We start from the raw sequence: 68,156 nt of genomic DNA on the forward strand, positions 1-68,156 counted from the left end.
AGACCTGGGGTACAAATTATAGGGAAGTGGTTTCCATAATTTCTAAATAACAAATTAACATGCGATATGTTTGGAAACCGATGGAAAGAAAAAGAAAACGTCTTTTAAGCGGATATATACCAGTGTTGGCCCGTTTTTTGACGGCACCGGAAAATTACGGAAAAGTCTCCCGTTCCGTTACCCGTTACCGTAGAAAAACGGGAACGGGTCAGACGTCTTACGGAACGGAACCGGCCGGGAACTGAACGGCTGTTCTTACGGGAAAAATCCCGTTCCCGTTTCCGTTGATAAAAAAATTTACAGATAAAAACTACGAAATCACAGTCATGTTATGAATTTACGTTTGCCTAATGGCTGATGTAGTTAGGGTGAGTCTCAGATTGGAAGCGAATCTAGTGATGATACAGCAGTTCCCACCTCGCGAGGTGCCTTCGCGTATCGTATCTGTAGGCGCGGTCACTGCAAACAGTCACCTCGTGCGGTTAAGCCACCGTACCATAGCGAGATTCGCGTCGAATCTGAGGCCGAATTAACTGAATCTGCTCATTAAAAACTTCTCGGTTTCCGCAGCTTTTTAATTTTGCTGTACATTTTCTACTGGATACTGTCAATTTCTGTCACCACAGTTAGCGGGGGGTCTACTAATCATTATATTATCAGGGCCGTCGCGACGGCGTCCCCCCCTTACCGGAGGGGAAAACGAGAAAAGAGAAAACGGTGCGCCGGGAGCTGGCGTAACTGGCGCTGGCGTGGAAAAATCGAACTGGCGCTTTCTTGCTGGCGCACCGAAAATAACAATAGAAAAGCGTAGAAAAGTGGCTGAATTTTTTTTTTGAACCATTTTTGAACTAGCGCGCGACCGCGCGCCCCCTTCTACATCGGCTCTCGCAACGACCCTGAATATTGTTATCCGTACTAGTTGACTGTTGATTGCCTTTTACAAGCAGGTTTTGAAATTACAGTAATACTGTAATAGTATACGTAAACTGAAACCACGGAAAACAGTTTTTGTGATTTTTTATTTTAAATTTTTTTGAAAAATTTTAAAAACGGGCGCCGGGCCGGGAAACGGCGGCGTTTTGGTAAACGGGACGGCTAACGGGACGGGAAGGCCGGCTAACGGGACGGTAACGGGCCGGGAGCCGAAATTTTGAAACGGGCCAACACTGATATATACTTACTAATTGTAAGATTGTAAGTGCATCGGTGCATGTGACAGAAGAATGTTGTGTTGAGGTTGAATTTGTTTTTCTGACTCTTCTGCTGGTGTGCTGGTGAATTTCCAGAAGTTCCTGTTCAGGACTGCATTGGAAATTTGGAATACTGGGACGGAATTGGGTAATGTTTCTATCCAGTCAGTAAGTCAGACATTGTGTTGTAACTGCTGTTTACCGCAAAAATAGAATTTTTTGCTGGCAGAACCTTCCCTTTTGTTATGCCCGCTACATTTGCCACGTTCTGCTGCAGTGCGTAAACTGCAAATAAACGTAGTCAGCCCGGCGTAGTATGACGTAGCGCAAAGCTTGCGTAAAGCAAGCCGACAAGCACTCACGGCTCACGATATTATTATTGCTGATTATTGCAGCATGCGCGGCAGCTACAGTGGCCATACGCAGTTATAATTTATCGATATGATGCAGAAAACATTTCGTGAGATACATTTTCACTTCGACCTGTTTCAACAAGGATCGAAAACGTTGGTTTCGAATTTTGAATGCCGTACAGTGTGTGCTCTATGGAGGTGTTTTACTGGGTTACTGAGAAGGCAGATTTGAGATGACAGTCTCCACAACAAGTTAGCATTTCCCACAAATCTGTGATTTGGACTTCGGAGTGTTGTGGTGTTACGGTTTCTGCTTGATCAAGCGATCAAAACAACGTCATGGCTTTCCAGGCTCCGGACAAAAACAACAGACTTGCGGATTATTTTGTTATTTGTGGACTTGATCCATCAGGTGGATTGGAACTCGAAACATTATCTTGTAAGTCCATATTCAAAACGGATTTTGCTATTTTTCGAACGCTGACAATAAGGTTTGCGAGAAATAAATTTCAATTATCTCATTATCTGTATCAGCAATCCGAATTACGTAAGTCATGGGTGACTAACAATCGGTAAGTTAGAATCATAAAATAATAAGTAATATAAATTCTTTTGCCTGTCGCTTCTAAAAGATGGTGAAAAATCATGTTTTTAAGTTACACGGGGTTGCGAATAATCAATTTGTATTCGCACTGAACTTATTGCAGAGCATTGCTGTGAAGAGAAAGTTTGTTTTTGGGAAATTGTTTTTGTTTTTGGGAAAGTTTGTTTTTGGGAAAAGCTGCTTCCTTACAGAACTTGTTTCGGCACAGGAAGTTCACAAGCACTTTTGTTCCTCGTTGTGTAACCAGAATATTTTTGACAGTTTTTATTCGTCAAAATAACTAAATTTTAATTTCGTATTTTGCTAGTACTAGAATAGTAACGTGGTCTTTACAAAAATCACGGTGAATTCAAAATTCCAGCCCGAATTATTGGTGCATGATACTTAACGATTATAGCGTTTATTTAAACCGTGTTTTACATTTCTGTAACCAGTAACTCACTAAACCATTAACTTTTTTGATTTAAGTACGCATTTCTTCTTACGAAATTACGATGTTAATGATTAATTGTAAAGGAATGTTACTTGATTGAAGTTAAATATACTGTAACTTTATCTGGATAGTGCAGGCAAGCTTCGTATAAAAAATTATCCAAAAAATTGAATATTACTTGTAAGTATAAAATACTTACATATATTGATGTTAGGTATTCAATTATTTTCCATTGAAACGTTTTATCGTGACTTAAAATGTTCTTGCGGCCCTCGGTTAAAGGGTGCTGCGATTACTTAATTGGGCATTTTTCTGGTATGGTATTGACGTGTGAGTTTGATCCATTTTGAATATGACGATTATCTTAAAATTTTTAGCCGATGAAGCGTATGAAAATCTGGCACCATTGGAACGACCATACAGGAGCCGTTTGCTGGCCCATTATCCGGAGGATGTGGTGTGGAATCCGTTTGACGAGAAGGCGATTCGCATGGTTGGTGTGGTTGCTCGATAAAGAACCATTTTGGCTACTGTTTAAGTGGGCTTCTCATCTGTTAGGCGAACAGATGATCTCTTCCGCCTGTCTGTGTGTGTGGTTGACAATATGCCGCATAGTGGCTGATCTGTAACGGCGATAACTCAGTTATGACATGCTTGTGTTGCAGTTATGCATGCCTGCCGGTCTGACTTTCCGGACGGAAAAGCACATAACCGGTCCCAAGTACCACACTTTCATCGTGACGCGCGAAGACGGTAGCCGGTGTTTTGGTTATGCCTTGATTATGTTTGAGGAGGTCAAGGACAGTAATATCTGCTGCGCGATTAGGACACTGCAGGTGCCGCGTTTGATAGTTGCTAGTGCGTGTTTGTCCGTTGGTAACCGGAAGTGTCGGTTTATTGCAACAGGAAATGCATCTGGCTGAAGTGACATTAAAACGGCACCAGTATGTGGGAAAGGCATCCTACACCAGCTCACTTCCCCGTTCAATGAAGCTGGGCAGCCGCAAGTTGTCACTGGCGGAGGATACCAGCGACGGTTCGCTCTACGATATGGCCAAAGATAAATTATTCGTCAGCAAATGCATTGCATATGTCTCGCAGCATCAGTTTATGACCGCATTCCGTTACTTGTTGCTATCGCTGCACGAACGTTACCGAGCACCGGCACCGCATGAACTGCCAGTGGAAAGTTACGTCTTCAACGTGCTGTATGAAATCTCCGCGCCGAACCTAGGGCAGAGCTCACGGTTTTATTTTTACCCGGATTCACATTTTTTGCTGCAAAGACCAAGTAGGTTACAATATTGTAACTCGTTGTAAGTGGAAGTTTGACAGAAGTCCTGTGGACTTTCGGCTAAAAAAACAAAAATTAGCAAATTGGACGTGGAATCTCATGTTTTTATGACCGACCGCGTTGTACTTACTTGAAAGTAAATTCATGGACGAATATTTCTTGATCGACCTGAATGCTTTATTCTCAAATTGATTCTGAAAGCAGTTATTGATGGTCATGTTTGCCATAATTAGCAGACAATATTGACTGCGTAATAAGCGTAATTCTACCTTTGCTCACGATAAGTGGGTCGACTCAGCAGCATTTTATAACTTAATGAGGTAGAATTTGTCAGATGCGTCAGCACTCGTTCAGGGGACGATTACATATTATATGATTTTCATAGGTGACCAAGAGATTCCTTTATTTGAATATTCACTGCGTGCATTTTTCGGATTATTTGGAGTGGATACTGCAGTGGATCTTATTACGTGCGCCTTGCTGGAGCATCAGATTCTCCTCTGCTCAAAAGGTATTAAGTGTCTGCATGTTTGGCTTGTTCTAAGGCATCCACTAACAACTTGTTGTCTGCGATTTGGGGAAACAGATCACTTTTTGCTCGTGCTGGTCGCGGAATCTGTGACGAATCTCCTTTTCCCATTCTCATGGCAGCATGTTTACGTGCCGATTCTTCCTGACTCAATGCAGATGTTTTTGGACGCACCGGTACCATTTATTATGGGACTTCACCGGCGCGATGTCATTGGAGATATGCCACGCACTGAGGTTTGTTAATAAGCCATGCTTAAAAAATAAAATTTTGTTTGTGTATTAGTTGACGGAAATTCCATTTCATGCTTCGTTTCTGTCAGATTAAGATCTAGAACATCGCAGACAACATACACGTAAACCGAGTGGAATATTTATCGCAGACTATATAAATATTTCTCCCATATATATGGAATCCGTATATTTCGCATTAGTAAAACTTGACCACGATGTACTTGACCACGTTTACATGTACGTACATTTCTGTTAAGCAAAAGTTTTTTGGGGTGCCTTTACGGCCCGTTATTGTACGGTGTATTTACAGGGCAATGTTTGTTTTGTGGATATCGATGCGCAGAAAGTGCGAATGCCTGAAGATATTCCGTGCTTTCCGGATCGAACAGAGTTCATCCGTGAATTGAAAGACGTGATTAAGTGTTATGGCGCGACACTCAATATCGATTATCTTCGCCAGCGAGTGCAACATAAGGATCGTGGGTTTCAACGGAAATATTCTTTGACAGACCTTACCGAAGCTGGTTGCTTTAAAGATTCCGGTCAAACCAAGAATGTTCCTCCTGTAACTCCGTATCCTTCGAGAATGAAAATGGCACTGCAGCCAAAGAGCAATAACTCAAAAGTGGGCTACCAGGGAGCTGTGGGTTCTTATGGAGATGAAAATGGCGAGCGGTTGGCGGTAAAAAAGACAAGCAAACTGAATGCCATCGAACCTAGCACGCTTTATGCTATGTCGTATGTGGATGATATGAAATTTAATAATGCAGTGCGCGAAGTTTTCGTCAACCGATTTGTTCAGATATTTTATTCGTATGAACATTTTGTTCTTCATGCGGGAAAAGATTTGGAATCCTGGAAGAGCAACCGAGACAGCGTGCATACTTTTGACAAGGTAGAGTTTTTCGGTAATTTTTTTCATGGAGTGGGGTACGCGTTAATGTGCTTCAATTTGTTTCTGCTATTATCCGTTAATCATCCTTAATAAATATTTTATCTAGATTTTGTGTTTTTTTGTGATTATTAATGGTAGTATGGACTTACCTTTGGCATAACTTGCAGACGACTTTCCTTTCCGATCAGCCAGATACCCACGTGCCGTTTCTTTCACCGTTTCTTGAAACACAGATGTTTGCTACATTCGTGGACTGTAAAATTTTGAGCTCATTTGGCGAGATCTCGTTGGCAGTCCGTGTGTTTGATAGTCGGATTGAGAAGCTGAAAGATCAAGTTGGCGATACTCTTGTCCGTGCTGTGAAGTATCAGCCTTGTTCAACTGTTGAAAAATCTGGTTTGTGCATGCATTCATCGGCATGAATCCTATTGTTGTGTCGGTTGATTAAATAAATATTGTTTTTTTCGTGTTATAGAATCCGCTCTCATCCAACGGGTGAAACGTCTCGATACTGCCAGTCCGAAGCCGGGCAAGTTGACCAATTTCCGAACGTTGGTGCCAGATTGCGATTATCTGACCTTTCCGTTCCTCGATGAGAAACTAATGAATCCGGAGTCTGAACCGTTAGTTGTTGTATTAGTGACAACTTAAACTAAAATCGGAAAAAAAAGAAATCATGCACTATGATTTGTATTTTGTAGAACGAAGCGACTGGCCATAAACACTAAAAAGAAAGAGAATGCGTCACCTAAACATGTTCCATCAGATCCTAATGTAAGTCGGTTGCACAGTTGTACTTGACAATAGTAGAATTGTTATTCTGGTTTGACTTAACAATAAACTTGACTTGGCTAAGTTCGCCTGGCAGTATGAAATTTTGAGTAGTATCGAACAGAGTTATTATTCTTTCTGGCAGTCAAAGTCAGCCGATACTGTGGTACTATGAACAACTGATTGTTCGAAATATGAATGGTTTCTTTTTCTAAACATGCATTGCGATTGGCTTTCCAGAATTCATTCTTAATAAATGAATGAATGTCTTGAGACCGTCCATTGACTCTTTTGTTTGCTGGGTCTAACTGAGGGTTTTTATTGACGTAGTTTAATTGTTCTTCCGGTACTTTCATCTTTACTGAATGCATGGAAAAAGCTTCTAGCGTTGCTGTACTTTCTTTAGGCTTCCAGTGTAACTTGATTATTCTATGTTCCAAAGCTAAGCAAAGAAACACAGCATTTGATTATGCTAATTGAATGCCTTCAGTAGCAAACTTATCTGTTGAAATTAGTAAGTACGTTTTCTTAATTAATTCATTGCTTAAAAGCTGAGCATTTTAAATTTTATACTGACAGAATTCGGCAGTTATGGTTGACTGAATATTAATTTATGAAATTTAGATGGCGCAAAGACTGAATCGACCCAGATTAAACACTTACTCAAGTGTCATGGAAATGACCCCTTCGATGATCGCAACTGAAAATTGGGATTTTGTGGATAAATTGCTGAAGGAATGCAAAATTAGGGTGATAATTGGGCATTTCATATAACTGATATATGCGTTTGAACTATTTTGCTGTATGGTTTTGGTTCATTGGTTTTTAGACGAAAAAGATGTTGGTGGAAAAGCTGAGCAAGGAAGCTGTAGAGTTGGGCCATAATGAGGGTTATGTAACCGGCGTAGAGGAAAACACTCAGATTGCCAGTTTATGTGATTTGTTGGAACGTGTGTGGAGCCATGGGCTATACCTCAAACAAGTGCGTTTAGTGTGTGTTTTTGCTTTTACTGAGCGGGTTTTAATGGATTGTTTCATTTTTTCTGCAGGGAAAGTCTTCCTTATGGTCACATTTGCTCTACTATCAACAGCGGCACGAGCGCTCAGACATTGGCAAAAGGCTAAGCGATGTTGCAGAAACATCTCCAGGTATCACGGGATGACCGTGGAATTGTATTGGCTGAAAACTTTTTTTCCTGGAATCTGGACTGATCCCTTGTGTGATGACTGTGATCTAACCTGTTTCTGCTCTTTTTGGCAGCTTTCGCTTGGCAGGTTCTGCGTAAAAGGCTGGAATGTATGTTCCAGAATATTTAATAATAGACGATGTGATATTTTCTACCATTACTTTAGTTTGGAGGTTCATTTCCTATTGTTGTCACAATTATTGTGTCTTTGAAATTTGGTGGGGCCTAATTCTAATTCTAAAATTATTTCAAATAATTTTAAATTGGTTAATTATGTAGTTCAAATTATTCAGTTCGACTTTTCGACTTTCTTCGGAAAGTTTGATGGTTTACGCTTGCTTTAAGCTCGCATGCCTGCTAAACAGCCTGCTTGTTCTGGGTCAATTATTATTGTGCTCCCTTATTTAGGATTGCTGTGTTTGTGTGGCTTACATTTAGTTTAGTGATTTTCAACAGGAATAAATAGCACCAAGCCGCCTCAGTTTCCTCGTGCATCCTCAGTGGATGTTTCGGGATTGAGTAGCGGCACACTTTCCAGGCTACAACGTTTTGTTGGTTCCGTTAAGTCACCAAATGCCGGTGTGTATGAGTGCTTTGATTTGTTTTGTTTTATCCTAACTTATTTCGATTTTATCCGTTGCAGCAAGCTGTTAAAGCAAAAATTTTTTTTTGGTTATTTTCTGTCGATTTCCTGAGTTATGTATTCCGACATTACCGTTGCTTATAAATAATTTTAAGTAGTCGTGTCGAGTATGCGTGCGGTGCGGATTTTAAATCACGGATTATGGTAGTTTCACGATGTCAGTTTCTTCTTATCATAATCTGTAATTATTATTATTCTAGATCTCACGGCAGTTAATGTAGAGCTGCAATCACATTCGAATTTGGACAGTAGTCGAGGACGATCAATGGCCGACCGTGATTTAGTTGCCGGCAATGATTGCACACCGTCGTTGATATTCGATATGAAGTACGTTTGACTAAAACAGCTAGTAATACACATTTTAAATTGAATGTTTTTGTGAACTAAGCGTGGAGATTTTCTTTATTTTAGAAATGTGTTGGCCATGCCGGAATTAAAAAGCGCTCTGGGTTATGCTCGTGCTTGGGTACGGCTCTCACTGGAAAAGAAGTTGTTGGCTAAACATCTCAAAGAACTTTTATCGGATGGACAATTACTGGAGTAAGTGGAAAATTTGTCTTTGATTTGGTATAACTTAAAAATGTTAATGTTCGTTTCAGAACACTCTACAAGCGTTATGCATTTCTGCGTAACGAAGATGAAAGGGAGCAGTTTTTATACCATTTACTGTCGTTGAATGCGGTGGATTTTTACTGTTTTACGAACACCTTTACGACAACTCGTGAGTACACGAACTTATCTGTGTGTCGGTGTTATAACTACACGTATTAATGTGGTTTGTGGTGCGATATTATTTTTTAATTCGGAATCGAAAATCTAATTTTGAATTAACAACATACTTGTACGTTGCACTCTTCTTGGGAAGCTTGGTTTTAATTCGTAATCTTTGACTGATAATTTGTTTCAGTGGTCCCGTACCGCGTTATCATTAGTCCCAGCCGCAAATACTCTTCCTCCGTTCCATCGAGTTTTTGGATATGCACTGGAGGCACTCTTGGTGACTCGGGAAACGTTTCGGCTACGAAAAGCAACCTCCAGATGGTCTTCCAGGTGGGTCTCAACATTTGGCGACTCGTTTCATTTATTCAAGTTTATTATCCTTGTTTAGAGGAAAAACATTGGTTTACTGACAACAGTTCGTATCGGTTTGGACAAGACTGCATTAAATGTCAAATGGCTAATTGATCACATTATCGTGCGCAATGAAGTCACCGGACATATGGCCAAGTAAAACCTCAAATACTTAGCAGCTTGGAGATGACACGTTATCGAAATAGATCCTATTTTTAGGTTTCCCTGTGGTCGATGGTTGGGTCGGGGTGTGGATGATGGGAGCGTGGAACGCTTGTTAGTAGCCGAGTATGCACCGACTATTGGAGAATCACATAGCTCGGCTAACATTAGCGAATATTCCACACTTCCACGCACACCGCAGCGCTGTCGCTCCCCGAGTGCCAATCGGAAGTCGAATGAACTGCGTAAGTCAGAAACAGTGTTCGAAATTTTACGATTTTGCTAATCAAATTCGTACATGAACCTGTATCCAAAATTTATGCGAAATGTTGCCATTTTTAATTGGCTTCGTTTTTTCTTGTTTTTTATGTGTATTTGCAGGAAACAGCAAAAAGTGTGCGAATTAGCAATGTTGCTGACGGTCTTTTGTCGTTTTTTTGCTTAGGATTCACTACGTCAGAAATTCAGCAGATGCTGGGAGATTCAGCTAACAGTATTGTTAAATATTTCTTCAAGCCTGACAAAGAGGTTGGGTGGTTATTCTTTTGTGTGGAATGTGAATATCGTAATGAATTTGCATTTATTTCGATACAGAGAGGCAGCATGACCATGCTGCTCTGCGGTGAAATGGGATTGATTTTTTGTATCGAACAAGCCTTAATGCATGGCTATTCCCCATTGAGGTTACTGCGTCAACCGTATCTATGGAGTGTTTTTGGTGAGTGGAACGCGTTTTTATGTGAAACGTGGCTGGAGTAAAAAGTACAAGTTAATTTATTCGGAGGGTGATTGCAGAAAAAACAGATCAATTTTTCCGAACGGAACTGCTTGGAAAAACACCGATGACAGGCGAGCGCCATGAAAACGTGCGCATGTTCTGCCGCAGTATTGGCAAAATCAATCGATCGTTGCACTCGCTTGGCAAAGATGGGAAATTCCAAGTGTTTGCTGCTATTTCGCTGCGGTAAGCTTATGAGCGCGTTGTTGAGTGCATTTGATAACGACTACCGATATATCATTTTAAAATAACTGGTATATTTTAATTAAATAACTGGTATATTTTAAATAAGGTTTTTCATTTTTTATACTGTCATATCGTTTGATGTTGTGATGAGAAAACGAGAAAGTAATGCGCGATTTTAAAACTGGTAGTTTAGGTTATATTACTTGCGCCTTGGCTTTATTTACAAATATATCTACGTTGGTGCGAAAGTATTTCATGAACTGTATATACTGTCAACTCTTTACCTGTTTACACTAATTGTAATAAATTTCTCTGGTTTTTTCAACAGAGATCGCATGCTGCACAAGTGGCTGGAATTGATCAGCACGTGCCCGATCGTGGACACGATGTATGAGCGAGACAGTTTTATTCGGGATCCGATTTTATTTCGTTTCATGATTGCCATTATTCGATCCTTGGACGATTACAAGATCGTCCTGGAGCCATCCTTAACCAAGGGCATTGAATTGTGATAACTTGGGACACCTTAAGTTGATAAGAGCATGTGTGATTGATTGCGGTTTGACCGAATGAGGGGATGCATGTTTGGATGTCAAACATATAGACATCTGCCAAAGATCTCTGCCAGTATTGACTGTTTAAATTTTTTAACACTTTTTGTGTGAGTTAACATTTATTTCAGCATGTTACGTACATGTTTACCGAAAATGAGAAAAGTATAAATTAAACTTGACCTGTGCAATGGAGAAGTTCAGTTAAGGAAATAAGGCTGTTCATCTCCGTTAATACTTGAAAGCTTATTTTCGGTTATTGCGTAAAACTCCCCGGAAATCTACTTGGCCAACGGGTACATGGCTTTTGGACAACGTCTGACCGGGATTCCAGTTGGATTTCTTCAGGAATTTGCGGAAATCGGTTGGATTTCCGTTATGGGTTTCAGTTTCTATGACTTCCTCGATGGTGGCAATAGATGCTGCGGTATTTTTATTGTTTTCGTTGTTTGGTCTGGAATTCGCCTGGACTTGTGAGGTTTTCGGTGGACGAGATTCCCCCTTTCTGCATGTGACATAAAATTCAGTAACTAATAATAAGTTCAACAGATGTCGTAACTTACTTTGCGCTATGTCGGCTTTTTCGATCCGCAACCTGTGCTTCCGCTGGGGATACTGGTTGAGGATGTTGATTGGTTAAATTTCTGAGAGGATTACGCTGCGGATGCAGACGTTCGATGCTGTGATCCGGCTTCATGTCTCTCTTCCAGGATTGAGATCGGGAGCGGTTTCCCTCGGATCCAGAATCCGAAAGGACGGTGCTTCGCTCAAATACCGCAATAACGTCGCGGACGCGCGGCCTGACAGGATAAAATATTTGCAGACGTTTTAAACACGCCGAATATGCATTGCATTAAATAATTACCGTTTGCTGGCGTCGGCTTCTTTGCGGGTATTTGGTTTACTGCGGGCGTTTTCCGTGTCTTCCGCTGCCGGTGATGGTGTCTGCTGGAATGAGGTCAACCTACCGGCGCTGCTGTCTTCGCTTAGTGATCGTCCGCAGCCGGCGAAATTTGGTTCGACATACTGGACCATATTGGATTTTGGCCACGCGTTCTCCACTGATTCCCGTGGACGTTTGGGACCTCGAGGCAGAACGCCTTTCTTTTGCTGTTTTTGGTTTTTAATAAATTCAACAGACGAATCCGCCTCGGCCACGTAATTGGTCGGGGGCGAAATACATGGTCGCTTGCGACTCATATGCCGACGAGCCTGATTGCGACGCATTAGCTTTTCTTCCAACAGGACGCGATAGTGCTTGCGAATGCGCCATCCTCGAAAAGCTGCACAAAAGCAAACCATCAAAATTAATAACAATAAAGCGGAGCTTTTCTTTTGTTTTTTCCACATACAAATTTAACGAACAAGATTTCACTATCTATTAGGGAGTTTGTATAGAGACGATTTACATATTTAAATATGAAAACACAAACGATGGGGATAAACAAATTAACAAAGCACATATCGAACCTTTTTGTATAACGGAGGCGCAATGGTGCCGTAATAACAAATAGTCCAGGTACCGTTTTCGAGCGATCCAGCGCCGTACGCTGGACTGTATCACGATGGCGGCGTCCAGCACGCGCTTGATTAATTTAGCCAAGTGGTCAATGTGGTAATATTTCAAAAAGACCTGAATTAAGATCGATTATATTAAAAACATAACCACGAATATTCACAGAAATGGTGGATCAAGCAGGAATGACCTTTGTTTTTCCGATGGCCCATCCTTCCAGATGTAGTCGCTGTAGTATTTTGCGGCATGTTGCTGCACTTAGACTGTAGTCTTCGTCATGTTTGGATACCAACATGTGATACCTGTAAAATGATACTTCGAGCAATGAACAAAAATATGATGTTAAAACGATAACGCCCCACAGTTTCGCTAGCTAAATTGCTTTTCGGATTTCATCGAATCCACTTGCAAAGCAAACTTTTCAATTGAAATTCAGCATTTAAAATACCTTTTGACAAATTCCGAGAACGCTATTCGAAACGCAAAGCCTTCTCGGCGAATTCTGGCTGTTTCCAGGACGCCGGTGTACAGCAACTGCAGGCGCACTTTTTCCGTGCAAAAGAAATTCGGCAGCTTCTGATCATTTGGCTTGATGCAGCTGCAACAGTAATGGTGTGGATTGTTTGGTCATTGATTGATCTTGTTTTTATTGATTGTAAAAAATCGATCATACCGGATAAAATGCGGTGTACTTGACACAATTTTGGTGAGAAGATCCATTAAAGAATACCGGAAGTAGGTCGACAGGCTTTGCTGTGCACGCGTTTGGCTGGCCAGTGTGCGTAGGCGCTACGAAGAAAGGTTGTTGACGCGTGGACAACAGCAGCACCATCGTAATATACAACCGTTTGGCTTCACATACAACACTCACTTTGTTGTAGTTGTTCATGTTTTTTGGTTCGTTAAATTTTGGATGCATTAACCCAACCGAACCAACAACATTTATCGATGAAGAGTTGTTCACGTTGATGGCCGACCGATCCGAAAAGGCAACGGCTTCGTACAAATTGCCGGTTTTGGTCAAAGGATTCTGGAAAAGTGTGCGCAGCAATGGAACTTCGGACGTTCGCATTAGCTGAATAATATCCGTCGCCAGATAATCGCGGTTTTTCTCTAGGAAGCCGTGCACATCGTATTCGATCTGCAAAAAAATAGGTACAAATGGCATTTTAATTGTTTTTCTCACTGACAACGCACTAAAAATTCCGCCGCCTTTCACAGTCAGTGTCATCGACATACTCAAATTTTAAATATTCTGTCATATCGCTAATAATTTAATTCTATATTTATAAAACAATATATTCGTCACGAAAATCGTAATTATTTATTTGTTATGATATTTTTCAAATTCCTACTTAATTGTACAACTTATATTTGTGTGGAAAATTTAAAAGATATATGCCGACACATATCAAAAGTGATCCGGTAAAGGTATGACCTTTCCAGCGTAGTGCTCCACGCTGAATCGCATGGCGTCCATTTTATTGCGGTGATAATATGGCGACTTAACGTTGTGATGAAATTTTTCCGCTAACGAGTGATCGGATGCTTTGGGAAACCGCGACTCCTCATCGAGAAGTGCTAGCAATCCCACAGGTTTGGACAAAAAGAGATCCAGAATCGGTCGATTATCACAGAACATTATGGGTATCCAGTCTAGGCCTTCCTCTGCGTATTCCTTCTGTTCCCACGTAAATACGCTGTGGTTGAAGTAATATTGCAGCTGCTCATTGGTAATGTTGATGCAGAGCTGCTCGAAGGAATTCTGTGCAAAATTTTCAAATCCAAAAATATCCAGGATGCCGATGGTTAAAGCATCGTGTCTGAAAGATGAGAATCAATGTAAATATTTTGTTGGTACGGTAGTACTGCGAAGATGTCCAAGATGCTGCAACTGGATCAAACGGTCACGTCACTTTGACGGCTATTTGTTATTTAACACGCACTCAGCCGTATTATTTGGATTCAACAGTTGGTTGATTTTGTTCACAATCCAGTCGAATAACCGTCCATATAAGGCTTTGGCAAGACTGTCTCGCACGTTGCGCGATTCGCTGACAGTATGGGATTTCAAAATGGTCTCGCCTCGCGTCACGACCATTTCCGATGTCAAGGCATCCCGTAGCTCCGATATCTCCACTCCCAGAAGTTTACCCACTGGATTTGTGTTGAAAGAAAATACAGGATAGAATTTTTGGCATTTTTCGCCGTTAGCGCAGCATATGGGCACACCTGTTTCCAGTGTCGGCAAGTTGGACACAACACTTTTATCCGGCATGTGCTTGACTTCTTTGGTAATGAACTGGACATCTCCCAGATGCAATACAGCTGCTAGTATTCGGTACATCGAAGTTAAATCCTGTAAACCACAGTTTCTTCTACTCTTTAATACTGATGAACAAGTCATAAATATTGAAGGACAAACTTTTATTATGTAAGAATTATTGTTAAGAAATAATCGAAGAAAATAAATAGCGAACCTGCATTTTGAATCCCAGCGTGTTCAGACTTTTATGCAGGACCATGAAATGCTCACGGTGAGCAGACACAAGGGAGATGTTGTCGCCAGCGTAACCGCCCAGATACCGATGCCGGTGTGTTGGGCGTAAATGGTACGAATCATCTGGTTGATTTTCGTTTCGACCCAGTCCGTCGTAGATGTAATACAAAACATGAAAGTTTCTTTCCGATCTAAAAAACCGACATTTTACAAATAAATTATGACTACGTTGTTTGCTGTCGTTCGCTCATTTTAGTGGCTTGTCTAACGGTAAAAGTTTAACTTCCATCAGGCAGTTAATTGTAGAAATGTGACACAAAGTTATCCTGAGCCAAACGTATCAACGATAACCATAACAAACAATTATTGTACTTACGCGGCTTGAGAAACTACCCGCCCTTTCTCCAGCAAATACTCAGACAATTTGGCTCCAATCACTTTCCCGTTGGTAGCAAAGAGCATTTCGAGATATTTTCCAAAACGGCTGGAATTGTCGTTAATACCTTAGTGAAGCACAACTATTTGTTAGTTAGGTGTAAATTAAACTGGTCTCCCGGAATGCTGCAAAGGAAATCACATGCATATCAAAATGATAAATCAAAATTACGTACCGGTTTTAGCATTTCCAAACGCTTCCATTATTGGATTAATGGTTAGAATTTTCTGTTCGAGATTCTTATTAACGGACTGCAACATAAAATTTTGCAACACTTTATCCACATGCATATTTACGGAGCAATCGAATTTGATGGTCAACTCTTTAATTTTTACATTAGAAGTTTGGCAAAGATGAATTATTAGACGAACTTACGCGGCCAAGGTTGGCAAGGTGTTGTATTAAATGCTTAGCATTTTCTGTCTTTCCACTTCCTGATTCACCGCTAATCACAACGCACTACAGTAGAATTAAAGCAACTGATATATGCATATGTCCGAGGCGCACGGGTCCAAAAATATTTCACTTGTAACTTTTATTACGTACCTGATTTTGCCCCAGTTGCAATAAAGAGTGATAAACAGAATCCGATATGCCAAAAACGTGAGGTGGATTGTCAGCTTTGGCACACCCAAAATAGTCTTTTCTAACCTGTATAAACATAAACAGAGACAACTAGAAGTCAAATTTTTTCTAATTATGTCGAGTATTTTATTTTTACATAAAAAGCAACATTAACGATTCATGTGCAACTAAGAAAATGTTAGAACCTATTTATGCAGCTAGTAGATAGATGCAGAACCTTTACCGCTTCGCATCTGTAAAGGTCAACAGGAGCTACCCGCTTCCGGTTTAACGTAGGAGACTATAAGAGCATTATTACGTATACGCGTATTTTAATAATAATCAGCTTACGTTGTCGGTGTAGATTTCCTGTGCGCAAAAAGGATTAACGGCAATCAGTATGTCTCCAACATAGGTGTAAATTTGGCCTTTGATGTAGCGATTATACAGATGATCCACAATTATACTCTGTCAAAGCATTTCCGGTTAACACCCTCAGAATCAACACGAGAGAAAACCTCCATGTTTAGGCATAATTAATTAGAATAACCGCTACATACTTCATCCAGAATCTCCAGGGCAGCCAAATCGTCTCCGTATGTGTGTTCGGGTTTAAGTTTTCGATTGGTTTTCAGTTTTCCCCTTTTTGTTGTTGCAATGGGTATTCGTGAGGGCATTCGTGGTTGCATGCGACCATGAAGTGTGACCAGCAAATTGCGAAGTTTGTACTGCACCTGCGCAAAAAACTCATACGCGTGCATTTTAACTTAATAGCATAATTAATCTACGCTCTCGTTCCAGTGCGTCGAGCCAACGGAGCGGACGCTTTCTATTACAGCTTAAATTTGGCGTTCTAATCATGAAACCTTATTGAAACGTACCGGTCCGCAGTCGGATGGTGCTTGAGCAATAAATGGATGTTTTAACAGTTCTCTTGGTGTTGGCCGCTTGTCATAGTCTTTTATCAAACACCTATTGACGAAAACAGACAAATTTTGTAAATTAATTTGTTTGGCTGGTGTTCGTAACCCTAAATGTACAGTACAAATTAAAACACCTCACGGAACGATATCACGGTTCTGTGTCCACAAACGTTCTGATTAACACAATCATTTCGAAAAAATATTACCACGATCTTATGGTGTGGTTTCTTCAACTGCGGGCTTATTGACAATGCATACTTGTACAGCATGCGTTGAATAATGTGATTATATCATTGTAACAAAGTTGTTAGAACATTTTATTACTATTTTGCTGAGCTCATAAATAATTTGTCTGCTGTGTAATGCTTACTGCTTGATGAAGTCAATAAAAACTGGTGTCCAGTCTTTCGGATTTTTGACGGTTGGTGGCGGGCTGCGTGGAATTTTGAAAAGTGCGCGCATCGGATGTAGATTCGCATTGGGAGGCTCTCCGTCAGCCAGTTCAATGGCCACTATTCCCACCGACCACACATCGGAACGACAATCGTACGAACTATCAAGTTGCTGTTCGCAGGCAATGACCTCTGTAATTATAGAAAAACTCAACAAAACCAAACTTTAGTTATGCAAACAGCGGCGTTCGAACAATATTTAAATTTTAATTGCTGCTGCGGTTATACGAGCGACCCTACTCTTTCGCTACGTGCTGGTAAGTTCATTAAATTACCGTAGATATGCCATAACTATGCTGTAACTGCCTCATTTAACTACTGGCTTTATAAAATGACGAAATGTTGCTAACAACTGTTAATAGCGGCTATTACAATATCTGAACAATTACAACAGTCACACACTCGTAGGCCTGCAGTGTGCAACAGACAACAGTAATGCAAACTTCCGGCTAATGTACCGTATTTTGTAATACCGTACCTGGCGCCATAAAATACGGTGTACCGACACTGGTATTCCTTCTGCCGTCAGCCGTCCTTAAATGTGCCGCCACTCCTGAAAAAGATTCCCGCATAGTATTCGTACATGCTATATGATTTCCGGTGATGTAATTATATAATCACAAATGAGTGTTAATCAATTTTACCGTCTTTAAAAAATAAGTTCATCACGCTTACTGAAATGGCTTCTCACCCGATCGAAGAAATAAATGTTACAAGGTCAACATAAATAAATGACACCTATATACACGGTGAAAATCATCCGGCCATTTCAAAAAATTAACAATAACTGGTAATAACAAAATTTTGTTTCAAGCAGTCACAATTCAGATTACATCGTTTTCATTATACATGATGTAATTTTCTTCGCAATCATGCACATAATATATTTAGATTATTGCGTTCGCCTATTTTGTCTGACGACATTTTTTGGTTCTTCTAAAGTACTGTATACGAGTTTGCGTATGCATGTAGCAAAACGCTCCGCAAAAAGCTAGGCTGTTCACGCTTTTACACCGATTTTGAGCGGACTTGTCACTTACCGAAATCTACCAGTTTTACTTGAGCATCATCCGTTAATAAAATGTTTTGTCCTTTTATATCGCGATGTATTACATAATGGGAATGGAGGAATTCCAGACCTTGTAATGTTTTCTGCAACAAAAAAATGCGTTCTGGGCAAAAAAATGCGTTTGGTTGCGTATACCTCCCATGAAAATCAATTGGGTTTTCTTGCAAAAGTTTAGCATGCTAAACTTTTATAACGACTGTGTTTGAACCTTGGGATATGCGCATATCCCAAGGTTCAAACACAGTCGTTATAAAAAATATACAAGCAATTGTTTTTATGATTTGTTTTAGGCATGATATTACTTGCGGTTACTTGCCTTTAGAATATACGCTATTATTTCCTCCTCCAGTTTGCGATGCTTTTCTAGTAGTTTTTTGACGAGATCAGTTACAGATCCTCCGGAGCAGAGCTGAAACAATCTTTTGTTGTACTAATTACTCTAACACATTTTTCATATTAAAATGCCACTACTTCTTATCGTATTGATATCTACAACAACTAATCGTATTGATATCTACTTATGGAGCAGCTGAATGTCGTATTCAGCGGTTTTATGTATAACATAGTACGTAGGCATACTGTATTACAGGCATACAATTATCATATAAATCACTCTATCATTACTTACTTCGATAGCGAACCACAGCTGGTCGGTTTGTATATCCGGCTTGACATAAGCGCCAAAAAATTTTGGAAGATTGAGATGCCTGCCGCCAAACTCGCTTAGGATCATATATTCCTCTTCAATTTCTTCCATGATATCATTGGAAATATCCAGTATTTTAATTGCGACTTTTGAGCCGGTTGCTTTGGATTCCGCAACATAAACCTCTCCATACGTGCCTGTGAATGTGATGCAAATGGTTGCATTGCACGACGCAAAATAATTCTCTCCACATGTTATGCGAGGAGAAAACTGTGCAATACAAATTTCTACGAACTTTGCAGCATTTATTTTAATGTTATTTTATTCCATATTTCTGTTACGAATTTGCTGTTACCTTCACCAATAGTCTCCAGCAGTTCATAGTACGGTGTGGGGTCAGGAAGTTGACAGAATGGAATGCGAGAGTTGAAAGCTCCATAATTAGCCATAGGCTCATGCAATTTCTCAGATTTAACAAAATTTTCCACGTGCACCTGTTGATCATCGATTGTATTAAATTATATTCAGTTGTCAGGATATCTTTCGGTCAATAACACATCTTATTTTCCGAAAGCACTCGTACGATATGACAATCCACCACCTGAATGCGAAACATTCGAACAGCAGTTGCATGCAAAATTCGCACAATTCATGGGCTGGTATCACTTTGTTACGTAGAAAAAGCAAAAAAACAAACGGTAATATTAACCGCAGTCACGCAGATATTTCCGATGAAGTATTTCCACACAGATTCTCCATTTTTGTATCGAATTTTTATTTAAAAGAAATCAGCTCGCAAAAGTAAGTATAGCACAGTAGCCCATATAATCACCGCCTAGTGGTCAGCGATCGATTGAACTTAACGCGAATCGCGGACAAAAATATGTTGGTTTGAAAACTAAACTGTTGGTGTTGGGCAGTGTGTACTCGCAGAAACCATGCTCTTTTGGCTGACGGACAATCAAGTATAACGTTTCAGTTTGCCATGTCATTCAAATAGCAGACAGTTCATGTCCATAACGCATACTAGCCCATAAATAAACGAATGTCCAGTTTGATGCACGCGCTTTTAAACGTGTCTGTAAAAGAATCAACTTACGTGAACTTGAATCAACATTGCCAGACGGGAAAGCTCACTTTTCGTCACACTACATGGATTTAATTGCACGCACACTTTTTGGTAGCTGCTGTCCTTTTATTAGCGCAAAAAATGGTGCTCGGTGACTTAGTCCAGTGCAAAGACATTTAAACGGTGCCATGCAAACGTATATTATTCCAGAGATACTTTAGCAAACTGCATCCCATCGCAAAACAACGCACAGTTTTTTTATTTGAAAAAAATTCAATAAAAATAAAGGCAGTTTAAAGTGAAGCCGTATGGCTGAATTATTCACGATTCCGCGGCATGACATGCTTCACGAAAAAAGTACTTTAACTTAAGGATTTAACATAAGGTTAGAAACAAATTATAAGCTAACCAGTGCTCTAGAAAATAGAAGAAAACCATACGTGATCGCTTTTCTTTTACGCAACAATGGAGAGCAGCCGTGTTCACAGAATCAAAGTTGATAATTAATTTAGTGTGCATCACCGGTACAGTAAATCATTTGCACTTCAACGTCCAGTGAAGCGTAGTGTCACTTTTAATGTGACATGGTATAGAAGTATGCCTTTAAAAACTCTGAAGAAGCAAACGGGATCGGCACATATGCTGTATATTTATGTGTGTGGTCACTGTGGTGCAAGGCTTAATGTTCAGTGAATTTCCTAAAAATTGCTTGTATTAACAATGTAAGCGCAAAAAAAACATTTATCGGCTAGTAAATGGTGGAGTTCGCTCAAAACTTATTTGATATCACATTCAAGCGGCAGTTTTATTTTGCAGTCACAAAATCGCCATGTATTGAACGATCGCCGATCACTCGTTTATCTTGCTTAGCTTGTCTTCGTCATTTGCAAGCAACAAACCTACTTTGTTGCAAATGCGGGGAATTCCAGAAAAAGAGTTGAAAACATGGAATGTAAACAATTGCGACAACTATTTCAAATCGTATTTATTTGTTAATACGGGCGCAAGAAAACCAAGAGTATAGGCTTTCTGGCATCATCCGTAACACTACATGGCTGAATCACAATACAGACCGTAGTTTAAAGAAATACCCAAACGCAAAGCATTTGCTCTTACTCGCAGATAATACAGTTAAGTTTACAAAACTCACTGCCAATGTGATGTTAATTATTATTATCTCCAGTGCATACATACCCGGCTTCCAGAGTTTTAGTTCTTCGCAAGATCAAAGATGAATATCATTGATATCTCAAATCATAACAGCCATCCGATATTCCGACTAACCAAAGCGTCCATAACACCACGTGCAAACGGAAATCCTACCGCTAATCTTGTTACTGGACTGTGGTAGCCCATATATGTAATTACTTATCTATGGATGCGAGATATTTTTTGGGACGCTCCATTCACAAATTAGCGGATTTCAGTTTTAAAATACAATAACGCTGTCCCTTACAACAAGAATTCTCAGCTAATAGGACCATTTTTGAGAGAGCAATATATTTTTGTGTAATCTGTCACTGATATGCGTGCGTATGCGGTCGGTAACTGCTGTGCAGCCGCATCATGAGATAAAACCAGTAGCCAAGGCGGTAACCAAAAAAGTGGATCAACAACATTTGCATGACATGCCGCGCTCTTTTTGAAGGATTTCGAAGATGAATGGACAGCTTATTTACAATCTAGGTATACGCTAAATTCATACACTGGTTGTACCGTACATGGCAGGCTCTACCTATTATAAATGACGTTTCACTCGTACAGTTCTTTGTGGTCTACAATGCCGACTATGTTTCTGCTCGTCCACAACGCACATGAACCGTGTAAATGTCTTATAAAGGGCACTAATTCTAATTACCCCCGCCGGCAGCGCAATAAGAGATTATTAAAAATTAAAACTCTAATTACATCAGTCTTACGAAAGCTACCTTCCCACCACATTTGTAATTTTAAAGCAGTCGATGTATAGCTTTGCGTGGCAGTTTGTTATATTGGTGACTATAACGGCAATCTAATCATGCATTTGTGTACAGTCAGTACAGACAAAATGTATATTTAAAGCAACGTTTAAAAGTTTTTCTTTTATGAAGGAGCCTTTCATTAATCTGGTAAAGACAAATTAGAACAATTTTATTTGAAAGACAACCACAAAAAAATTCAAACTTCTTTTCCGTCTTTCGATGCGAACAGTTTTAAATTAATCTTAAGTTTCATTTGCAACATTTTATGCTCTTTGCGTTTTCCAGTCGGCAGCATTAAAGCACAAGTAATAAGATGGATTCTCTAGTTGACTGGTCATGCTTTAACATTTGAATTTTAAAGCATGGCAGTATTACCGATATCATACGGAACTAAATTTAGTTCTGTTTGATATCAAAATAATATCCAGTAATAACAGTTTATTAGTAATAAACAAACTTCGAAACGTTGTATGTCACCGAATTGAAGGATAGGTGTCATATATGGCAGCACTTTAAATTTAAACAGCGATGCATTAATTCCAATGCTACTCAATCCGGCTTTAAATGCATGCTTACTTGTGTAGCATGTTACAGAAAATCTTTTTGTGAATTATTTCTCCTTGAGGCACACCAACTGGTCAACTGACAAAACCTGCAGAGGCAGACCAAAATACAATAATAACGGACTGGTTTGTTGCCATTCTGTCGCAATGAATGTTACCGTGCAACCTTGATGGTGGTTTACTGTACTTAATCAAATTAATAAGCACAAATGTAGATCGGGTAGTAGGCACTGCAACCATATCCAAATAAATTATAGGAATGTGTTCTGACTACTAAACGCAAATCTGATAGTCAACTGCCGGTGACTGTCGCTCCATAATACATGTAATATGTTGATCGACATCAAAAGCATTAAATGTGCATATTATATTGCATATTTTACTGTCGCAATTATTATTATTATTATTATCATTATTATCACTCAACAGTCGCCAACTTCTTTCAATGGAGATACCTTACCAGACTATTGGAAATTTTTTTTGGTTAGTTTAGAAAATTTTATACTTTTTTTTGGTTTGATTTTCTGAGATAAAAGTACCCAATCTAGAAATCGAACCCAGGACATACAATCTTAAAGCCAGACGTATTACCACCAGGCTATGGGCAGATAACACATTAAATTTAGTAGTATTATTATCACTCAACAGTAGCCAACTCCTTTCAATGGAGATAAATAAGAAATCCCTATTCCTCCTTGAAAAAGAGAAGATGACCGTAGTTCTCAACAGTTATAAAAGCTTTACTGGCATTTGGGCATAAACATTAGGCTTACCTTCTAATTTTACTATCATAAGCGCAAACTTAAGTTTAATTTAAATATGTATGTATGTACGGTAGTTACAGTCTCTCTTCCATTTTCTAACTGAACTTCACAACTAAATTATATAGTATGATAAAATCTTACCATAGGACTTGTTTTCTTATGTTTTTTACCTAGGACTTGTTTGTTATTTTACTGCTCATGACCTGAGTTTTGTTCCTTTGCGTTTTGTTCTTAATTAAGGAACTAAAAATGTAGCAAAGTGTTGCACGCGTTGTTAAAGTGGACAATGGATAGTTTGCACCCATAACTAAACCAAATGCAGCATTGCAGCTGTAATACTCTTACTTCGATGTACCGGTATAGTCGTTGTTGTTAGTGAAACGCGGATAGTGTTGTTGCGCGCGAGCGACGAATGTTTAATACGTTTGTTGGTGCAATCCAAGGGCTCTGCAGAGCAATAAGCTCAGCAAACGTCGCTTGCGATACTTCGAAAAGTAAATTTGTTTTTTCTATTCAACTTGACTGACTCCGCTTATGACAAACAAAAGCAGAACCGAACACCTTTGACTTGCAGACGGGGATCTAGCAGACCAACGACCATAGTTTTCAACAAATGTACTGCTCTATGAACGAAATCCTTGTGTTAATTACTGTGGCAGTAAACCATGGGGAAAGAGTCCAAATCATGGCTGATCAACATTGTTTTCGGTTTCCGTGGCGCACAGTCCAGCTGCGCTTATGATTTAGAAATTTCTTTTTGGTAGTTTTTGTATCTTATATATTCTGCGCACTGTGAAATAACACGATAATGGATAATTCCACCCTGCTAGAGATTTCCGGGTCTGCAGATGACGAACCGGAAGTGGATCTGGACACGCATTCGCTGCAGTATGGCGGCCATCCCAGACCTCGGACGGTCCTATTCGTCTTCGTGACAATTTGCATAGGCAGTAGGTCGAAACCGTTGCAGTGTTTCTGTGTGCAAATCATTACTTTGCTCGAAGATAGTTAAAAATCAAAAAAGTTTATCTTACACCGAGATAGACCATAAATGATCGATGTGTTAATATCAGATGTTCAATTGTTCATGTTTTATGCTCTTTTAAGAATCAGTATATTTCATCGTTTGCGCGTATTAAAAACAGTTCAAGAGAAATTTTGATCGTAAGTGTTTTTTTTGTAATTTAAAGCCGTTCAGAACTTTATGACTTGCAGTTACGATGCAAGTGCTGCAGCCAAGAATTCCCATACCTTATACAGTTGTTATTTTACTAATTGGAATCTTTTACGGAGTGCTTTCAACATTTGTTCATAAGGTAAGTGACTCGGTATGAATACATTTTAGCGCTTATTTTCTGGAAATTATGCTGTAGTAAAAGTGAGGAAATGTTTAGCCTTTAGCGGAGTACACAGAAATCGTTTATTTGGATCCTCACTGGATACTGCAAATTTTTCTTCCGGTTTTATTGTTCGAGTCCGCTTTTACATTGGACTTTCGAATCTTCAGAAAATTAATGGGACAAATTCTCATTTTAGCTACTGGAGGTCTAGGTACGTTTGACGGCGTATTAACATTGCAAGGTGTCGGTAACTGCGCCGATTATTATTCATGAACCAATTGACCTTTGGTACATCTGCTAATTTTAACAATATTATTGTCTGTACAGTGATGTAATGTTTAATATTATTCTGCAGCTGTTGCTACCTGTTTGACAGCTGTAGTCGCTAAATTTACACTTGGAACCGACTGGACATGGCTATCGTGTTGTATGTTCGGAGCGCTGATTTCCGCTACTGATCCTGTGGCAGTGGTGGCCTTGTTAAAAAATGTTGGTAAGCGGGAAATGGGCTTGACCAGCAAAAAACAACAATGCTGTTTTTTAGTAACTCTTTTGTAACTTATTAATCTTTCGTAACTTTTGTAACTTCGTTCTTATGTTCCTAAGCGTCGAGAAACTAACAATTAATGTATGACTTGCCTCATACTAACAAAGCAAGTAATGACGCAGCTGGCTGGAATTGGGCAACTCAAACGCAAATTGGATATTCAGTTGTTAATAATGATCTCACCTTTTGGTTGAAAATGTGGTGATTTTCAACACTTTTTTCTTCGAATTTTACAGGAACAACACCAGAACTGAGTGTTGTCCTGGAAGGCGAATCACTTCTGAATGATGGAACTGCAATAATTTTATTTAACGTATTCCTAGCGCTCAGCATTCCTCAAGACGATTTCAGCGGTATGAAAATTTGTAATCTGCTTATACACATAGGAAGTACTTTACCGTAACTTACATGCCGTTGGTTGCCTTTTTAATATTTAAATTTTAAGTGTGAAGTAGTGTGCACGAGCTTGCACTCTGTTGTAATTTGATGGCTATATATTGCCTATTAAAACCAATTTGACGTTTGCTTTTGTTTTGACAAAAACGGCATAATGTTATAAATGTTTTGGTTTCTGGTGTGCACAGGCGAGTGGTTAGCAATAAATTCCGTGTTGATGGTGGCGGGCGGTCCTTTGTTTGGTTTTATATGCGGAAAAATCGCGACATTTTGTATATCCAGCATCTCCAATGATGCCATTCTGGAGACATCCATTACGTTGGCTGCCGCATACCTGACATACTACATCAGCGAGGTTCTTAACATTTCTGGGGTGCTGGCGGTGGTCGTGCTGGGACTACTAATGAACTACGAAGGAACTGTTATCAGTCCGGAAGTTGAACCTTTAGTGCATGAGTAAGTCATCAGACATATCCGCATTAATACCTATTACGAACAATATTATATTCAAAGAATACGGTTTTGTTAGATTCTGGAATACGGTGACTTATCTAGCAAACACATTGATATTCGCTATAGTCGGAATCACGATCTCCGAACGCGGATTGTCGTATTTCACCGGCATGGACTGCTTGAATTTATCCATATTGTACATTTCCGTCGTTGTCATCCGGTAAATACATATCTAACATTTTAAGTTTGACAGCGTCGGTCAACGAAATTGTTGCTGTATCCGTAGTGTAATCAGTATCGGTGTATTTGTGCCATTAATTCGCTATATCCAGCCGTCAAAACGATACGAATGGAAATCAGTGTTGGTGATGTCATGGGGAGGATTACGCGGCGCAGTCAGTCTTGCGCTGGCTATTTCCGTTAATCTGGATCAACGCATCGATCAACATGTAATAGGTTCCAAGGTATGCAGTACTCACATCATCTGCACAAATCCGGCCGGTTGAAACATTTACTTAAAATCAACAAAAATTTATAAACTGATGTTCAGTCCTTCAGAGTCCTTCAGCAACTAGCAAGCGTATTGTAATTTTACCTGCTCATCTTTTCTCACTTTCTCTGTACGTAACTAGCAATCAGTTAAAGTTGATGACGCTTTTAGTGTTTTTCTCGACAGGTCCTAATCCACACAATTGGAATCGTTCTGCTGACCTTGTGCATTAATGGAACCACCACCGCGAAACTGTTGCAGTTATTGGGTAACACGAGATAAACTGGATGGTTGCAATCGGCGCACAACTACTGTATATGCTTAAGCCGCGTAACGTTTTGTGCGCTGCAACAAATTTGTATAGTTCAAATAAACAAGCGCCTTCACAACCGAAAACTATTCCGTGCCGATGACAGGTTAAAGATCTGTTTATCAACAAATCAGCAACAAAACCAAATATATAATACACAAGTTATTTAAAAGATGCTGTTTACGTATATGTATAATATTATGTTATACAGAGTGTATCCCCAGAGGATTATAAGCGGCATGACATATAGCACATAATTATCTGGTTCCAGGGATGGATCGCGTCTCGGAAAGTAGATTATACTCGGTGGATAATGCTATTAATCACATCCTGGGTGTTCGAGCTAACGAAATTGCAGTTCTTAAACATGATCATTTTCTTGCGGATACGAACTGGGAAGACGTGATCAGCAGCACTAACTTACCGAATCCATATCGGAAGGTAGGAGCTATGTGATCATTCAGAGAAAATTGTTCTGTAGCTAACAATAAGCAACATGCCATATGTGATTGAACAATAGAATAAAAGGAAAAAGCGGCACCGCAAAGGACCCCAGTCTCCAACACCAACCGTACCAACATGTACAGAAGTCCCTTCGTCTACCCATACATGTAGTTCGGTGATTAGCACCATAATCCCATCGGAACAGGATTTTCAGTTCACTCGTACCGTATGGCTGACATTGCTGAAAAGAAGCTTTTGGGAGCAATTTGAAAGCGGTCTAATATCTCGCCATGCCTTTCGCTTCCTGGCAGGATGCGTGGACAGTGTACTGGTCGATCCGAGCAGCAGTACAATCAGCGCTGATTTGATTACCGCACGGTGGCGAATCGGCCATAAACTAAACTACTGCGTAAGGCAACTGCATTAGCCAGCACTAACGATAAGCGTATATACGGTATATACAGTATACCTATTTATATACTTTCGTAATGTACTGCTTTTGTGTACAGTATTATTACCTACAGAAGTATGCCAGTAATAAATAAATAGTATTATAAATCTTACATATTGTGAGCTGCAGTATTAAGGCAGCTACACTGTTGTAGGTACAAGCACCCGTGCGGGGATGCGTAGCTGATTTTTTTTTGTCTATGCGCTAAAATATTGTCTCATCGAATTGTTTTTAATTGTAGCAAAAAATCCTTCACAAATTGACTGGACATGTACCCACAGCATCGGAGCCGGAACAGTCTGCGGATGCTAAATGTCCCCGGAAAGCGTACCGACATCTCGCCAGATCGGTCGTCCATACGTACTGGTTTACCTCGCTTTTATACGTTACCATAACCATTCATGTGACAGCGGCCATTGTTAATTTGGCTCTTAACTGGCACGGACATCATCTGAATGAAGACTTCTTTCATGAAAATATTTATTTTGTTGTGGCCAATGGATTTTTTTGTCTTATTTATATTATGGAAATTGCTTTAAACGTAAGTATACTTTGGTTCGAAAAGCCGATAGTGGTGAACAACACGCTACTGCTACTAAAACTTGACCTTTTGCTTTCGTATTCGATTGTTTGAATGTTTGCTTTGCTTCTTCAATTCTTATTGTGCTCGCAACTAAAAAAAATTCTGATCATAAGACGGGTATTTGCAGATTTGCGCATTCGGATTCCTCATCTTCTGTAGCAGATTGTGGAATAAATTAGAGATTCTCATAGTGTCCATTTTACTAGTGGATTTGTGTTTGGATATTTACGTACTGGCCTACGGGGATGGCGGTACTCCAATACACAAAGCGATGTTGCGGTTTTTTGATGTTTTAAGCCTTTTGAGGGTGCTTCGCGGAATTCGGCTACTTAAGGTACGAGTTGTTCTAACTTAATTTGCTACAAGCAGGCGAGATGGTTAGCGTATCATTTGCTGAGTTATTATCAGCTATCTCTGCACAAAATATATCGGCTGGACAGCCTAGTTTACGGTAGCGGTGAATATTTCAGGTTATTTTCCCTATGATTGGAAAGATAATGGATGGCTTGGTTACGCACCGCTTGATGCATGGCTTCGATATTGGCAAAGCCTTCATCATTGGCCAAGGAGAAGCCACGCGAATGGCAAGGAATATCATTCGCAACGACGATGCATTGTCGCACTTACAGGAATCAGCAGAAGAAGCCGAAAAGGAAGTTTGGAGAGACCTTGGTAAAATTGTGTTAAAGTATAAATATAACAGTACTAGCGACAGTACTAGCGTCGAACTGCAGCGTGAGATTACGGAATTGCGCTGCACGGATTACATACATGCAGTGCAGTCTATCTATATCTTACCGTCGTAAAAGAGGTGCGTGAAGTGCGATGGCAAATACAAAAATTTGCTAACTGCTTTAGGGATTCTTTTGGCGGAAAGACCGGACATTGCAAAGGCAGCGAAAAAGCGTTATGTTCTGCGTAAAGTTCTGCATAGTATGCGAGCAGATGTAAAAGATCTGCGGTCCAAAGGCCTTCTTGACGACAAAACAGCGCTGATTTTCCGAAATGTGAGTCAAAATGTAGCTTTGGCTGCTCGCACATTTATTTACGAAAATGTCTGCAGTGCGCCAGCTTCTTGTAATAGCGCTCTTTTTCATTTATATACAGATCTTTAATTTTTAGACCCTTGAAGTTAAGATGGACAAAGCCTCGCATGTACCGTATCGAGCCACAAACGCGGATGACCTTTTGAAACAGGTTGACTGGATTCAGAGCGAGCCTTTAATTCGGGCATTTTTGTTGGTAATGAGCTCTGTAATTTCAATGAGTCTAATATTAGGTAGTAAGCATAGATAGTTTTGTATGCTTGAACTAAAAAATGACAATGGCTAAGATCTCTAAAGTTAATGGTACCGGATTTTAGTACTCATCAAAACACCCGTCGACGGTGTGATAGTAGGACATGGTACCGCATGACGAAAGTAATTTGTGTTAATAGGTGCGATCGACTATTTCAAAATTTTCCAAGCGGCAAAAAATTCTGTTAGCCGGCCAGGAACCTTTTGGCGTTATTGTGATAGTTTCTGGAATAATAAAGGTAAGCACCTCACACTTAAATTTATGGTCCACTTTCCTGGCCATAAATTTAAACCATTGTGGATGCGACTTAAGGGATTTGGCCCGGTACATAGCACCAAATTCGTGTACACCGACGGGAACTTTCGCTGTCGCGCACTCCCAAACACTTTTTTGCATTGCTTTATGGTAGTTTGTAGCCAAAAGATTTGTATACAATTATACATAGGCGTGAAATCCGTTTGTGCGCGCAACATCCGGTTCGGGAGTTATGGCTGTTAGAATATTCCAAAAAGTTTAAATGCATTCAGGTGTACCAAAAGTCTCATTATGGACCGATCCCTTTCAAATTTTGCACATAAATGCGCATTACCATGAAGATTGTTTTGGTACGGATCCAGAATTTCATGATTTTTTTCGAATTTTAAAATGAATTTCAAAAATTTTAAAATTCATTTTAAAATTCGAAAAAAAACGGATTTCACGCCTATGTATACAAATCTTTTGGCTACAAACTACCATAAAGCAATGCAAAAAAGTGTTTGGGAGTGCGCGACAGCGAAAGTTCCCGTCGGTGTACACGAATTTGGTGCTATGTACCGGGCCAAATCCCTTAAAGAAACACCAAGGGAACACGGTTTCTTTATGCTGATTACTTGCTTCGTGCGCGCTGCGCTTGAATTTAGCAAAATAAAATATTTGCCATTCAATTATTTGGCATTCAAATATTAACTTATTATAATAGCTCTAATTTTATAATTTTTTATTTATTTTAGTAAAGCAGAATCATATCTTTTGCATGGGATCGACGGATACAACCAAGTATTATTTGAAATCTTAATTTCACTTTGTGCATTCTATCGATACTCGTACATGTGGAGTGTGCCCATAGTAGCCAACAAAGTAGCTAACGAAGGAAAAAATACCCTGAGTATGTGTTTTTCAGTCCATTTTGGTTCGTACCCTCAGTCCATCTCAAAAAATGATCGAAGAGGAGGAATCGCTAACGTCTGGATGCGTCATAGGCGATTATCAAATTCTATCCGGTAAAAGGTCATCCACAACATTCCTCTGCCAAACTAACGTTCAGGTCAGTACATGCATAGTAAAGATCGGATAAATCGTTGAGATGAAACGCAGATCGTACGCATGTGAACGAGGTTTGAATGTTTGAACATACGGTTAGCATCGGCGAATAAAGTACGAGTAGCTCATACTTGGCATTTTGTAGGCTATTACAATTCCGAAAGGCGTCATGGAGCTCGCTATTGTAGAATTTCCTTGCCTTCGCCAGAGTATGTGGAACGTTTGGGGATTTCGCCTGGTTTTGCATTTATTATTAGATCAACCAACATTCCAGGTAGGAAGCTTTCAAGAAAACTGCTAAAAATGCTCGTAACATTCTGGTAACGTCACTGAATGTGTTCAGCATTATTCAATTGACCAACTGAGACGAAAAGTTGCCAAAGGTCACGCAGTGCTAGTCGACAAGGAGGTTTGTCGACTCCAACCCAGTTGGGAATTAATTGTTTTAGTGCATGGTAAATGTACTGGATTTCCTCAACAAATTACACTGGAAGGTCCAAAAATAGTGTCAAACCGGTTCGAATCGCTTCACTTCGCCAACTCACAATTCAAAGTAAGTTGTCTTTAATTGTTTGCTATATATAGCATGTATTTAATTTTGAATAACTTTATATACACCACCAGCAATGTCTATGTGTTTTCAACTGGATTACAAGCTACTTTTGCCATGTTTGCAGTTCGCTTTAGTGAAAAGGTGTTTTCATGTTTTGTGTCCATAGCATTCTGACTGGAGTTCTCAACCGGTTATCTTCGTCATCAAACAAGAATATGTCAATGAACAACGAGAACCAGATACAGATACTTCGTATCCCGTCATCAACATTCCAGAGTCCCAAGAACGGTTATTTTTGTAACAAAATAGTAAACATTTTTTAAACAATACTGCGAGAATAATATTCTGCGATGTCGGAAATTCTGCGTAGTTTAAAGGCCGTGGAGGGAATAAAATGTAAAAACAATCACAGATCCAAGTAATTTCGTGTATCACTTTCTATAAATAATGTGGTTAACTGTAATAACAACGATGCTCGCAAACGCCCACATATTAATTAACACAATCCAAAAGAAATGGTGGAACGGCGATCGGTATGGTAATTTTGTTCCGGCTGTATCTGGTATTAATCGCAAAACCATTTTCCGTGAACAATATACCATCATGGCAGGAATTACGTATTGGATCCCGCATCCAGCGTACGATCCTGAAAAAAACCATGCATGAGAAAAAAAACCATATAAACGTAAAGCTAATAAAAGTACAAAGTACTGAGAGGCAGATATTGTCCATCGGCCATCCTCCATATCCTGTCCAAATCTAATTCTTACCGGTAATGCCAACCAGAATCTGCACTTCGTCGGTCAAGAGAGCAATACAGATGGGCGGTATAAGTGTGATCAGTGGGAATGCAAATTTTTCAATCATCCAAGGAAAATCCTTTTTCGTGAATAATCCAAAAAGTGTACGAATGTTATTACGAAGAGTGATTCCGACAATAGGGAACGTGCTTGACAGAGTAAATACGGGAAAGAGTGCCAGGAAATAACGAATGACATCGGGTGCAATCTGCGATTTATCGCCAACGTCGAAGAAGTTCAGTGTATACAAATCTTTAGGCTGCTTGTACAGAAAAACTCCAGTGAGTGCCAATAGTAGATACAAGCATAATGCGGAAAAATAATCCCCAAATATTAATCCATAAACTCTGGATTTGTGACGGATGGGCGTGACGACGCCCGGAAGCGAGTGATGGCACATGAAAGCATATACGGCCGTTCTGCGTCAGTAAAGTTAGACTATTATTAAATGGTACTGAAATTGAATATCGCTTTCTCAATATTCACTTTAATAAAATTTAAGTAGACGTAAAAATGAATAGTATTCACCCAAAAATATTTGGAAAGGCAGTGAGATCAGCCACGACGGGATGTCCTTCATTTTTCCCTTCAGCGATCCAAATAATGGCCAATATAATCATCTAGAAAGTTTTCAAAATACAATACAGTACTTTCTCTGAAATGGCATCTACAGCAGCGACAAAGCAGATCGCTGTCAAATTGAGGACAGAATCCATTGCAACTTACCATAATCAGGGCGACCCAGCGTGTTGCGGATGTAACGATTTGAAGGTACTTCGTTTTTTGGACGTTGAAGAACAAGAATGGCCCCAAAGTGCATGCAAAAACCGCCTTCATGAGATAGAAAATACTGTCAAACATATTCATAAAAATTCGATGCCTTATTTACCACAAATATACGGTAAGCGTTTCGTCGAGACAAATTTTCAGCCGTAGCCCAACATGGATCGTCTTCAGTCATGTTGAACACTGAACTTCCATTCACAAATGTGCTAATAAAAAAGGATGAGGGTTTAATGACTGTTTGGTTTCCTGAAGGACCTGACTAAACATGAGAAACCGACCATGCGATGTCACGAAGACTTTTGGGAACGGCAGTGGCATAAATGGCTAAATCGCCGAACAGATAGATAACCATGCAGGCATAAAAAAGATAGATCCCAACTGCAAAGATTAAGATGTTTAACCTGAAATCGGCACGAAAACCTGACTTCCTTACTGCGCCTGTAAAACATGCCCGCCATTTGACCCTTAAAAGAAACAATGCATAAAGACCAGTACGAAATAATGCCCAATATTTTCCCCAAATACCAATTCAATACGCTTGCGTATTTGGAACACGGTGCTGTCTTCCGGTAACAGTTCGCGAGTATCAATCAGCGGCTCATGATCAGAAATTATTTCTGGCGATGACTCCCTTTCACCGCGACTGCTTTCTGTTTCCTGAAATCCATACTCACGGAAATATTACTTACTTATGAAAACGAACAGGCAATAAAATTCCTGCTACCTCATCTTTTCCGACGGAAGTGTCGAATTTTTTTATCCTGAGAATTGCATTGGCATTTGACATAGACTCCAGCACAAATGTCGCGCTAATGTAACTGCAAACCAGACACTTTAAGCAAATAACAAACTCCACTAACCGTTTCCGGAAAAATTTATGTTAAACATAGGCTTAATAATTTTATTTGACTGTTCCGAATTTGGGTTACGAACTTCCGACTTACAAAATTTAACGAATCGATTTTCTAATTTGCGATCGATAAACGCAAATCAACAACCGATAAAAACATGCTGTTCGTAACTCGCACATCATGCACACGCACGACAAACCTCATGAAACCAATTATGGACAGCACGATTGTCCCCAAAACATATCCCGCCTGAGAAAACGCCTTCGGCAAAGTCAGCGCACCAGTTCCGACGATAAGGTTGAAGATGAAGAAAAAACCCACCTACAAAATGATATGTAAACGGTACGGGCAAGCCTTACAATTTGGTCAAAGAACGGCGTCATGAGAACAATTCGCCACTGTGCAGCATTAACGTACCGCAGGCGAGTAGGATGATCCAGGGTCGGTCAGACTATCTCCCGCCATGATTGTGAGATTTCAAGGAGCAAGGTATAAAGTATCTGAGCTGTTAAGGAAATGTATAAACTCAAAATATAACACCCAAAGAACTCCTAGCTGGTATTCACACTTGTACAGCACGGACTTCGCAGGCCGCAGCTGATGCATAATCACTGATACAACGACAAAAATGCTTACGAATGCACATGCAAAAACTCTCTTACATCCTCACAGGTGCGGTAACAGCGATGGAATATCGATTTCCAAGAATATTTATGACGTATGAAATCCCCAGTTTCATTGGAATTTCAGGAATGCGACGCACGTGAACGCTGCGGAGAGCATTATGCAGTGATTAGTAGCACTTTACAAATCCGCAGGCTAGGAAACAACTGCAGGCATCAAGTGGCCAAAACTTAATCTGAATAACACCAACAAAACCCTTCAAATTCTAATAATTTCCTAACAACAAATATTATGCTATTATCAGAAGTTTTTATTGATTATTAGACATTTATCAGGAAAACAGCAAAACGAAAATTTTGTCTACATTCTATATTAGTACTTTTCTGCTTTCATTAGTACTCAGTACGCGTACTCGTACTGTTGTCCACTTTTGGACTCATACTACGAAACTTGGATACCTGGGCGGTAGCAATAACGGTCCACAATTTTAAGGAAACCCCCGACCCGAACCGGCAGATCCGATCCCAAATGCTCTAAAAAGTTGAGTAAAAATTTGGATGTGTACAGTACACTGTAAAGCCACTGTAAACTGTAAAGCAGTAATGAGTAAATGTTTCCTCGAAACTTGAAAGTCAGTACAAATATAATTTTGGCTAGTGTTATTTCCTTCCGTTTACCGCGATATTATTTCCGTGCTTTGCTGTGGATTCCTTCCTTGTATTCTTTATCGCCATGGGGGGTGGTGATACATGGATTCGGAAAGATGGACGTTCGTGGCTGCAGAAAGTTGCGTGTGATGTTGTCAAGATGGGACGAATTCCTAATCATGTGGCTTTCATCATGGATGGCAATCGAAGATTTGCTAAACGACTGCATATTGACCGTGCGCAGGGACATCTGATGGGATTCGATAAACTAACAGAGACTCTAGAGTGGTGCTCGGATCTGGGAATAACGGAAGTTACAGTTTATGCCTTCAGTATTGAGAATTTTAAACGTTCCAAAGAAGAAGTGGATTGTTTAATGGAACTTGCCAGACAGAAGTTTGGCGTACTGTTATCCGAAAGGTAAGATTGACGGCTGCTTTCTGTGGCATCAACACAGTATTATTTTGCAGAGAAAAACTCCATCAACATGGTGTTTGTGTGAGAATCATTGGAAATTTGCATATGCTGCCGTTGGATATTCAGGAAATTGCCAACGAAATAATGGAGATGACATCTGAAAATAATCGGTGCGTTTCTCCGCTTGACTATTAATTTACTCATAGTTTTAACTTTCCCTTTAACAAACACTGTACATTCACGTTTGTAGGGCGTTTTTAAATGTTTGCATGGCGTACACAGCACGGGAAGAAATAGCACACTCTGTAAAGGAATTGGCCACGTTGGCAGTCAATGGGGACATTAGACTAGAGTAAGCTGGAAGTTCCATAATTATAATATTTGCGAGGGATTTGCGCTTCCTTTATAGTTTCTAACTTTCTGCATCGATCTGACGAGTGACATTTTTTATATTTTTAGTGAAATCGATGAAAAGGCGCTGTCCAGTCATTTATATACGCGGATGTCTTCCGATCCCGATTTGTTAATAAGAACTTCCGGTGAAATCCGCTTGAGTGACTTTCTTTTGTGGCAGGTATCGACAGATACACGAGTGCACGCTTTGATTATGTTTCATTTGTACCGTATGTTAATTGTATTTATGCTTTTTATCCAAAGGCGTCCCATTCCATTTTGAGTTTCGTCGAAGTTTTGTGGCCGGATTTTAGCCTTTGGCATCTTCTGGCTTGTATACTATATTATCAACACCAGATTTCCTACCGCACTGCAGACGAGATATGACATTCCTTTCAACAGATTCCTTTCAGCAGTATGTCTCACTGCTGTTTTACGAATTATTCGTTTCTTTCGGTGAATTTGAAATGTGTTAATGTCGGGTTTTACACAGCAAAAATTGTGGTCGCTGTCTCGTTGTCAGTCGTTGATACTTCTTAAAAGGAGAAGACACTCACTTGAGACAACAACAGTTTTGCTTATTACCTTAGGTGTGTTGTATTTCAGACGTACCAGTTTGTGGAAAATTTTATTCTCTTCAAAATAAAAAAAATACAGTTCGATATTTTATAAACCTCTGGCTCTGTTCGCCAAAACTTCAGCACTTGTGGCTGTACCTTATTCTGTGACCGCGTTTTCGGTCAGTTAGTTCAAGATTTGTCTGAATTCGGAAACCAGTCTGCGCCATACGATGAAATTCAAGTTAAAAAACCTTTAACAAAAGTCCACATTTTGTGCCACCAGCAAAATTTCATGACACACACCGTTTAACAGAGATGTACCACATAGAATATATAAAATCAAACAAGCTAACTAAAGAAATTACTAATTAAAATTTCTTAAAATCATGGCATATGCATTGGAATTCCATAATTACACATTCATATTGACATCTCAAGCTTGAGCGAAGCAATCTATATTTTTACAGGCAGTGAAAAAAATTAAAATTTGGCCAAGCCGTAATTAACCTGAAAATGTCATCGTCAAAATTCCTTGCGCAACTCTGAATTTTCACTACGAGTACAGTACTTGCAATAAGTGATCTAATCGCTAGTCCCACTGGAACTCCCGCTGAAACTTCCAAACAAGCTTTCCTGGGTGTCGGGCAATCCGTCACGGTCAAAACTGTTGCGGTACTGTGATTCCGGCGTATCATCAGCTAGGACAAACTGGGCCGTCTTCAGTGGTGTTTCAAAATTCATGTATCGGAAGCAGCGATCAATAATGCAGTCGGGAGCAGCGTCTTTGACCTCCGACCGAGGTGTAGACTGGATCTCAGGCACCTGAGAAAAACCTGGCGGGGGAATGGGATCGCCGTTTTCGTCCAAGAGCAACACCTGGGTGGGCTCTAATTCCTCCGCATCTTGCAAGGAATTCTGAGTCAGCTGCGAAAATGTCACGGGAGTATTTACCGGTGACGGTGTTCGTTTTGGCCTCACTGCCACGGGATTATTCAAGAATGATATACCGTTGACCATGTTTCCATAGACGCAGGGCACGTCCTCCATTTCATCGTCGGAAAGGTCAAAGTCGTCGCAGGTGTGCGCGACTGCTGCCGGCGTCCCAGGTATCTCAGCGTCAGGAGTCGCAGGAATAACCAAAACACCATCAGAAGCGCAACTGGATCCGCTTCGTCCTCTTTTTCGATGCGACATTAACGTTCGTTTCGTTGGTAGATCTGAGTTTAATGTGCAGGTCAACAAATTCTTAGGAAAAGGCCCATAAAATACTACTCCCGGCACATCTGCCTGATCAGCACCCTTCTCGGTGCGGTTTTCCTCTCCGTCCACGGCGTGGTCGTGTTGGTTTACAGGGTGAGATTCCGCTTCCGGTTTATCGGGAGTTGCGTCATAATCATATGGCTGAGTACAATTTTTCTCCGATTCCACATTTTTATACTGTCCCAGAGGAATTTCTGCACAGATACCAGCAGCCTCCTGTGGTTGCCCGTCATGCGAATGTGCAGCATTTTGCTGATCGGCGGCAACATTGGCGCAATCAGTCTTCTTTTTCGGATTCCTGTCAATAATTTCCTCTTCTATCTCGGCTTTCGGTTCCAGAACGTTGCAGTACTTCTTCGATTTTTTGGGAGTGTGGTCGATGCCCAATCTTCCCTGTGCAGTCAGCCTGTAGTACTGCGTCGCAGTGGTTTCGCATTCCGATGGGTCTATGTCCTCAACGTCGGAGGTGCCTTCCGTAGTATTTTTCAGTTTCAGATCTTCAATGGGTGGCAGTTTTTGTTTTCGCAGCGGACGCATACGCACACGTGCGCCGAGACGGTTGACGTTACAACGCTGTCGCTTCGGACCGTCTGCAAGATGAAACCGACCAAGTACAACAACCACAACCTCTCTCTTTGTTAAATTAATCTACTGACCATGCTTTATGCAGCCAGCAAACCCGTGATCTGTATCAGAATTCTGGTGGGTAGTACACAAAGTGCTTTGATAAGCAGATATTATCAGCGAGTTAAAATCATTAAAAGATCATTAGCATTTGTAATCGTGCCGGATTTTCACATCTTGCTAAATGGAGGTTATACGCTGACATCACACCGCTTGCGGTAAATGCCTCATCACACTCTACTTGACTACTTGTATACCTTCTTGCCTATTGCGAGAGCGCGGCACCGTATTTTTCGAATTCGCTGATCGCTTCCCAGTTTTTGGAAAATCCGACTGCACCTATTAAACAAACAATGTCTTCTGCAAGAAAGAACTGGCAGCAAAATTTGTTGCTTTACTCTATAGCACATAATAGAATATAGCCATAAGGCTCATAACGCGCTTCGACGCCTTGTTAAAAATCAAAAAACATCGACGTCTCCAGTCTCCATTGGCTAAAGCTAACTTAGTAATTTCAAATTCAATTATTTCTGTTTGCTAGCACCCGTGTCGATTTGTATATTTTACCTACGGAAAAGAAGTACGAAAGCAAATCATGAAGGGCTTTTTTGACAATTATTATTAGACCTTACCCATTTAGGCTTCGCCTGCGCGTTGGCAGGAACTTCAGATTTTTTATCAATCTGCTCCATAGTATAATGCTAACTGTAAGTCTCCAGTGGCTTTGGCTTGTCGACAAACCGCTCACTCTTCATAGTGCGTGGTCCGACATTCGCTAGACAGGGATTGCATTTAGTTATTTGTTGCCAAGACGGAAGGAAACACAAATTCAGAAACGCGAAAAGCAGACCTCAGAATCCGATGCGTAAGAAATGTCAAAATGGATTTAAGCAGAAAACAACACCAGTAAGAAATGCATACTAGTAATCAATTTGCAACGGGAAATCAAAGAGGCATTATCAAATCCAGTCAGAAGGGGAGTCCATAACCATTCATTTTACTTTTACTTGCAGTTACTGCCCACAAAAGCTACAGTGAGATTTTGCTATTCCTGTATTCCAGCAGTGAAGAAAAAAAAATCATTGTGATCTCATCTCGAATCACCAATCAGATGATGCTGAGCTTATTAATAATTTTTCGATACGATGAATCACAAGGTCTATTAGACGGTTTAGACCAACGATTGACACCGATTGTCAAAATAAGTCCACCGGAGGATCGCCAACAAACAACCGTATCACGGTATCAGGACGTCACTGGCCGTTATTAAAATATGAAGTATCCGCTTCTCAGAGGCAGACTTCCGAAATGCGGACGCATATCACTATGCGCAAGCGGTAGACGAACTCAAGCTATGGCAGCTGAGTATGGCTGCTATGCGGTACTCAAGGTTTCAACTTTGCAAAACAAACGCCAATAAAAAAAAACTTTAGGCACGAATCGAATGTTGTGAATAGTAACACAGCTTCGTGTGACCTTCTAAAGAATTTAACGCTACAGTATTTTCACAACTAAGGTTCATGAGGTGGTAACTCTACATAAGGAAAAACACTGCGTAATCAAAAAAAAGAAGCGAAATTTTATACAATACTTTATACCAAATTCACCAATAATTATTTTAATGGGCAATACAGGTACGTAATTGTTTGATCAGCTGACAGTTTACGGGAAAGAATCTTTATAAACCAACAATTTCCGAAATATTTTTCATTAAGTACCTCCGCCGAAAACGATAGCAGTGTCACTGTTTTGAATGATTTTTATCTTACTACATAATTGCAGAAAGTCGAAGCCAGGTAAAACCACAAGTACTAGTAACTTATACGAAAAACAACGACAGTGTGCCACAAATCTGCAAAGTTTAATAACCGCAGCATTTCCAAAGGCCGCTAGCTGCACTTGATGTAGCGTTATTAATTTCCGTTAGCCGAACAGTCTTTTCCTTTGGAAAATCTTGTCGGGTTCGTAAAAACGATGCGATAGTACGAAAAGCAGTCTCAACATTAAGACCGCTTTTTGCACTGGTCTCCATAAAGGTTACGCGAAACTCCTGCAATTAATTTCAGGCTTATTGTTAGTAATTAAGATCAGCAAATCATTCGTCCATACCGTACAAACCACGTTTTGCCAAGAGTTTTCCTAAACCTTTCGTATTACCGGTAATATAGTTTTCGCGCCTTAATAACAACTATTTACATTTGCTAAACGCTCTCCATCTTCTTTTCGCACTGTTCTTGCATTGGTCATGTCTGCTTTATTCCCGATTAGAAGAATTACAGCGTCTTCTTGAGCGAAATCATGGATTTCGGCAAGCCAAGCCTACAATTGTTCGAAAGATTTCTGGTTAATTACTGGTGTGTCTTTCCAATACACCAGTATGCTACTCGTGCGCATAACTGCAGAAGTATGAATATATTCGTATAGTACTGTACTAGCGTTTGTGCAGATAAATGATAGAAACTAGAAAGTATAGTAGTATATCAATATTAGTATTATCAAGTCGATATCTCTACGCATTTCAGTTTCTAACGCCGGCACGATCTGCTTCCAGCAGTATACAGAACTTACAGAGTCTGTACGCAATAATTACCGAATACGAAATAATTGTTCTAAAATTGTTTTGTCATCAGTTTGCAAATGGGCGAGTTATGTTGTACTACTCGTGCAATTGCGGTGACGCAAACGGCAATCCTTGCCCTGTGGGAACCTGATGTGATAATCCATTCTCTGCAGATTCAGAGCATGCAAAGAGTTATGTTTGACTTACCCTTATGTTGTCGAAGCTGGCTTTACTGGTAACATCATATAGCAACAACAAAGCTGAAAAAATTTCCGATTTAGAGAGCTGGTCAAGGATTCCCTATTTGCCGAAAGCGGCATATATTTACAACAGACTGTAACGTTAACCTTTCCTTTTGCACTGTCCATGCTATAATGAAGTTTATGTCAGACACTCAGAGTCAGGTATGGTTAGCTTCTGGTATTGGCAAAAACAATAGCAATTAATTATTTGTGTTTGATCATAGTTTGTTCCTAATCCTGGCCAATCGGATTTTCGTGCATGTATTGCTGACAAAATTAATAAAAATCAAGTGAATGACAGTACATACTGCACAGCACAGTCAGTAACTACTGTACTGCCACAGAGAATGCTTACGAGCTATGACGTGAACACATACTATAATATTTATACGGATAGCATTTACAGTACTTGCTAATTCATGCATACTTTACTTATTCGTATGTAGCACGAACAATCGATGATACGAAGCATCAATGCATAACTAACATATTTGGAAGCAACAAAAACCGGATAACAGTTTACCATAACACAAAACTGCAAATATAATTTTGTACCATGAGCGTCTCGATAATAGGCATGTGTGATAGACCGGAAACGTTCCTGTCCGGCTGTATCCCATATTTGTAACTTCACTTTGCTGTTGTCGGTCATTGTTACTGTTTTGTTCTGAAAGAATCACCAAAATGCTTAAATGTAGATTCATAGAAAATTTTTGTCACAGTCCAGCACATACTGTACACTGTTAACAGAAATACGGTATTTCAATCTGTATTGCATTGAATAATTCTGCTTTGGCATCGGTAAATCGATGCATGTGAGTACTGTGACATATGCATGCAACAGTAATAGTATCCTTTTGTTGATCCTGTTTAATGAACACGAGTATACTTATGGTTAGTTGAGAGGAAAATAAAAATTTAGTTAGAAGCTAGTATGTCAGCCTTAATACTCGTATTATTACTGTATTGATTGTATGATTTTGTATCCCTATATATCGGTGGACCCACACGTAGTCCGCCTAACGCAGACATCCAGGCATATCCATATACTGTAACAGTGTACATACTACATAGGTATATTACCTGATCAGAAACAACTTCAAAAAAGCGAAGTATTATGTTTCATTAATCTCTTAGACCCTGCTCAAATTCTCATCAACCAGAAGCATTGCATGATACGCTAAGAGTGCGACTGTCATGGTCGGAACATGTGGCGTAATTAATATCGTTAACGCACCATGTTATTACTTTAACAAAACCAGTAACACGTTCAATACTGTTTCCTCTGCTTTACAGATTATTAATGGTGCTTAAAATTATTAACGTTCCTCGTGGTATTTGTCATAACTAAATCGAACCACCCTGTTGCAATTTTAATGTCGGTTTTCGTATAATCAGTCATTATTGATGAGGTGGTTGACAACTGAACCATTGCATTGCATGCAGTACAAAAAATATCCGATAGCACGGGACTTACAGTGAATCCGATACCGACCGTCGCGGCAAAAGAACCAGGTTGAAATTTGCCAGTATCAAACTGGACCAGGAAACTAAGCATCCAAACACAAAAAAATTATGCTGGTATCGATACAGAGATCATGAACCCAGATAGAGTTACTAGATTTAAAGCATTTACTAGAAATACGTTACTCAAAGTTTATGGGTTTCTGAACAGCACTTTATTAAAATTTTTTAAAGTGGAATAAATATATATTACAAAAAAATTTTGATTAGTTTGTAAGTCGCATAATGCACTACCACACCCACCGTACAGGTTTCGTTGTTAATTATGCCAGATAAAATAAGTACCAATTTCCTTTCAATTCAGTAAATAATAAACTCTCTTATTATTATTGCGGCACGCCGGTAACAATACATTAGTAAGTATTCATCTTCAAGATCCACCTGTAGTATACTGGAGGTTTAAAAGAATACTTCTACTCGTACTGACTTCAGTGCCATTCCGCTACACCTTTTACCTGGTTTTCCCTACACCAGAATCGCCGACCAGAATAGTCTGTAAATGAATATCATTGCAGAAACGTCGCTAAAACCGTTGTACAACGTGATAATTCTAGATTAAAAAGCCAGCGCTGGTACACACTAATTAAAATGATAGAAATTTAAACGTTAAAAAAACAGCGTTTAGCCAATCTGTTAACGGACTTAAACAAAGGAGAAAATTTTTTGTTAATTTTGAAAAGTTTATAATGTTTTTATAACTTTTGTCTGTCATGATCATATTATTATACTAGCAGTAATTAAATTAAACTTACTGTTTTTACAATATTCGTAATTATCTTTCAAGGTAGAACTGCTAGAAGTAGAACTGCAGAATGCTGAGAATGGGCAATGGTGAAAAATTTATTAAAGTAAATAATATTTTAAAGTACTCAAATAATTTTATAGGCCACAGATTACGTGAAAACGGGAAGTTATCAAAGCGTACAATCACCATTGAGAAATCTAGCGTAAAATTGCCAGCATTTGTGACACATAAACCAAAGCTTTTACCTTATGAATGACTGCATCGTCATAATGGCTTTCTTGCGCAGTGTCTGTAATTGCCGCATAGGTCATTCCGGCTGTAACGCGTCCCGTTGATCCCAGTTCTTTCCCAATGTAACATCTAATTACATTAATGCCACTGTATACTTATTTGTCTTCTCAATAAGATTGCCCAGAGTTGGATGCAACCACAGACGTGTATGTTTGCATCTGTATTGCGTTCTGTTGATCAGTGTTTGCAGACATCGACCAGTGTATTTAAATCGTCGCTGCGTCCGAAGCTAGGAAGACTTGTGTAGCAGGTAACGAATCCACGCTACTTCCAGCCGATTATTTATAATTAACGTTGCTAAAACGCCGGAATGGAGGAAAAGAAATACTGTGTTTATAAAGGAGCGTCTAAAATGTTATTTTACAAATGATCGCAGATGATTCCATTATCCGAAGGAACTGCGCTAGCGCGCACTTATTGTCCATATGGCTCCATATGCAGTCCTTGTCGTTTATGGCATCACTGACTGGATTACTGGCTGGCAGTTTCGGGCGTTCATGACAGGAAGTCGTGTTTGGCTGATGGTTGATTTTTCCACCCAGCTTAAGGCCAGAGCAACACGGGGAGCAACAAAAAGATAGGAAACATAAATTAAACATATATATTTACCAGTAATCCCGGCAAGAATAGGCACGCAACAGACAGCTTCCTTCTGCACATTCGCCAACAAGTGACTTACAGTAGAAGGCATTTCCTCTTTCAGACCCCGCCTGATAATCGATCTGCTCAACAGGAAGCTGTGGTATACGGTAAGTTAGCGGCAGCAATGCCAAATAACTCCCTACGTGCACCAGTGCCGGCTTATACGGTGCAGCCGGATGCATCGTCCCCATGCGTCTGGAGTCGTGATGATGGCTAGCTAAAGTGCCAACTGCCACGGTTCAAAATGGCTTCGTAATGGGATAATGGTCTGATCCCGATTCGATTGCCAAAGAGCACAATAGGCCAACCTAGGGCTGTTAGTATGAAGTGTGGACCTTATTAATACAAGGTCCGAAGGAAACACGATTGAAGAGTCAAATGTCGGAACCTAAACGCGACTAAATTGGCATCGTTATGACCGGAAAAGTCCGAGTTTAAGTATATGCAACTATGTGCCGATGGCGAGCAGACAATATAAATAGAAAACTATGGACTATCGACAAGGAAACTGACGTGTACTGGCGTCCCTTAGTACACATCGGTACTACTTTACTACTTCTACCCCTACTACTAAGGCTTAGGCTTTACTACAACTTCTACGCGAGTCCTGACCCCGAGTCTCTAGTTCGACTTCTCAGAAATCTCCAGCAGAGAACTTTGACCGCGACTTGCCATTTCGACTTGACCGCGCTTCAATGACGTAGCTCAACCTATTGTTCTAGTGTACTAGTTGACCTCATGTTCTCATTAGTCCACGTGTAGAGATGCAGCGGTGTGATTAGTCCACGTGTCCTTAGATGTCTTCTATTGGCTAGCGTGTAAATCCCTATTGTTCTCAGACCCGTACCTGCGCGTACGAAGAGCCAGCACTTGCGGTGCCCAGGGCTATATAAGGCGCTCGTCGCCCATTGTAATGTCAAGAGTTGTAATCCCAACAAAAGTAGAGTCTTGTTACTCGATCTGATTAACTTCAGGCTTTTGCTCTGGTCTTCTCTTTCCAAGTGAGGCTGTTCAAACTGACCTCTGGGTGACCTTTCACCTATTGTCAGGGGTCATTCCTCTACTTCGTCGACGTGCATTATCATCTTCGGATAGTCTCGTGACGTAACAGGTTACCCACTTGATCCCACTTGTTTGCCGTGACCTTTCGGTCTCTTCGATCTTCATGCCCTGTAGCGCCAGGTTGATGGAGTTCTCATACGCTTCAGCTACCATCTAGCGTCGGACAGGTAACGTATAACTTCACGCATCTCTTGTGCTTTCCTTTCGTGTCTTCTCTTTCAGCAGGCTTTCGAGTTCCGGATCCTCTTCTTCATCCTAGCATATCATCTCATACTTGTACATCAACATCCTTAACCTTTCGCTCCATGAAATACATAAGAAGTTGAGATAAGAGTAGCTCTATTTTCCGACTGGTCGTGGTTGGGAAGTGCAATTTCACCACCGGCACACCGCGTTCGTTCACCCTATTCTCTATTGCACGACATGGCGCCCAACGTGGTTCAAACTTTCCCGATGGAGCAGAAAGTTTAATTTAATTTGATAGTATAATTAAATTGATGGTGCAGGATGGTTGGTGGTCAACTCGAGAGAGCCCACATTTAAGAAAGTCCGTTAGGAGCCACTAGTGTGGTGCAGGAGGTCTGCGTTCCAGTTCTGACCTAGGGTAACCGAGTCCCCCGGTTTGATTGATGTATAGATTGATTCGCACTTAGCGATATATATTTTGGGTGACAATACGGACTGAGAACAGTATAGGCACTTGAAAACTGTTCGTGTATGCGGCACTTTACGTGTCTATGATTGAAAAAGCACCGTAAGACCATTCGAGGTCAAAATTTCCTTTCATTTTATTTTCTTTTTTGAACCGGGCAAGCCAGAAAGACTACGTGAACGTGAACGGCAGAATCAGCAGGATTAGCTGATCGGAATTTGTAAGTCAAACGTGCGAATATTCGCAACCTATTTTTAGCCGTTCTTTAATATTGAATCTTCGTAAAAATGTTGAATCTTGGTAAATATGGCGTATCCGAGTTAGCGGAGTAGCCATCGTACTACGATTTTTGAAAATTTTCGGTAATCAACAGAGCAGATATAGCTGTCTCTTGTTGTGTAACGCAGTGTCACTGTTAACTGGAAATCAGTCACAGTGTTGTAACTAGCGGTAAAATACGATTAGCAGTTGAAACCTTAAAGGTCAGCTGTAAATACGAGTTGTTTACACATGCTTGAGTGTGTGTTGTAGCAACGAGATAAATACGAGTTGTTTGCGCATGCTTGAGGGTGTGCTGTAACAACGAGATTTTCGGTCGTGTTGTCTCAGTATCGCGGAGGTTGATATTGAGTCAGCATCGTCCTAACGAAACGGTGTTGTCAGGAGTCACAGCTTTGAGTAGCGTACGTGTATTTCTGTCAAGAGCCGTGGGTCATACGAGTTGGTTGATTCGTCAATCAACGGGTACAGTGTAACCTTCACTTTCTGAACCCAGTATTAATTGGTAAGGTTAGTCGCGGTTGCATTGCAAACAAAATGTCAGAAGCAGCAGATTTAACTGTAAAACGAGATAATTTTTGGCCAGTGAGAAAAATCGAATCAGAAAGATTGCAGTCGAAAGCGGTGGAAAGCGGGTTTGATACTCGTTTTCAGTTTCCGAAGAAAGTTCCCCTTGGCTTAATGTATAGAGCAGTAGGGTTAGAACCTCCGGAGAAAAAGAGCGCGTACTGTAGTCAACAATGGGTTGACTGGGAAGACAAAAATTCAACGTTGGTAAGAGCTCCGAGTTATTATAGCACTTGGTTCTCGCACGAACGATCTATCCCGTCAGCTTACTTGAATATGTCAGAAGCGGATTTCAAAGCAGCAAAAGAATGGGCGACTTTGAATGTTACTGCGTACGAGGCAGAAGTTCAGCAAAGAAAGGAGTCAGGTATTAATAAGAAATCTCGGGATACCATAGTTATGTCAGATGGGCAGTTAAACGCCTCGGTAATTATTGAGAATTCTGGGAATGCGGTAAGTGAGTCGTTGTTGGACTTGGAAGATCGTTCGGCTTCGAGTGCACAGAAAAATGGCATGACTCTGTCCAGTATGCAGCTAGCTTCAAGTCAGTCTGTTGGTACGGTTAATCCTGGGAAACAGGTAACTCCGTCAGTGGTAAACCCAGATCAAGTGGTGGATCCGAGGAGATCGGTGATATCGCAACTGGTAAATCCACATTCAGTAGGGCAATCAGTAAATGTACAGAATACAGAAGTAATCGGAAATGCAGCAGTTGAAAATTTGAATTCGATAGCGGTAGAGAATTTTGTAACTCCGTCCAATGTGGCGAGAGAACGTAGTGCAGTGGCTCAAGTAACCGATGAACGCGCGATTACTGTGAGCAATGATCAGAATAATAATGCGGTTGGCAGTAATCTTTTCGGTAATATTACGATGAGAGAAGGAACTCCTTTTTCTGAAAATTCAGACGATGAAAATAATACGGCGTTTAATTGTGAAAAGTCATTATTGGATGAAGATATTCCTTTCGACGAAAATACGAATAATTTTTTGCATCCACTTCAGTCAGATTTACGGCATTTCATTTTTGAAAAAGATTTTGATCCTTTAAATCAGGAATTCGCGCAAGAAGTAAGTGAGGTTGACGCTAAGTTGAGAGCTTCTAAATCGGAGCAAGAGGCGTTAGCAGTCACTCGTGATTCATTGGGTACCATGATTCGGTGTACAAAAAACTATGTTGCATTGTGTCTTAGGCAATTGCAAAATAGCGGTGAAATTAATCGGTTGAATGAAATTTTGACTAAGGACGACAAATTGAAGAATAAACTGCACGGTGATATTTCGGCTCTAAGGCAGCAGTTATTGGCAGTTCAGGCAAGTAATGCAGAACATGAGAAAAATGTTCGTGCACTTTCGAGTAAGTGTCAGGTGAACGAGAAACGTATTCGCGATCTTGAGGAGGAAGACTCTCAGTCGTCGAAATTAATTTTGGAAAATCAGGAGCTCAGTGCTCAGTTGCGGTCAGTAACTGAACATTTGCAGAGAGTTAAGGCAGAAGCGTCAAAATCGCTTGGTTCGAGTAATTTGCAGGCTTTAGCTATTTTCAAAGAAAATGAGAAGAAAATGCTTTTGGAAATTGAGCAGTTGAAAGTTAACTGTAAATTGGAATGTAATGCGAAATTAGTCGCGGAAAAAGATTTGAAAGCAGCTCTGAGCAGGGAACGTAAGCTTAATGCAGCGCTTGAAGAAAAGGAGAAATTAATTCATTCAGTGGGTGTCAGAATTGACGGTAAAGATTCCGAAATTCTTGATTTAATGCAGCGTATGGAAAAATTGAGAGTCGAGGCAGAAGAGTTAAAAAGTAATCAGATTTCGCACGAGAGAGAGTGGAATTTTGAACCAGAAGTTCGAGTAGGTACGGGTAATTTGGCTTTTAATCAGCCACCGGCTTACAGCAGTGTTTCGCATATGTCAGGTCAGTCTCAGGGTTTTGTACCAATGAGCAATAACGCGAATGTGAATAGTCATGGTAACGGAAGTAGTCAGTTTTACGCAAGTAATTTAATCGGTAGCAGCAGCAATCAAGTTTGCGGGGGCGAAAACTCTCTCCGAGTTCCCTCAGTATTACGTAATGATAGCGGACAGGTAATGGAACCGAGATCAGATCAACCTCGATCGGCAGCATCTCGTGTTAGGCAGCAGTCGCAAGATAGGCGTCAAACGCAGGCGGTTAATGCAGGGCATATTCCCTTGATTAATGTTGAAATACCGGTAAATGGCGGTATCGAAGATGACGGTAATGTTGATATGGAAGATGTGAATGCAGCGCCGGTAGGTGGTTTTGCTGCACAGCAGAATGCTAATCCAGATTGGCTTAGTGTAATCAAAATTATGGCGGAGGCGATGAAGAATGCAAATTCCAGTAAGCCGAGTAATGTGATGAAATTGCAACCATATGAAGGTAAGCGGAAGTCAGGTTCGATTGAACATTGGCTCACGCAAGTTGATCAGTGTCGATTGTCGAATGGATGGAGTGACAACGATACGTGTAGGCAAGTTGTTGGTGCATTGAAAGGTAACGCAGTATTATGGTTTCAAGGTTTGCTTCGCGATAAACCGAATCGCGAATGGGAAAATTTTTATAAGATAGAAATTCTTGAGCATTTTAATATTGCTACATCTCCAGCAGATATTCGCAGGGAAATGACGGCAAGAATTTTTCGAGACGAAGATACAGTCGATAACTATGCGGATAGTTTTATCAAGTGGTTTAATGATTTGGAATTAGGTGATATTGAGAAAACTAGCATTTTGCTCGAAGGTTTGAAAAGTAATAAGCCAGATTGGTACAGGCATTTATTTATCATGAATATTACTGATCCGTACGAATTGAATAAGCACATGAGAGAGTTGGAGAAACTGCAGAATATTCTCGGTGGGGAGAAAAAGTCTCCTGAAACTCAGCGTATAAGTGCAGGCAGTAACAATGGTTTTAGCGGATTTAGCGGCACTTTTAGAGGTGGCCGAGCTAATTTTGGAAATCGCGGTAATTATTCAGTACGTGGTAATTCCTTCCGTGGTCAATATTTAGGGCGTGGTAATTATACACGTCAGTACGGTAATTTTGGAAATAGTAATGGCGGTAACTGGAGTGGTCAGCCTGTTCAGATGGTTCCACCAGTTTATCAGAATCCGGTAGTTTTGCAGCAGCCTGTGTTGTCTTCAGTACAGCAACCAGTGTATGCTCCAGTGCAGATGTCGAATCCAGTACAGATTTCAGATCAGCAGTCTTTTTTTCAGGTAGCACAACAGCCAGGTAGTATGGCGATGGCTCCGGTAAATATCGGTCAGCCAATTCAAAATTTTCAGCCTTTGCAGAATAATCAGAATATGATGAACTCGCAGAATTTCCAGAATCAGGGTAATTTTAGGCAAAATGCGCCTATGAATAATTTTCGCGGACAGAATAATTTCAGACCGAGATTTCAGAACGGTAATAATTTTAATCGCGGCGGTTTTAATGGAAATAATGGTAATGGTAATTTCCGTCCTCGGTTTAACGGTAATAATAATTTCGGTAACGGTGGTAATAATTTTGGAAATAACGGTGGAAATTTTTCGAATGATATTCGAAACGATCAACAGCAGAATAACGGTCAGTTTAATGAAAGTCAAATTCAGAGAGACAAGTGGCGATTGTCGAATGGTAGGGAAATTTGCTATAAGTGTCACGATTTGCATGCAGCGTTAACATGTCAGCGACCTTTAGCGTATCCTCGTTTGATCGAACCAACTACAGAAATGTTGCGGCGTTATGGTGCACAGGTAAATGTGATTGAATTCGAGTATGTATGGCAGAAGAAACCAGCGCAGTGTAATACGACGGAAGTTATCGATATGTCAAAGTATCCAGCGTCAGAATTGGTAATTCATAAGCCGACGTTAGACGCGCAGGCGTGGTATTGCACGATTGATGTAAATTACAAACAGGTTAAGGTCATGATCGATACAGGTTCGAGCATTTCGATAATTCCTTTTCGGTTAGCGAAGAAGTTAGATTTGTATATTTTTCAATGTCCGACTCATGTTAAGGGTATGTTGGTAAATACGGCGTATAACGGTCAGCACGCAGTTGAACCTTTGTCGACGTTAATTACTATTCATGAATTCGGTACGGCATTTGAGCATACGTGTTTGGTAAGCACAAATTGCGATCGCGATCATATTATTTTGGGAATGGACTTTTTCGTCACGAAGCCTTTTATTCTGGACTTCAGTTCTATGACTTGGCGCATGATTCGTCAGAATTCGTTAGCTAAATTACATGAGAATGCGTTAAGGAAAACTTGTGATATGGATGAGATCGTCAGAGAGCATAATTTCGTCGAATTAGCTCCAGTACATACATATTTTGGTAAGTCGATTCCGGCTTTAATGCAGGCGAATATGTTGGGTTTCGCTCCGTATGCAGAATTTCTACCGTATAAGACAGCGCATAATGTGTACATCGGTGCACCAGTCGATATTTGTCAGATGGAGATGGATTATGCAGTGAGAAAATGGCCGAGAGTGTCAGATTCGATCTGTTATGCAGATGTAAGTAATTCTGAGTCACAGTCGACAATTGAACCAGTAGCGTCAGGAGTTTCACAGTCAGTAGACAAAACTTTTGCGCCTAATAGTAATCAGCCAGCAGGTGGAGGTAAGCAAGTTTGCGGGGGTGTATCTCAGTCCACCGCCCAGCAGAGAGAAGTTACGAATAATACGGCAGTAAATCGTAGTGTAATGGATTCAGAATTAGTGGATGTACGTAAGCGGTATGACAAGTTACTTGGTCATGGTGACAAACCGATAGTCGTGAACGATCAAAATTTTCGTTCAGTCAATAATGGCAGAATTTTTGAGGAAGAAGTTTTCAGTATTATGAATTCAGGTGAACAGCAAGTTTGCGGGGGTGTGTCTCAGCAAGTTTGCGGGGGTAATTCTTTCCCAGCCGATAGCAGTGCTAAGCAAGTTTGCGGGGGTGAGAACATGCGAGAGAATGTGCGTAGTTGTGCGGTCCCACCCGCCCAAACCCTTCAGAATAATTCGCAAAATAAGAGTATTGTGCAGCGACGTACGTTTCCCGATTCGAATATGGTTAAGCGTAATCAGCATATTACGGAAAAAGGTATTAATCAGCCGACGCTTAATAACGGTAAATCCTTGACGATTGCGGGTAAGAAACTGAATGTTGTTCCAGTCGAACAAAATAACGGTAAGAGAGTGCCTGTTAAAAGCGCACAGTATAAAGTTGATTCGGATTGGAAACGATGGATGATACCGAGACTTGATCCGGAAACGCGTGAGATGAAACCGAGTCTTGCGGATTTTAATAAGGTTACGTTTTGGCGAGCACAGCAGAGAGCGCAGGGTGACGCTAAGTGTTGGTATCATTTATACTTAAATCCTCATAAGGCAGATACTAATTTCATTAAGGAAGAAATTAATTGGTTTACAATTTACGATGGAGTTTTGTGTCATAAGAATGAAGCGCGAGGCGCTAAACCACGTATTTTTGTACCGTATCATTGGCGTGTTAAATTAATTTTAGCAGTACATGCGGCAGTTAAGCATGAGAAAATTTTGAAAGATACTACGACTTATCGTCTTTTGGTTGAGAAATTTTATTGGCCGAATATGCTAGTTGAAATTGATCATGTTGAAACTAATTGTAAGTTCTGTTATCCTGAACATCGGGATACGCGTCCTCCGAGACATCCTGATCCAACAAGTAATGAGTACTTGCAGTCAGATTTGTCGAAAGATGAAGTTGCGACTTGGGTTGATCCGAAATACACAAATAAGTTCGCGGTGTTGCAAGGAGAAACTGGAGATTTTGTCGATGGAAAATTTGTACCGGCTGAAGGCAGTTTTGATGTTGACCTTGGTAAGGCACCAGTCTCAGCGGAAGACCAGCGTGCTATGGCGAGAGCTATTTCTCGAGTGGACTTTGACGGTCCGATTCAGGTAAACAAACCGGGAGTAATTCAAAAAGCTTTACCGAGTAGTCTGTTGGATCCGATTAAGCGGAATAGAGTAGATGCGGCATTTAAGAAGAGTGATAAGCCGACGAAGTCTAAGAAAAACGGTAAGAAAGTGACATTTTCAGGAATAGCAACGGCAGCTGATGATGAGTGGTCAGTTTCACCTGTTCAGTCGAATGTTATGCAAAACGTTAGACAGTCGAATGTTGAGAAGAGAAATCTTCGGAATGGGTCTGTTCCTCGAAATGAGTCTGTTTCTCAGAATGAGCCTATATTTGAGTTGAACAAAGAAGTACCTGTGGTGAGCAATGAAACGGCACGACTTGTGAAGGATGCGGCAAAAGAAACGGCAGTTAATAAACCGGCAGTCGATTTTTGCACTATGGAAGTTTTTCCTCAATTTGCGGTTGATATTAAACCTCGGTCTAAAGGTGTGATTCGTGCACGCATAAATAAGTCTGAATCTGAAATTGCTGAAATGGTGAGAAATGGTTTGGTTGAGCAAAATTTTGAGTACGAAGGTAAACGGTTTAGCAATTTGCTTTTATTTGACGGTGTGATTGATGTTAATGAAAATGGGTGTTTGCGTATTCCTGTGATGAATCTGTCGGATAAAACTGTGCAAATTGGCAGTAATCTATTTCTGGGTGAATTAGATCCTATTGACGAAATTTATGCGGTTAGTTCAGAGAAGTTTAACGATAATTTTCATGATGCAGTGTGTACTATTGCAAAAACTTGCGAGTGTTGGGCGAAAAATCTCGTTAATAGGAAAGCAGGTGTCGATAATATCGACCGAGATACGGAGGAAATGGTTAACAAGCTTGAGTCTAAACACTTGGTGTCCGATTCAACTTTTGGAACTCCAGCGGTGATCGTACAGAGGAGTAATGGGTCAGTAAGTCTAACTGACGATTGGCGGAAATTATCGCATAGGATCAAAGATTTACCGAGACAGGAGTGTCAAGTAGCTTGTATCGAAGCAAAGAAGGTTAGTAGTGTATCACAAATTCAGAACAGTAGGCAGGAAGTCGATATTAGTATTGAAGGCATGTTTGAGAGTGTGCCTGAATCTGAGCTAAACATAGTAGTTCTTGGAACTCAAAAGGTCGTAGAAGTCGGGCCGACTCCGACAGTACAGGCAGTTAAGGAAGTTGTTTCAGTACCGGCGGTACATGATCAGAAATCAGTAGAAGTTAATTCAGCAACGATGAAACGGTTAGCAGATTTTAGTAAACTTGGGTTAGTACCTCAGTATCCGATTGAAATTCAGCCGAGAAATAGGGGAGTTATACGTGCTCGTATTAATAAATTTGGAAGTGAATTATCAGAATTAATTAAGGGCGGATTATTGGAGCAGAATTTTGAATATGAAGGCAAAAATTGCGGCTTATTATTGTTTTGTGACGGTATTGTTAAGTTTGATGAAAATGGTTTTTGCGGTATAATTGTTGTGAATAATTCGGACGAGTCAGTCGATTTATCTGAAAATTTTTATTTGGGAAATGTTGTTCCTGTTGAAGAAATTTACTCAGAAGGCGAAAATTACTATGAAGATGATTTTCACGATGTTATTTGTAAAAAACTACAAACATGTGAGTGTAATGCAGTTAATATTTTTAACGAGAGAAATGGTGCTAACAGTATTTGTATTAAAACTTCGAATGCTTTTTGTAATAATGGAAAGTCAGTTTGTATTGTTAAAGATAGTAAGGGAGTACATAAAGTAGCGGACGACATTAGGAAACTAATTAATGAGGACTTTTATTGTTATTTGCCAAAGCAGTCAGTTGCAGCTAATGCGAGTCCAGAAATTATTTTTGACGGTGTAGTTAGTAGCGGCAGTCAGGTACAGCATGTTGATGCGGGTACAGTTGAAAAACCTTTGGTAGTCCATAAGCAGGTTGAACCGGAAGTTAGTTCCGTGGCAGTACAACAGAATGTGGTTAAAGGGTCGGTAGTACCAGTAAATGTAACGGGTTATGCGGAAGTACCAGTAGAGTTGCGTGGTAAATACGTACCCCCGCAAGAGGTACCTAAGAAAGCAGAAGCACAGTGTATAGAAATCGTTAAGAATGACGAACCTAAAGTGAAAAGTAAGCGGTCAGGAAAATCGAACAGTTTGCCTAAGTGGACTAGACCTAAGACGAATGACGGTGATGAATTTTACTTTCCATCAAATGCAGAATGGGACAGTAAAGCCTTTTGGTTAAACAACAACAGAGGTGTGTAGATATTCAGTCATGGCGTAATTTTTATAAAAATCCAAAGAATGTGGATTCTGAGGCAGTACGTGCGGAAATTAATTCGTTGTTAGTCGAAAATAATGAACTCGTAAGACATAAAACGCCAGGTAGTGAGCGGTATAATTCGCATATTTTTATTCCTTTCCAGTGGCGTGAGAAACTTATATTAGCTACGAATAAGCGGGTTAATTATGAGAAAGAATTTGGTCCAGATATGACGATATTCAAATGTTTATATGAAGTAAAAAGATATTATTGGCCTAATATGAGAGAAGAAATTGAAAAGTTCGAAAGCAAACTTCCTGGGCATATTTTTAGGCAGAAATGGGGTACGAGTTGAGGAAACTGTACATAGCAGTATAAGCGTTGTTAACTTCAGTAGATAAGAAATGACGTAGGGAAGCGGCGTGTACGTAGGAGCTGCAATTCGCCTGGTATAAGCGCCTATAGTTGCATAATCAGTAGGCAGTGCTTTAAAATAGAGAAATTTGATGTAATGAATAGCAGTGTGAAAATTTTTAGCATGGGAAAGCGTGGTTAACTGTAGAGCAATGGCTTAAGAGCACTTCCACAATGCGGTCAACATTATGCTCAGTTAAAGATTAATAGAGCTGTATGAAGTCAGGGCAATGGTGATTTTAGAATTTAATTTTTGTCGAATATTGTAGTGCATAGGCAAACACATACATCGGGACAGTTGAGGCTGAGATCACTGAAAAAGTCCAGTCAATTTAAGAGTCACAGCGGTTAATTGTAGTCTTATGCAGCGCTTAAATGGAAATCTAAATTTTTCATTTTTTTGCTCAGAAGTATGCGAATTATGGTACAGTATATTGGTAATCAGAACTTAAGAAATCAGCTTGTATGAGTTACTATTGTTTTGCGTATGTGGAAATTAGAATTCAGCGTTGTGAGAAATTGTAGCTTAAAGGCTAATAAAGTACTGCATGTCGCTCAGAGTGCTCACTATAAGTACACGCTACTTTGCAGTATGATTCCGGTTTTGAGTACAGATGTGGTGAGCCGTAGTAGGATGGCTAAAACGCAGGGAATTCCATATATTGTTGTTCGAATCAGCCATTTAAGTCAAGTATGGATTTAACAGGTACAAGGCGGTTAAGAAATTTAAGTTTTTATGAATAAAAATGTAAATGGAGGGAATAATTTTTGGACAAAAGATGTCAGTAAATTTTTGATTCAGCCAATGAAAGTAAGAGAATTTGGAACTATGAATCGGTATCTGACAGATATAGAAAATTGCAGCATGATTTCGTGTAAAATAGGAATTGTAGCGAATCGTAGTACAGGGGTTGAAACCCAGACCGACATCCGTTTTAAGAACCAGATGAGTTAGTGTATTAGTGGATTTAGCCAGCGCTAAGGTGGCTTGGAATTTTAGTTTTTGCGGTTGTACGTAGTATAAAGGCTTGGAGAGCAGCAAGCCATCCACAACACTAAGTCCTTAAAAGTACGCGTCAAAGTGTGAATGTATGAACAAAAGTGAAACGTCAAAACTTAAACTTTTTGGTTTAGAGATTATGTTTTTGCATAAGAAGATTCCTATAGGATCGGAAAAGTAGCAAATCGGACTGAGTAGAAATGACTTTTGAGTTGGTTATGAAAATATGTATATTGCGGCATGTATTATTTAACTGTAGTAAACATGAAATTTCGTAGAATACTGGCTGTATGGTTCAGTATGTGCTGTCTCGAAACGGTACGCATTCTTCATCTTGAAGTGCGAGAAAAACAATTATTAAAATTTATTTTTTTTTATCGCAAGTTTGTAGAATTGCGGCAGAGCACGGAGTGGCCGTCTCAAGCCAATGCAGTATGTGAAAATTTATTCTAGCAGATGTGAAAAAGTGTAGTGTAATGACAGCTGCAGTTCTTCTTGGCTATTGTTGTTGATAAGCAGCTAATAAAACAAACAGGAGAAGTTTGTATTCATTTTTCGAGAAAATTAGAATGAGAGATTGAGTTTTTCGCGGAAATACAGATAGTATAAGCAAAATTAAGATATACGGAAAAGCGAGTACTTTTTGGCGAGAAATGACAGAAACGGAATGTGAGTCATAGGTGGAGTAACTGGATGACGTAGTATTCAGCACGTGTCTGATTAGTGGTCAGCGATAGTGTGCTTTGTGGATCGCGGAACTTCTTGTTTGAGTAGTGTAGTTCTGAGCGGTGTAGAACCTGTCCTTTAAATTTGAGAGTGTAAATTATGAATCCTTCGCGTGTTGGAAGACTTGATATTTTGGCTCAGCACTTTGATAAGTTTAGTTCTGAGAAATCTGTTGAAATGCCAGCGTTGATCAAACCTGATGCGGAAGGCTTGATTCGCAGCGGTACGAAAACGATTTTCGTACGCCAGTACAATCGCGAAAATGGCGAGAAAAGTGTGTTCGTGACTACGATCGAAGAAGGGCCGGAGGCGGAGAATTCGGAGTTTTGGGTGAAAATTCACAGTCTGGTGGACGAGCAGCTGCAGAAAGCTGCGCAGCAACAGAATGCGGGTCAGAACTGACCAGTGAAACGTACGGAGGAAGTGCGCGGAATTGTCCTTCCGGTATTCTGTTATTTGAGCTTTCAGTGAAAGCCTGTCTTATTTTGAAATCTTTATTTTTTGTGAGATTTACGGATTTTAAGCTTTAATTTTGTGATATTACACGGTGGGGAGAACTCAATGGTGTAAGCGCTGTAAAAACAGCGGATTGAATGCGGTGTTGCGATAATTGCTTGCAGTAATTACTTGTTGTGGTGATTGATTGCGAATTCATAGAGTTCGTGGGAGAATTTGTCTTTCTTCAGTTTTGAACACTTCCGAATTGAAAGTGTTCGGTATTTGTCAATAAATTCGACTTCGACGGTGTATTTCCGGTTGTTCGTACAGTATAACGTACCGAATGTATCCCAGCTGGGATATTAGCAGCAAAACTGATAGAAAAAGTTTAGAGGTATGAAAATGCATCGTGAAAACGCAAATCAGTGTGAAGAATGTTTGTGCACACCTCCGAAATGTAAATGATCAGCAGTTGGGAAGAAAAAGGACTTCCGAGTACTTTGGTGTAGCATGACAGAGCAAAATACAGAATCCTGTATCGTAGCGTAACGAAGTGTGGTGTAAGTGTGTACACACAGCGCGGAGAACCCAGCAGTTTGGGGATACATTTTGTAAATTCCTGATGTGTATTTTCGTCTGTCAGTTGTAAATTTAAGGTAGAAAACCTAATTCTCTATCTCCCTGAACGAAAAGGAAGGAGAGATTGGTGATTTTTGGGTGAGAAAGAGCAGCTTTTTGAAAGTTAGCGGTGTAGCGAGCCTAGGCTCAATAAATCAGCTGTGTATCGACTGCGTAATCGCAATGTTGTGGTTTTTGTACTTCAGATTTTCAGATTTTAACATTTTTATTCCTTTGAGATTTTTGTCGTGCTTGGAGTGGTTTGATCGTTTGATCTTTGAAATCTAGCACTTGGTAGTGCGAGTGTATTGATTTTAATGATGGCAGCAGCTTTTCGCGCGGATAAGAGTGGACAGGAGTTGATTGTTCCTATTCCTCGTCGTATTAGACGCGTTGAGCCAGTTGAGAGCTCTGCTACGGAGAATGTTGTTGTTTTGCGAGCGGATGGCGAACCTATTGATTCGCAGCGACCTGTGGCATGTCGCCCATGTGACTTGAAACGACGACCAGATATCAGTGGTTTGGAGAGAGCGTTGGAAAAGCTCGATCTCAACGAGGAGAAGAAGGCAGCGAAGAAGCGCGAAGCAGTCACTGGAATTTCAGTGAGATTTGGTGTGAAACGTTCGGGATTTACGGTATTTCGTCGAACGGAGGTTCCTTTTAAAAACACAACAATGCATTTGAAAGGAGAAACGGCCCTAGTTAACGAACTTGTGCAGAAATTACGCGAGCGCAGATTGAAGATACGTCGTGTTTGGCAAAATGGTCGAATTGTGTGGATGTTGGGTCCTACTTTCGTAGTTCCGTGGCGATGGTCGGCGAAGGTGAGAAATCGTCCGATGCAGCACTTTCGGTGGTACACGTTTCCTAAGGATCGTCAATGAAACAGTTTTGTAACTGTGATGGATTATGGTGTTTGTTGTTGGAAGAAATCGTTTGAGAAATGAGCATTTCGGTAGTGATTTGTGCGGTAATGATTCCGGTATGATTGTCTTATCTTGTTGAATTTGTACACTGATCTCTTTTGTTGTGGAGTATTGTTCTGATAAAACAAGTCAGAAGAAACTGTGCAGTGCGTTGTAAATAAACCGACGATAGAGTTATGCGTACGGCTACGTGCAGAATTGCGGATTAAGACAGCACAAAATTATCAGTCAAATGCAGTAAATTTAAGCAATTTATAGGAAATTCGTAGTGGCCGAGTGGTTAGCGAATGCGTCCGGATGAATCTCGTAATATACTTAGTAATTCAAAGTTATGAGTTCAAAGCCAGTATAGGTCAAAATTTTTGACTGTTATTTTTGTCAGAAGCGATGAAATAGGTAGCAGTTATGAGCAAACATGTTAGCGATATAGAAAAACGAGCAATTATAGAAATCAGCAGATAGCGTGGTGGTTACGATCTTCAGCGAAGTCGAGTGTTAAAAAACCACAATCGCGGGGATCAGTCCCAAACGATTATTTTTGCAGTTTATTTTGTGAATTATCGGTAGTTTAGTGCAGAGATCCATAGTAACGTCGTAATGGATTAAGCTCTGTGTAACCGGGATCGAGTCCCTGGTAAAATTTTATTTTTAGTATTTATCCGGAAGTAGCAATATGTTGCAGTATGTTAATAGAAATTTCACATAACATCAGAAATCGTAGTGTAATGTTTCAACAGACAATCCTACAAGGACCCGAAGTGATTACTAACAAAGAAAAATAAAAATAACAGATGTTGAAAAGTGGTAGAATTATAGGAAAAACTTCACCTTTTGTATTTACTGTATAGTGATGTATTTTCTCTTATAGCGGTATGAATTTCTGTAATTTTCAGTAAAGCCTCAGTAGCGTAGTGGTAGACGCCACGGACAATATTACGTTCTGTTTGTTCGGAAGTTGATATCCTGTCGGCATACATATGGTTGATCCTTCAGAAATCAGGATAGCGCTTGTAGGCAACTTTTTATTCTTGTTTTTAGCGAGACTTGTAGTGTCTTATGGGTAGTAACCTTGTAGTCGCAGAACAGAGAAACCTTTAAAGCAGCATTTGTTTCATGTGTTCCAGAGTTCGAAGCTGAGCACAGTCATAATTTTTGGTAATTTTTACGTAAATTCTTGTAGGATTTATATTTGTAAATATAGGGCAGTATTTATTGATAATTATCAGTGGTGTTTGGAATTGTAATTTTAGTAATTTCGTAGTTGGCGCAGTGAGTGCGGCCTTCGTGATACTTTCGCATTGCATACCAAGAGAAACTGGTATCAACTCTTCAAAACAATTTTTGACGCGTATTATTTTTCGGTAGATGTATCTTGCAATTTTTAATTCACGGAAAAGTCAGAATGTTATTATTTAGCTGTAATTTATAGGGAATTAGTTTTTATTTTGGCTGTATATGTAAACTTCGAAATATTAGCGTGTAGTAAAAGTCGTAGAGCAGTGGCTCCATTGAACGAACGCATCAGGAGTACGCTGAGAAATCTTATGTATACAGAGAATTGAATTGGTATTAAAAATTCTTTTTCCTTTGTAAAGCAGTAATGAGTGTCTTGTAGTATTTTTGGAGAATAGTTGGTGTCAGAAAAATCATAGAACTTCAAAACGTATGGTAGTACTGATGTTAGGCGCTTCCGGTGTCATCTTTCCTCATCAGTTACTAGCTAATATTTTTCAGAATACGTACGGTAAATCCTTCAGTATTTGTGTATGTGCGGAAATGTATGTAACAAATTATTCACTTCAGTATAATTAATTATGTGTGTAGGAGATTTTCCTTTATTGACGGCGGATTATGTGGATTTTAGTAATTACTATAGGCAGAAGTAGTAGTACAGTGACTATAAGATAAATCTGTACAGTAGCGTTTAACGTATGTTCATGTCACAAGAAATTTGGCAGTACGTCTGGAAAATTCATTTTTATCAAAAAAGATAGGAAAATATTATTGTGATAAATGTGCGGATTATGGAATTCAGAATTATGCAGTATTAAATCAGCGGCAGTAATGACGTTTATATGCTTCCGTATGGTCAGTGGTATGAGCCAGTTAGATTTTAACACGACAGTCAGTATTGTGTGTCTTTGAACGGCAGAATTCTTCAGTGTTGCAGTCTGAGTTTGTGATACTTTTAGTGGCAGATTTTCGATTTGATTGCGGTGTTTGAATCATTCCTTGTGTTGAGAATTTCGTATTATCATGTCGAAACGTAGCGAGATTATTAAGCAGCACAGCGGTGCTCGAGCTCTTTTGTTTCCTGAGAATGCATTCGATGATCGCGTGAAAGTGGCAGACAGTGTGAGAGAGCGTGTGATGGAAGATCTCTCCTCCAAAGTTCTCGATTGGCACGTGAAAGACGATTTGAAGAACGAACCTAATGCGGTGAAAGTTGCGGAGAAACCGAATGTCGAGACTCCGGTGCAGTCTCGTGAAGTTCCGAATGAAGCAGAGAAGGCGATGACCAGTGGGTCTCAGCAGTCAACTATGAGTAAGGAAGAAGCAGACAAAGAGTTCTTTCGTAAGTACTATCGTCCGTATAATATTCCGAAGCCGAGAATTGATCCTCATTTTCCTCATGGTTGGTAATGGACATGTTGTTGATTTTGAAAGGAATGATTTTTCTTGGGATTTTGTGATTTATCGGTGATTATAGCCTTTATTCAGAGATTTTAGAGAAATTCCCTTATGTTTGTAGAGCAGCATTTGGCAGCATTTCAGATTTCATTCTCAGATATATCAGTCTCCTTCTTCAGTATTTAGCTGTGGATTTATTCAGAGGATTTACTAAAGCTTTATTTCGACAGTATTGTGTGTATCGGTTGTTTGCGGATTAAAGTGGTGGTTTTATCGTGATATTGTTGTCAGCGGTTAGCGGTGTGCGAACGTAACAACAGCAGCAGTGGTGGTGTTGGCGCCCCCCGGTACCATCTTTCTTCACCATTAACTTGCTGTCTGTAAACTCACAAATTATGAAAACAGTAAAGCGCAAATATGTAGTAGGGAGCGACACGGCATGTATATTGCACGACAATGGCGTGTAACCCGTTGTCCCAGTAAACTTTGAACAGTCAGAAGTCGGTATTTCGTGTTATTACAGTATGAAAAAGCAGTAATATTATGGTATCGAAATTTGTAGTGTAGTGGCGCAAGGAACCATGTCCACGCAACGGCTGAGGTTCGCTTTGAGTAATCAAAACTATTAAGCAGTGTGAATTTTGGAACTTTAACTTTTGCAGGGTACAGTGATATTTTTATTTCGGTGAAACTCGTAGTGGCCTAGTGGCTGAGAGATCTCGCTGTAGTTATTCAAGACAAATAGTGTTAGCGATGATCGGAGTTCAACTCCTGACTTTTGAATTTTTTGTCTCGTAGCGTGTTTATTTTCAGTAGAATTATCGAATCTCGTAGTAGTCGAGTGGTTATGAAGTGGCGCTACAAATCTGGATATTGTCATCGGTAGCAGTATAGCCATAGTTCGAAACCCGAGCAAGTTGTAATTTTTACTTTTCGGAGTGGATATTTTTAGGATTATTATGAAATGCGTAGTGTCCGAGTTGTTATGCGGTAAAGGTGCACGGTACAAATAACTCTAAGGTATCCAGTTCGACTTTGCGAGTAGTGTAAATTGTTGCGAAATTATGTTTTTAGAAGTTTTAAAATATTGCAGTAAAAACTCAATATGGTATTAGTAGCAGCAATTTTTCAGTATTAGCGGTGTTGTAGATTTGTAATTTTTAGTAAACGCGTAGTGGCGCAGGGTACATGCATTACAGATCATAGTAATTTCTGTCAAATAGTAGGACAAGTAGGTTTCGAGCTCAAACCCGTGCTAGCAGTAAGATTTTCCTTTTTGCATCCAGTTTTGAGCAGATGAATGTCTTTTTATATTGGTGAATTGTAGGAATAGTATTATGAATTATGAAATAATAAATAAAAATCAGAGAATTTCTATAGCAGTTTATGGAGATTTGTTGTCGTATATAATTAGCGATTTATGGTAGTCAGTTATACAGTAGCAGTTTAGGGCGTAGTAATTTGCGGCGTTTGTTGTGAAAATTCGTAGTAGTGCAGCGGTAGCAGCGGTCGAACTATGTAACGCTGAGTCAGATTTTAAACGGCTTTACTTCCGTAGCACTTGTTCGATTCCCCTTAAGGGCGAACTTTTTGCAAAACTTTGACTTTATTTTTGTGTTTTCGGTATTCAGTAATTATTCCTATTTGTATTTACGGCGTAATTATTTGAGAAATGTTGAAACTTGTATTTGTGGTAATTAAGCGGATAAGTTTTTCATACTTTGCAGACAGACAGTGTATTATTAGCGGCTTTGACAGCTTTAGCAGTATTATCAGCAGTTTTACTTCGTATTTTTATTTTCGTAAACACGGAATTCTTCTTTCGTATTGAACATCGCGGCAGTATCAGAATACGCCAGAAAAATAAAATCAAAATAGAACTTTTCACCAGTGTTCATCGCAGTTGAACAGTATTCACTCGGTAATTTGTGCAAATATGCAGAACAGAATCGCAAAAGGCGATCTGAATAAAATTGAACGTAAATGTACAAGACGTAAGAGAAAAGATAAAAGAAATAAAATCAATACAGCAATACAGCAGACAAGATAAAAGACTTCGTATTTTAGTTCTTCTTGAAACGCTTAGCAGCAGGAGTTTTCAGATGCAGAGATCCATCAGGTTTACGTGAGAAAACCATAGCAACTGATTTTGGCATGTCTCCACGTATCTCAGTTCCTGGTGCATTAGGACGTTCAGCAATCACGGTAGTAGGATCGCGTAGCATAGATAGCGTGTCCTCAGCAGTTTCAGTTTTTGGCAGTAGCGGAATAGGATTTGCGGCCAATTGTCCACATAGAGGCATCGGCCCATGCATCGCAGCAGCATCAATTTTCATGGCAGTCTGACGCAGAACACTTTGTGCATCGGTTCCGAGATAGGGAATTCGTACTTCGATAGTAGTTCCTTCGCGAGCGCAGCGATCACAGCCATGATTATGCTCCTGAACCAGCATTCCTGTAATAATAACAAATTGTTAGGAAATTAATATTTCATAAATTGGGTTAAATCAGCGGAATTACGTAGGAATTAATTCAGTAGATATTTACACGGAAATGAAAAAGTATGCGGAATTGTTGTAATAATCAGTATGGAAATAATACGCAGTAAATTATAGGTAATTATGCAGTAATTATTCAGGCGGAAATAAGAGATATAGTAAGCGGTCAATTATTTCAGCAGTTTTATCAGATTTTTTGTAAAGCTTTTGATCTTACCGACTCCTCGTACTAATTCGTCCGACAGTCCTTGAGTTCGTCGATCTGTCATTTCACGGTATACGATCGCACTCACGAACTTGTCTCCTCCGATAGATATTAGGCATCCAATTTCCAGTAAGAAGTTTCTTTCCTTATGATAGTACTTGATCCAGTTGTGCAGGCAGACAGTGTACGTTGTTCGGATGACGCGTTGAATCTCGAATTTCGTCATCGCGTATCCTCCTTCCTCCAGCACAGTCAGAATAGCATTTCGCAGTTGCAATCGTGTGGTAATTTCCTCGTTGCGATCTCGCTGAGTTCGTGACGATACTTCCAGGAAACAACGTCCTTCTTTCACTCTTTTGCGTAGAAACCCAGAAGTCACAGCAGTCTCGATGTACTTGTCGATATTCAGCATGGTGAATTCATGGTGTGCGTTGTTCAGTGTGGCTTTCAGATAATCAACATCTACATAAAAGCCAGAATCGGTGTGATGTCCAATGATAGTTCGGACAGCGAACTGAAAAGCTTCATGTAGTCGCATTCGTCGTGTGTAAAAACTCGTAGTATCACGATCGAAAATCTGTTCGATACCAACATGTAATCCAGCAGGAGCAGTGGATAAGGAAGTAATGGCATTCAGCATAGCGGACATTTCAGTAGTTATAGGTCACGTTTTAAGGAAACTAAACATCTCAGTAATAATTCTGGTAGAAAAACGTATGAGGAAACAGAACTGAAAATTTTTCGGAAGCAGTGATGACTTTTATAGGCTTGCAACAGGAAATTGTGCAGTTTGCTCAGTGTATGTGTGTATCGCCCTTGTATGGCAGTGTGTCAGTACAACTCGTAGTACGTATGTTCTTCTCATGTATTGTACGCCTTAGTACTTTAGCGCGTATTTCAGTGCAGTTTTGCAGGTTGTCTTCTCAGAATTATGGAATTGTCAGTTTTTGCGGTCAGATTTTCAGATTATCAGATCTTAAGTAGTAGGATATTTTTTGTCCTTATTGCACGACTTGCGCCCAAACGTGGTGTTCGAATATGCGGAAATAACCTTCAGATTTAGGAAAAGTCAAATTTTGCAGTAATTTCAGTGTAATTAGTAGCATGCGGTTAACCCTCGCGGTATGGCAGTTTCGTGTATCTATGCGTTGAGAGCAATGACAGTGCAGATTTGTTGTGGTTTTTAATTCAAAGAGATACCGACAGTGTTGTGATTTCGTCAGAGCAGTGAACTCTTTGTTGTGGTTTTTCGATTTTGAACTTTGTGCAATCATGCCTCCTAAAGCGATTAAGCGTATCCAGAAGCGTAAGAGGGAAACGAGTTCTTCTTCTTCTTCTTTTTCTTCCAGTAGTAGCAGTTCGAGTACTTTTGACAGCAGTTCTAGCGTTAACTTTGCGGACGAATCGGAAATGTCTCTAATTTCGATCTCCAGTATTCCTTCGAATGAGTCAGATGTGACAGAAACTCAGAGATTTTTGACAGATGTTGATCCTTGTGCGGTTGATTACATTGTGAGAAAACCTGATCCTGAAATCGGTAATCGCAGTGACGTAGCAGATGTTGAGAGTGTGCACAGCGGCAACTCCAGTGCAGGTCTTGAGAAGTCAGCGGAAATGTTCGATTGTCATCAAGAAGACGGGAAACGTTAAAAAGTGATTTCTACGACTGATACTGAGAGTTTTACGACCTTGATATCTACTCCCAGCGAATCGTGTGATGACGAAGATGAATTTGCGTCGTGTTCGACCGGTCCTTTACCTAATACAGCGGAGAGACTAGCTAACTTGGCGGATGTGAATGTTGAAGTTGAGTCAGATCGCAGTTCGGAATTTGAAGAGCAACCCATGGTGTATCACGAGAAAGCTCCTCCGAAACGTGATGAGAAAGGTAACATAGTCCTTCATCCTGGAACTCGTTTGTTTTTGAATGGCAAGCTATACCATGCCGGAAAACTTATCAGTGTGAAGAAGTTTAACCATTTTGTGCGTAATATGTCCAGAGAACGGAATCGATATCTTAAAACTCAGTATTTATTTGCTCATCCTGATTCCATTGAGAGTCTTAACTTGATTGCGCAGTTGCACCGGAAGAATGACAGCGTGGTTGATTTTCCGACGCGGATGATGTACAATGGCGGGTTATTGCAGTCGCAGCATATTGAAAAACCTTCCCCAGCAGCAGTGCGGAAGAGGCATCGGGAAAATAGTCCTGAATTTGTTGAAATCCCTTCTGTCAAGACGTCGCGTGAATCCTCTCTTGAAATTCCTATTCAGTCTCGTAAGAAGCAACGAACCTTTTAAGCCTTTGTTGTCGGTTGGCATTTGTTGAGTTTTTACTTGGAATGGTGTGTAGTATTACGGTACCTACGTGGAAATTGTCTTTTGTTATTTACAGTCGTCGTACAGAAACGGTAGTATTTTTGTCAGTGCTTTTCGCGGTATTTTCTAGTTTTACTTTTGTTGTACAGATCGGTGTATACGGTGGTATTTTTGTACTATGACGTATTCCACTTTGTATTCGTTGATCGGTGTGTCGTACAGTACCATTTGCGGATGTGCGGTTGTTCAGTCATTAAAACTTGTGAGCGTCTTAGCGCTAATGCGGTTGAAATTTTGCAGTCAGAAATCAGTGTGTTGTTTGAGAACTTTGAATTCACTTTTGATTTTTATTCGGTGATTTTATTTTGCGACCTTTTTCACTTATTTCCTGGTCACTTTTGTTTGGTATTATGGATCTTAACGCAGCTTTTAATTATATGGTAGATGCTTTGTGTAGTAATGGTCATCAATATCAGAATCAGTATGGTAATCGCGGAAATTATCGTGGTCGTGGCAATAATCGACGTATGAATTATTATCGTCCTTATTCTCGTGGTGGTTATCGTGGAAGAGCGTATAACGGATATCAGAACAATGCTCAGCAGTGGCAGCGTAATCCTCAGTATCCTTTGGCGAATAATGGCGGAAATGGTGTTAACGGTGTTCAGTTAGTTGTACCGGAGAATGTACCTATTGTTGGCGCAGTTTTGCCTGTTGTGAATAACCCTGGTTGGCAAGCTCAGAACGCGGAAGTTGTCCAGCAGAACATGGCGGCTTTGCAGTTGAATCAGCCTGTGGCGAACGAGGAAATGGACATTAACGAAGAGAATATTGTTCCTCAACAGCAAGGTCAGAACGTTGCTCCTAATGCTAATGGTGTCATTGGTGTGAATGATCAGAATCCTGTGGCGGTTGGCAATGTGGTGAATCCTGAAGTTGTTGCTCAAGTTGCGAACAACGTCCAGAATGCGATGAATGGCGGAAATGTTGCGGCAGAACCATCTCAGAATGCTGTGGCGAATGAACCTTCAGTTGTGGTTCCTGGTATCGCGTATGTTCCTATGAATGGTGATGGAAGACCTCAGTATCCTTCAATCAACCCCTCAGACCTATTTCAGCGTAATGCAGAGGAAGAGCGGCGAAAGCA

General features: G+C 40.1%; 7 protein-coding genes across 13 annotated transcripts; 3 read left to right on the forward strand and 4 right to left on the reverse strand.

Annotated features, from left to right (window-relative positions):
* Positions 1-1,585: 1,585 nt before the first annotated feature.
* Positions 1,586-11,089, forward strand: LOC129582129 (DENN domain-containing protein 5B-like). Of its 3 annotated transcripts, none has more exons than XM_055473575.1 (24): positions 1,586-1,982; positions 2,958-3,073; positions 3,246-3,416; positions 3,487-3,871; positions 4,260-4,385; positions 4,461-4,639; positions 4,947-5,531; positions 5,699-5,927; positions 6,007-6,154; positions 6,233-6,305; positions 6,927-7,052; positions 7,132-7,284; positions 7,352-7,451; positions 7,564-7,599; positions 8,333-8,459; positions 8,544-8,672; positions 8,732-8,853; positions 9,040-9,182; positions 9,241-9,359; positions 9,423-9,610; positions 9,811-9,893; positions 9,960-10,083; positions 10,161-10,329; positions 10,658-11,089. In XM_055473575.1, the coding sequence occupies exons 1-24, from the start codon at positions 1,883-1,885 to the stop codon at positions 10,839-10,841; spliced, it is 3,915 nt and encodes a 1,304-aa protein (XP_055329550.1). In that variant the 5' UTR covers positions 1,586-1,882; the 3' UTR covers positions 10,842-11,089. The 3 variants fall into 3 exon arrangements, with proteins under 3 accessions (XP_055329550.1, XP_055329542.1, XP_055329552.1); XM_055473567.1 differs by lacking the exon at positions 7,564-7,599 and adding an exon at positions 7,946-8,068; XM_055473577.1 differs by lacking the exon at positions 7,564-7,599.
* LOC129582117 (myosin-IIIb-like) lies at positions 10,900-21,630 on the reverse strand. Of its 2 annotated transcripts, XM_055473547.1 has the most exons (26): positions 21,250-21,630; positions 19,342-19,480; positions 18,969-19,183; positions 18,657-18,749; positions 18,312-18,423; positions 17,750-17,824; positions 17,190-17,403; positions 16,778-16,868; positions 16,457-16,630; positions 16,248-16,364; positions 15,879-15,983; positions 15,708-15,791; positions 15,508-15,583; positions 15,273-15,399; positions 14,877-15,087; positions 14,629-14,755; positions 14,343-14,553; positions 13,835-14,219; positions 13,268-13,537; positions 13,070-13,185; positions 12,845-12,994; positions 12,587-12,698; positions 12,351-12,513; positions 11,746-12,163; positions 11,444-11,680; positions 10,900-11,385 (listed from the first exon to the last, which is right to left on the reverse strand). In XM_055473547.1, exons 2-26 carry the CDS (start codon positions 19,433-19,435, stop codon positions 11,127-11,129), a joined length of 4,236 nt encoding a protein of 1,411 aa, XP_055329522.1. In that variant the 5' UTR covers positions 19,436-19,480; positions 21,250-21,630; the 3' UTR covers positions 10,900-11,126. The 2 variants fall into 2 exon arrangements, with proteins under 2 accessions (XP_055329522.1, XP_055329530.1); XM_055473555.1 differs by lacking the exons at positions 17,750-17,824; positions 18,312-18,423; positions 18,657-18,749; ... (1 more) ...; positions 19,342-19,480; positions 21,250-21,630 and adding an exon at positions 17,547-17,662 and having other exon boundaries at positions 10,901-11,385.
* Positions 21,631-23,843: 2,213 nt separating this feature from the next.
* LOC129589675 (uncharacterized) lies at positions 23,844-31,904 on the forward strand. The gene is made up of 21 exons (XM_055484516.1): positions 23,844-24,293; positions 24,559-24,659; positions 24,738-24,894; positions 25,039-25,176; positions 25,467-25,583; positions 25,815-26,082; positions 26,156-26,299; positions 26,366-26,543; positions 26,756-26,837; positions 27,151-27,320; positions 27,400-27,732; positions 28,016-28,315; positions 28,485-28,691; positions 28,828-29,029; positions 29,216-29,364; positions 29,480-29,599; positions 29,796-29,894; positions 30,819-30,962; positions 31,104-31,232; positions 31,302-31,511; positions 31,678-31,904. Exons 1-21 carry the CDS (start codon positions 24,152-24,154, stop codon positions 31,810-31,812), a joined length of 3,525 nt encoding a protein of 1,174 aa, XP_055340491.1. The 5' UTR covers positions 23,844-24,151; the 3' UTR covers positions 31,813-31,904.
* Positions 31,715-34,952, reverse strand: LOC129589684 (transmembrane protein 104-like). Its single transcript, XM_055484528.1, has 12 exons — positions 34,611-34,952; positions 34,366-34,453; positions 34,148-34,269; positions 33,822-33,915; positions 33,623-33,754; positions 33,531-33,561; positions 33,376-33,475; positions 33,201-33,303; positions 33,038-33,142; positions 32,840-32,931; positions 32,282-32,730; positions 31,715-32,157 (listed from the first exon to the last, which is right to left on the reverse strand). The coding sequence occupies exons 2-12, from the start codon at positions 34,411-34,413 to the stop codon at positions 31,943-31,945; spliced, it is 1,491 nt and encodes a 496-aa protein (XP_055340503.1). The 5' UTR covers positions 34,414-34,453; positions 34,611-34,952; the 3' UTR covers positions 31,715-31,942.
* Positions 34,953-35,078: 126 nt separating this feature from the next.
* Positions 35,079-36,760, forward strand: LOC129589710 (dehydrodolichyl diphosphate synthase complex subunit DHDDS-like). Its single transcript, XM_055484557.1, has 5 exons — positions 35,079-35,639; positions 35,690-35,806; positions 35,887-35,988; positions 36,096-36,210; positions 36,294-36,760. Exons 1-5 carry the CDS (start codon positions 35,305-35,307, stop codon positions 36,414-36,416), a joined length of 792 nt encoding a protein of 263 aa, XP_055340532.1. The 5' UTR covers positions 35,079-35,304; the 3' UTR covers positions 36,417-36,760.
* Positions 36,761-37,169: 409 nt separating this feature from the next.
* LOC129589694 (uncharacterized) lies at positions 37,170-39,463 on the reverse strand. Of its 2 annotated transcripts, XM_055484538.1 has the most exons (4): positions 39,324-39,463; positions 39,106-39,248; positions 38,731-38,812; positions 37,170-38,439 (listed from the first exon to the last, which is right to left on the reverse strand). In XM_055484538.1, the coding sequence occupies exons 2-4, from the start codon at positions 39,163-39,165 to the stop codon at positions 37,172-37,174; spliced, it is 1,410 nt and encodes a 469-aa protein (XP_055340513.1). In that variant the 5' UTR covers positions 39,166-39,248; positions 39,324-39,463; the 3' UTR covers positions 37,170-37,171. The 2 variants fall into 2 exon arrangements, with proteins under 2 accessions (XP_055340513.1, XP_055340518.1); XM_055484543.1 differs by lacking the exons at positions 38,731-38,812; positions 39,106-39,248; positions 39,324-39,463 and adding an exon at positions 38,506-38,714.
* A 267-nt stretch (positions 39,464-39,730) lies between these two features.
* Positions 39,731-44,914, reverse strand: LOC129589719 (ras-related protein Rab-26-like). 3 transcript variants are annotated; one of them, XM_055484574.1, is made up of 8 exons: positions 44,515-44,914; positions 43,790-44,377; positions 43,255-43,292; positions 42,753-42,825; positions 41,831-41,942; positions 41,241-41,293; positions 40,670-40,792; positions 39,731-40,523 (listed from the first exon to the last, which is right to left on the reverse strand). In XM_055484574.1, the coding sequence occupies exons 2-8, from the start codon at positions 43,853-43,855 to the stop codon at positions 40,335-40,337; spliced, it is 654 nt and encodes a 217-aa protein (XP_055340549.1). In that variant the 5' UTR covers positions 43,856-44,377; positions 44,515-44,914; the 3' UTR covers positions 39,731-40,334. The 3 variants fall into 3 exon arrangements, with proteins under 3 accessions (XP_055340549.1, XP_055340540.1, XP_055340556.1); XM_055484565.1 differs by having other exon boundaries at positions 43,790-44,914; XM_055484581.1 differs by lacking the exon at positions 43,255-43,292 and having other exon boundaries at positions 40,331-40,523; positions 43,790-44,914.
* Positions 44,915-68,156: the final 23,242 nt, after the last annotated feature.

Source organism: Paramacrobiotus metropolitanus, unplaced genomic scaffold (genome assembly GCF_019649055.1).
Source record: "Paramacrobiotus metropolitanus isolate TYO unplaced genomic scaffold, Prichtersi_v1.0 Parri_scaffold0000002, whole genome shotgun sequence".
Taxonomy (NCBI): Eukaryota; Metazoa; Tardigrada; class Eutardigrada; order Parachela; family Macrobiotidae; genus Paramacrobiotus; species Paramacrobiotus metropolitanus.

Excerpts from the sequence above, each read along its gene's own strand:
- LOC129582129 (XM_055473567.1), top strand. The coding sequence starts at position 1,883 with ATGGCTTTCCAGGCTCCGGACAAAAACAACAGACTTGCGGATTATTTT. Across the intron at positions 1,983-2,957 it reads GGAACTCGAAACATTATCTT|CCGATGAAGCGTATGAAAAT; the intron begins GTAAGTCCATAT and ends TAAAATTTTTAG. Across the intron at positions 9,360-9,422 it reads GTCACCGGACATATGGCCAA|GTTTCCCTGTGGTCGATGGT; the intron begins GTAAAACCTCAA and ends TCCTATTTTTAG.
- LOC129582117 (XM_055473547.1), bottom strand. The coding sequence starts at position 19,435 with ATGGCTAATTATGGAGCTTTCAACTCTCGCATTCCATTCTGTCAACTT. Across the intron at positions 17,825-18,311 it reads AGTAAAACTGGTAGATTTCG|GAGTGGCGGCACATTTAAGG; the intron begins GTAAGTGACAAG and ends AATCTTTTTCAG. Across the intron at positions 15,400-15,507 it reads GTTTGGAAATGCTAAAACCG|GTATTAACGACAATTCCAGC; the intron begins GTACGTAATTTT and ends TGCTTCACTAAG.
- LOC129589675 (XM_055484516.1), top strand. The coding sequence starts at position 24,152 with ATGGATAATTCCACCCTGCTAGAGATTTCCGGGTCTGCAGATGACGAA. Across the intron at positions 28,316-28,484 it reads TTATGGAAATTGCTTTAAAC|ATTTGCGCATTCGGATTCCT; the intron begins GTAAGTATACTT and ends GGGTATTTGCAG. Across the intron at positions 31,233-31,301 it reads TAGATCAACCAACATTCCAG|CATTATTCAATTGACCAACT; the intron begins GTAGGAAGCTTT and ends GAATGTGTTCAG.
- LOC129589684 (XM_055484528.1), bottom strand. The coding sequence starts at position 34,413 with ATGGCGGGAGATAGTCTGACCGACCCTGGATCATCCTACTCGCCTGCG. Across the intron at positions 34,270-34,365 it reads GATCATCCTACTCGCCTGCG|GTGGGTTTTTTCTTCATCTT; the intron begins GTACGTTAATGC and ends ATCATTTTGTAG. Across the intron at positions 32,731-32,839 it reads GCCTTTCCAAATATTTTTGG|AACGGCCGTATATGCTTTCA; the intron begins GTGAATACTATT and ends TTACTGACGCAG.
- LOC129589710 (XM_055484557.1), top strand. The coding sequence starts at position 35,305 with ATGGGGGGTGGTGATACATGGATTCGGAAAGATGGACGTTCGTGGCTG. Across the intron at positions 35,640-35,689 it reads GGCGTACTGTTATCCGAAAG|AGAAAAACTCCATCAACATG; the intron begins GTAAGATTGACG and ends ATTATTTTGCAG. Across the intron at positions 36,211-36,293 it reads GTGACTTTCTTTTGTGGCAG|GCGTCCCATTCCATTTTGAG; the intron begins GTATCGACAGAT and ends TTTTATCCAAAG.
- LOC129589694 (XM_055484538.1), bottom strand. The coding sequence starts at position 39,165 with ATGGAGCAGATTGATAAAAAATCTGAAGTTCCTGCCAACGCGCAGGCG. Across the intron at positions 38,813-39,105 it reads CGCAGGCGAAGCCTAAATGG|GTGCAGTCGGATTTTCCAAA; the intron begins GTAAGGTCTAAT and ends TTTGTTTAATAG. Across the intron at positions 38,440-38,730 it reads CTCTCGCAATAGGCAAGAAG|ACGGTCCGAAGCGACAGCGT; the intron begins GTATACAAGTAG and ends TTCATCTTGCAG.
- LOC129589719 (XM_055484574.1), bottom strand. The coding sequence starts at position 43,855 with ATGACCTATGCGGCAATTACAGACACTGCGCAAGAAAGCCATTATGAC. Across the intron at positions 41,294-41,830 it reads CTATTATCGAGACGCTCATG|CTTTGTTGTTGCTATATGAT; the intron begins GTACAAAATTAT and ends AAATTTTTTCAG. Across the intron at positions 40,793-41,240 it reads CCAGCTTCGACAACATAAGG|GCTTGGCTTGCCGAAATCCA; the intron begins GTAAGTCAAACA and ends GAACAATTGTAG.